This window comes from Miscanthus floridulus, chromosome 4 (genome assembly GCF_019320115.1).
Source record: "Miscanthus floridulus cultivar M001 chromosome 4, ASM1932011v1, whole genome shotgun sequence".
Taxonomy (NCBI): domain Eukaryota; kingdom Viridiplantae; phylum Streptophyta; class Magnoliopsida; order Poales; family Poaceae; genus Miscanthus; species Miscanthus floridulus.
In genome coordinates, this window is record NC_089583.1 from 119,869,472 (window position 1) to 119,941,560 (window position 72,089).

At 48.3% G+C, this 72,089-nt stretch overlaps 1 protein-coding gene, 1 long non-coding RNA gene and 4 pseudogenes across 2 annotated transcripts; 3 read left to right on the forward strand and 3 right to left on the reverse strand.

The window, feature by feature from the left end:
• Positions 1 to 3,515: 3,515 nt before the first annotated feature.
• Positions 3,516 to 6,659, reverse strand: LOC136549214 (cysteine-rich receptor-like protein kinase 19; annotated as a pseudogene).
• A 19,347-nt stretch (positions 6,660 to 26,006) lies between these two features.
• On the forward strand, positions 26,007 to 26,441 carry LOC136549215 (uncharacterized). The gene has a single exon (XM_066540472.1). The coding sequence runs from the start codon at positions 26,007 to 26,009 to the stop codon at positions 26,439 to 26,441; it is 435 nt and encodes a 144-aa protein (XP_066396569.1).
• A 13,551-nt stretch (positions 26,442 to 39,992) lies between these two features.
• On the forward strand, positions 39,993 to 41,732 carry LOC136549216 (desmethyl-deoxy-podophyllotoxin synthase-like; annotated as a pseudogene).
• A 778-nt stretch (positions 41,733 to 42,510) lies between these two features.
• Positions 42,511 to 46,319, reverse strand: LOC136550555 (uncharacterized). Its single transcript, XR_010782334.1, has 6 exons — positions 45,804 to 46,319; positions 45,163 to 45,532; positions 44,899 to 44,959; positions 44,240 to 44,797; positions 43,978 to 44,026; positions 42,511 to 43,360 (listed from the first exon to the last, which is right to left on the reverse strand). It is a non-coding gene; the product is annotated as an uncharacterized lncRNA (long non-coding RNA).
• Positions 46,320 to 50,972: 4,653 nt separating this feature from the next.
• Positions 50,973 to 51,671, forward strand: LOC136549217 (zinc finger CCCH domain-containing protein 10-like; annotated as a pseudogene).
• Positions 51,672 to 54,936: 3,265 nt separating this feature from the next.
• On the reverse strand, positions 54,937 to 55,877 carry LOC136552888 (zinc finger CCCH domain-containing protein 10-like; annotated as a pseudogene).
• Between the last annotated feature and the right edge of the window lie 16,212 nt (positions 55,878 to 72,089).

Genomic DNA, 72,089 nt, shown 5'->3' on the forward strand with positions numbered 1-72,089 from the left:
CTGTGTAGAATCTCTTCTCTGTGTCATGGCTATAGTGTCCTTGTATGAAGCGAATCATGAAATGATCGTGTACATATTAAAATTTATGTTTTCTGCATTCCGTAATGCATTCATGACATGCAACAGGGAAAGCTTAGAAGTAAGAAATGGCCTCTATTTTCCTGTTGCGGACCTCACCTCAATGGAATAGGAAAAGTGTAACAGAATATTAGAGGGATCAAACTGAAACGATGACATGGTAAAATGAACAGGGAGCTTTGTAACCTTTACCTAAATACTATGAGAAACACATGGCATGGTACAGTCTAAGACTGACTCCAACCGTGTGACTCAAATCGGAGACCCATTTTACCGTTTAAGTAACGCACAGTAAATGAGTTTCGTACCCATTCCTTTCACCTCTCCAACAGACCACCGCAAGCGCACATGGCACCTCCCGTATTATCTCTCTCCTCTTCCAAACGCCATGGCCGTGCCCGTCTCAGCTCACCTACGCGGCCTCCGCGCCATGGCCGTCCACACCGCCGCCACTGTGCACGCGCTCTCCCACCCCCCCACCCCCGTCACCCACGCTCGAGCTCCGCGCAGAGGGCTGCCCTGGCAGATCCACTTCTGCGCCCCGGCGAGTCCGTCCCCCGCTCGGCGAAGCTGCACTCCAGCGAGTCCGCCCCTGCCCAGCGAGGCTTTACCGCACGCGCGCCCATGGCGTCGTCTCCCCTACATGCGCCGGCATGGGGGCGAGCTCTTCACCCGCGGCCGGCGAGATCCAGGCGCGCGCGGCGATGGCCCCCGGATCCAAGCGACAGTGGCTCCCCCGAGCTCGTGCCTGGCGGCGGACCCCCGACGCTCTCTCCTTCGTCAACTCCTCCCGCGGCGGCCCGCCTCCTCCACTCCACTCCTCCCCAGATCCGCCTCGCCACGCCGCGCCGCTCCGGGCGCTCCTCGCCTCAAGCCCGCCTCGCCCCGCTTGCCGCGCTCCGCCGCGGACCCGCCTCGCCGAGTCGAGCCGGCCGCGCCTTGCCCTGACGGCTCCTACGGGCCCACCTCGCCAGCGGGATCCTCCCTCCCCTGCTCGATGCCGCCTACCCCTGCTCCCTCCGATGGCGACCGGGCGGATCCGGACTCCACGACGGCAGCCGCGCCTCCACCGACCTCCATCGACCCCGCCCCTGTGCCGGGCCCCGGCGTCACGCGCTCCTCCCTCTCTCTCTGTAGTGTTTTGCATCGTCGAGAACGGCGATGCTTTTTTGCCTTCCGAGTCCATTGCTACGCAAAATGGGTGCCGTGTTTGCGTTCTCCGTTGGACCGCGATTCTGTGACCCAAAACACTGTACACTAGGCAATTTGCGTTTGCGTCGCCGTTTAGCTACGCTTGTTGGAGACAGTCTAAGGTAGACCCAAACATGAACATCATTCGGTCGATCCTTGGAAAACAAATAGAAAGCGGTGAAGACAGAGAACGGAAATGAAACCAAGACCAAAGGAAGGAAAATCAAAATATGCCTGGAAGACGCAATCGGCCTGTTCGCTGGTTGGTTTCTGAGCTGATAAGCCCGGTTGGTACTGGTTTGTTGTGAGAGGAAAATACTGTTGGCTGGCTGATAAGCCCTGGCTGAAACCAACAAGCGAACATGCTAAATGCCAGTAATATGACGTAGCAGGTTTTGTACATTTAGGGCGCGTTTTGGCCGGGCTCCCGCCGGCTCTGGCTCCCACACTGTAGCGCAATTGTAGCGCGCAGGAGCTGGAGCCGGAGGAGCCAAAAAACGAGCTTCTCCGGCTCTGGCGCTGTCAGTGAGATAGGAAAGGAGGAAAGAGAAAAACGGCTCCGATGAACAGTGTCGCTACAGGAGATAACATGGGAGGAGTCAGAGGAGCCGGAGCTGCTCGGAGCCCGGCCAAATGGGCTCTTAATGTTTCGTATGGATTGTTAGATATCTCCTGGAGTTGTTCCACGTGCAATTTCACCAAGGCCTTGTTTAGATGGCCTCAAAATTCTAAGTTTTTTCACTCTCTCTCCATCACATCAATTTTTGGACGCATGCATGGAGCATTAAATGTAGATAAAAAAATAACTAATTACACAGTTTGGTTGTAAATCACGAGACGAATCTTTTAAGCCTAGTTAGTCCATGATCAGACACAATTTATCAAATACAAACGAAACGTGTTACAGTATCCAGATTGCAAAAAAATTACAATCTAAACAAGGCCCAAACAAGTAAAAAGCTAGTTGCTCCACGGTTGGAGACCCGAAAACGAGCTAAAGACAGGTCTAAGCAGCAGGTGGATCTAAAAAGAGTAGCTTCCACCGTCTCCCTCTCTCAGATCTATGCCCGTGGATCTGGAAAAAACTGATCTACACCAAACGGGGGATCCGGATTGGATTTTATAATCCCAAAATTTATAATCCCAAAATAAAATCCATAATCCAATCCAAACAAGGAGGCTTGAGGGGATTCTACTGTATTTTCACGTAATCCAAAGCAACAATCCAGTATCTTCTCTTAGGCTTTATTTGGCTGCACACAAATCCTCACCAATCCACATGGTTCCCAAACCATGTGGATTGAGGTGGATTTATGTGCAGCTTAAACAGGCCCTTGATGAGCTTCTTGGGGATTTAGTATGAGAATAGACGATTTTACCCCCTGCTTCAACCTTTTGACTGCATACATTGTGTTGAAGGAGCCATGGGTATTTTAGACATTTTGCTTGTACTATGAAACCAGTATCAAGAATATAATCCAAGGATCCAAACAAACCAGATTATTACTATTCAGAATCCAGCACCCTGTTCGCTTGATTGTTTCTGTGGCTTATAAATCGGCTGATGCTATTTTATTGTGAGAGAAAAACATTGCCGTTGAAGATCCAAATGGGCCCTAAGTCTGAGGGCTCCAGCACTCCAGAGAATTTACTGAACTGCACTGCAAGTCTACAATGCTCTACTCTGAACAAGAACCCACGATGCCGTCATTCTGCGGGCGCATGCTGTACTAGCTCACAGACTGTCCAATTGAATATGAGCTTCACTACAAGAGGTTTCAGACAAAAAAAAAAAAAAAAAAAAACAGAGCGACCAAATCCAAAGCATTTGAGTCGCACAACCACGTCACCGATCGCTAGGAAGTAGGAACGAAGCACGAACCATGAATCAAATGACCAGGTCTCACACCAAAATAATTTCAACAGAATCTAACTCAAATCCTTCTGCGCACACACCTTGAGTGGTAGCAGTAGCACCCAGACATTCAGTGTGAAGCTGTGAACAGGGTCAGATCGAATGGCTAGCCATCAGCATTTTGGCAGCCTGCAGCACGTATCTCAACATTGCCAATCACTGTGTACAATTTGTATCTCCCACATGCATATTTTGGCATCCTGAATCATAACATTGTCAGATCATGCGTGCTAAGCATGCATGTGAATAGAACTGTTAGGTGAGCTCTCTAATAAAGTTTATACTCTACGCAGCACTCTCTTAAGTGCATCCACGACAACGACAACTACTACTATCTGGACAAGGTTATGCTGATTGTCGTGTCGCAGGACGCCGACATCTCCGTGCCGACGGGGCGCACGTTGAAGTACGCCGGCTGCTTCGGCTCCGGGAGGACCGCGCCGTCGCAGCTGCCCAGCATCCTGACGACCTCGTCCATGGCGGGGCGGTCGTCCGCGCTCTCCTGCACGCACAGGAGCGCCACGTGGACATACCTCTCCATCTTCATGGTGTAGCCATACTCCCCGTTCCCTAAGCTGCGGTCCACCAGCTCCGGCCATTGCCCGGCTCTCCACAGCAGCCATGCCTGTGCAAGAAAAGTAGAGCAGATGACTATCACAAATTTAATGTGCCTTGTCTCTGACGAACATATGTAATCATCTTCAGCAGACAATGTGATAAGATTTATATCTAGTAGAATGTATATATTACTAACATATGCTATTAGCTTGTACAGTTTGCCATCGAATCTGTAGGAGCCAGTGGTCATGGTGCCGCTGATGATCTCCAGGAGCAGCACACCGAAGCTGAAGACGTCAGACTTGACCGAGCAAACTCCATCCGAGGCATACTCCGGAACTATGTACCCACTTGATGATAATATATACAACACAATCATTGAAGTTAATTAATATTAAAATGGAGAATTGGAGATATTCTAATGTAATAAACTAAACTATATATACAAGTCAACTTCGGATTTGTCTTTGGATCGACTCTACTTACTGTGTGCCCACAATTCGAGTGGTGTTTGACTCGGCCACGCTAGAGCTGAATATCCTGGCCATCCCAAAATCTGAGATTTTAGGGTTCATCTCGCTGTCCAAGAGAATGTTGCTGGCTTTGAGATCCCTGTGGACCACGCAGAGGCGCGAGTGGATGTGAAGGTAGAGAAGCCCCTGGGCTATCCCGTCGATTATATTCAGACGTTTGGGCCAATCTAGTGACGCTCCTTTTTTACTGTCTGATGAAGAAGACATGCCATGCAAATAAAATGTGCACGGTCAGAGTTAGTTTAGACTGATGAGAAAATAAAATTTCATAAATTTCACTGGATAAGAATTGGTTTTTATTAGACGACGACTTTGCCATCAAGGAAAAAAAAAAAATCCCCCATCAGAAGATTCAATTTCAATAGAAGCACATCATTTCATTTCTCGAGAATTTCTTATTTCTCATCAAGGAGAAGAACTTATTGGGACAAGTTTTCAAGGAAATCTTTTGGCACACTAAATATATATACATACCGAATATGATGAGGTCTAGGCTTTTGTTTGGCATGTACTCATAGACCAGAATCTTCTCGATGCTCCCCTTCAATACAGCAGCCCAGCAGCCTGACTAGATTCCTGTGCTGAAGCTTTGCAATGAGCTGGATCTCATTCTTGAACTCTAGCAAGCCTTGCAAAGAACATGGGCCAAGTCTTTTCACTCCTATTTCAAGTCCATCAGGCAGCACTCCCTGACAACACCAAACATATATATACTACTTGATTTGAAGATAGAGCAAAGGACTTATTGTGAATGTCTGAACATCACTGAAAATGGCATAAATATACCTTGTAGACAGCACCGAAACCACCTTGTCCAAGTTTGTTTTCAATCGAAAATCCATTAGTAGCGCCTTTCATCTGAGAGAAATCGTAGAGCGAAAACCCTGAGTTGCCTTCTTCCAATCTCCAGAGGTTGATCACATTTTTAACAGCAATAGCCAACCTCCGTAATTCCGACCGCGCTAGTTCTGATCACAACAGGTTGGTAGAAATTCGATGATTAAGGTTCAGACAAAGGAAAAGGGGGATTTTTTTTAAAGTTTCTTTGTGAGTTTATATAAACGCGAGAAATTATACCTCGCTTTCGCCATAGTTTGATCCATCTATGGAGAAGAAAACTAGCAGACAACAAAAGTAGAGAAACAACGGCTATGGTGGTCCAGAGCCAAGTCTTGCTCGCTGCGTTAAAACCAAATGAACTGTGAAATGTGCTCATGTTTAATTTGTAAAAAAGAGCTCTTTGTCCCCTATATGTACTCTACCATTCTCAAAATAAATATCATCCAGAGTCTTGTAGTCCACTTTTGAAATATTTTGTTTGCTAATTTACACAATATAAATATCGTTTGTCATGGATAGACATGATATGATCAGTAGAGTTTGTCATGAAAGCCACTTTATATATCTGTATTTTCAAGTCATCTTTGCTAATCTACATTTAGAAAACAAATAGTTTGATAATGTCGTTTAATTCCATTATGTGAAAACGGAAAAAAAATGTTAGTGCGTTTTGGATGAAAAAAAAAGGATTACATACGTTTGGCCTGTTTTTGCTTGTGCAGGTCGACTGATAAGTCGGCGGTGTTAAAGAAGGTGTCGTCCGTCTCGTACCGCACGGTGCACCGCGGCACAAGGATCCTGCCGCCATGCTGCCCGCTGGAGAACGTGGCCGGGAACGCCGAGATGAGGCCGTCGAGGCACGCGCGGCACCGGTCCGGCGACATGTCGACGGTGCACTGCACCAGCGCTAACAGCGTCAGGCGATGCTCGTCGAACCACGACCGCCCCGTGGCGTACCTGCCGGGCTTGCCCGCGGCGACGCCCGCGATGGTGGTGACCAGCTCGCGGACGAGCGCGTCGAACCGGCGGGCCGCGTCGGCGGGGGTCACGAAGTTGGTGTTGTTCCCGGCCCACTTGGGCGCGTTCCCGCCGTCGGTGCCGCCGGAGACGAAGTCGGCGCCAGAGAGCCGCAGCTGGTAGCGGTCGTAGAAGAGTGTGATGTCTCTCAGGCGCGGGCCGCAGCCGAACGCGTTCTCGGAGTCGTTGATGGCGCTGGACAGGGCGTCGCGGAGCCCCCGCTCGCAGGCGTCGCCCCTGAAGTCCCCCCGGCAGAGCGCGAGGCCGTAGGCGGCGTCGGGCGACGCGCCGGCGGCGCCGACGGCCGAGCCGTTGGCCCGCGCGCCCGCGACGAGGATGGTGGTCAGCGCGTTGAGGTTGGACCTGTAGGCAGCGTCGCTGCTGTTGCCCGCCCCTGCAGCCGCAGGCATGCCGCACTTGTGGCCCAGGATGGTGTCCTCCGCGGCGGCTGGCGCCGCCTGCATCGTCGCCGCGTAAGCAACCAAGGCAATGGCGAGGAGGCGGCGGCGGACGCTGTAAGCCGACATGCTGGCGCCGCACGTACGTGTATTGATCGAAGAGACCCAGACGTCTAGGGCGTGTACCTTGGTAGCTGAAGGTAGTAGCAACTAGCAAAGTACAGGTACGTAGTTGGCAATTTGGCATGGAGATCGTCGTTCATGTTCAAGGAGCTCTTATAAGCACGGATCGGAGGTTGCTGTTGATATTTTTTGTTGGCTGCTGCTCTAAGCGCGCTCTATCATCGTCGATCCAGAAATGTAATAATCCAGCATCGTCAGCATGGACCAAGGCATATAGTTGACCAAGATAATTTGGTAGAAAAACCTCGTCCGATCCCGGCCGGGCTCTGTTGAAAACAATGAAACCGTGAGTTTTCTTGTTGCTTATCTCATATTATATTTAATTAACAAGCATTAATTACTTGAAGAAAGTGCTTAGTACTTCATACATAGTGTCGGATACCATAAAAAGGGTACCCTAAGCAAGAATCGAAAAATTGCTTAGACCTTGTAAATATCGAGGCCAAGAGACAACCACGGGGCATCGGCCGATTCTCCGATTCGCCCGAGATCCCCGCACCGCAAGGCCTCGGTCGAGGGACCGACTCTCCGGTTCGCCCGAGGCCCCGTCCCGCAAGGCCTCGGACGAGGTACCGATTCTCCGATTCGTCCGAGGCCCCGCGCCGCAAGGCCTCGGACGAGGTACCGATTCTCCGACTCGCTCGAGGCCGGCTCGGCAACGACCCCGCCACCGCCGCCTCGACCGATTCCTCTGACAGAACGTCACATCCAACCAACGCGTCCAACCACTCCTGCGACGTCAGCCGCACGTCGGCACAGTACAGCGAAGTGGCCGACGAGATGGGAGTCACATCGACGCCATACCGTCCAGGACAAGACGGCGCGGGGGTTACCGGTCGCTGTGCTCGGCGCTGTACCCACGACTGAGACCAGTGCTGCACTATGCCGCCTAACCCCTGCTCCAAGGACAACGCGGCATGGAAAGTCAAGTCCAGGCCCCTGTAGCCTCGGAATCGACATACAAGGACAACTGCTCCCTCCGAGCCTCGGCCACCCCCTTCCGAGTTCCTGTAGCCTCGGGGCTCGCGCCCGCCGAGTCCCCCACGACGGTCCAGCCTCTGCATCGACTGGGCCTCAGCTTTGGGCCTCGGCTCTCTACGTTGTCGGCGCTTTGGGACCGGCACGTCGTCTGTAGTATGCACCATACCCTGCGTCAAGCTACAGGGGCTCCCACGTCGCGCATAGGACCAAGCTCCTGTATCCTCAGAGTCAGCACACCCGCGCCATCACATCAACCCGGCCTCGGCACTCCGCGCCGGTCAAACATACAGCAACCAGCACGCCTCCAACAGAAGAAGGCGCGCCTGCCACCACAGGAGCTGCCCGCGTCGCACAGGACCAGGCGTGACCGGCGCGTCGCTCCAGTGCACCGAGGACAAGGCCGCTCCACCGACCTGTATCGCCACAGTGGCAAGCCATAGGGCTCAGGCGCGCTGCCTCCGCTCAGGAAACGCCGCGTAGCAAATCCATGTACCGTTCATTGTGCCCCCCTTCGACTATAAAAGGGAGTGATCCAGGGCCACTTCTAGGAGGCCGATCGGACACACGCGCAAGCAAGCGCACAATACTCTGTAACACACACGCTTCCCCCACTGCGAGAGATCAACATCTCAAGCAACCCACGCCACTCTGCGCGGAGACCTAGAACTAAGCTCCCTCTCTCGTCCAGCTTATAAGCCCCTACTACAAGCACCTCGGTGCAAGGAATACAAGATCGCTCCCTTAGACTGGACATAGGGCACCTATTGCCTTGAACCAGTATAAACCTTGTATCTCTTTGCATCACCATCCGGGATTAGGGACACGCAGTACATTTTTAGCCGGTTGAGGACCCCTGGTCCAAAACATCGACAGTTGGCGCACCAGGTAGGGGCGCTACTGCGTGTCAGCTTAGTCATCCCAACAAGTTTCGGATGGTAGACCCCAGTGCGACCACTGCGTCTCGGCACGGTGATCTGGTTCGGGAACCTAGAGTTCATGTCTCTAGGAAATGAGTACGAATATGGTACTCCTCACACCTAGAGCCCCACCGACCGAAGACAACACCACGCACCAGCAGCCTAGGCGTAGGCGGCACCCGGGACCACCGCTCTTGTCGCACTCGCCAGGCACGACGCGGGTGGGACCACCCCGACACCGTGCGAGCTCAGGACGATGCAGCCGCGCTCCGCCGGTATCCCATGCCCGGCTATTGGTATAGGGTCCTCTGGCTGGGGACATGTCTAGCTTAAGCCTGGGCAAGGGAAGGACGCTGGTGGCGTGCGGCGACGCCCCATCATCAAGCTCTGCCCCGCCGCCTCCTGAGGAGTCCACTCCGACGGAGCGGAGCCCAGCGATGGCATCATCCCCGTACCCCTTCGGGTTGAGCAATGCCGCCGTAGCCTATGCTTCTGCCTATGCTTCTATTGACACCGTTTTTTGCACGTGTCAAAATGATCAGAGTGGGCTAATCGGCAGAGGAGAGTTACTGTATATGCTGATAGCCGATGAAAATCAGCTTGTAAAGATGGTTGCCGATGAATGGTGGTGATCGATGGAAAGGTTGATTTAGACTCGAGCGTTGCCGATAAGGTTGGAGATGTTATTGTCGATGCCGATGAAGGAAGGCTTGAAGACTACTAGCCGATGAAACAGGAAGTATACCGATAGAAAGGAGGTCGGTGAGATTTCCATCGTAATTGAGGCGGACAGGGAAATAGATAGGAGTTGATTTTCCTTTTCTATATTTGTTAGAGTATGATTCATGTAAGAGTCACGTGTTTCCTTAGATATGGACTTGGTGTCCTAGTTGTGTTTGGTTATGTCTCTTTAAATCAGGGTATAAATATAGAGTGAGGGGCAATGTAATAATAAAAAAAAAGAATCAATATCAAGACCAATTTTTACTCCTATTTGCATCTACTTACTTTTCGGCGACTTCGTCAATTTGCATATTTTTCCTTTTTACGAGTTCTCATTGATTCGGCGAGTTGCATAGCTTCAGTGCGACCTTCGGTGATTCTTGAGTTCCGCGTGAGTACCTCTTGGCCGTGACTTCCGGGCGTATCGCTGTTGTCAGGACCAAAGTGCTCATATCTTCATCCTTGTCGATTAACAGGTCAAATCGACTAGCACGCTTTGGATATCGATTCGGATATTAGCCCTTTGTGTTTGTAGATCCACTTTTGCATCAACACATCTTTTGGCACGCCTAGTGGGACCAATCAATCCGATCAATATGTTCAATTCCGAGATCGATTCAGGGAACATTATCGCGGTATTAGAAGAAGATCTTAAGGAAGAGCAAAGGCAGGCTATGGAAAAGGCTGTAGAAGAATACAGGCAGCTTTGTCTGAAATCGTTTAGCCGGAACAAGAGTGGACAAGTCATCCAGAAGCAAGATTTGTCGTTGCCTCGGCAGGTTACCTTTAACTCCAATCCTAGTAAACTTCAAGAGATGGTTAATTCTGCAGTAAATCATGCTTTGATTAATCATTCCAATGTGCTATCCAATACTGTTCATAATGCTGTGGTTCGAACTCTCAAAGAAGGACAAGCGTCACCGCATTACGTTGGGCCTGCCTATCACCAACCAGAGCCGGCATCTGTCAAAACTCCATCGGTTCCCTCGGCCGTTGTGGGTACAGAAGTTACTTCTCCTCCAGTATCGGCAGGCTTACCTAATCTTCAATCTACACCGATACGATCAGATCCGGTACTACCAGGAGGACGAGTTCAGCTTAATACAGATCTATCGGCATCAGCTATGTCAGGCCATGTGTCTCAGAATAGCCAGATTCCTACTAATTGGTGGGGATATGGTATGCCTCCGGAGTCATCTGCTTTCAATCGTGGGTTACCTCAAGTGTTTGATGCAGTAGAAAAAGCTCCTATACCATCGGCTATTTCACCGATGGCTCAAGTGCCTCAATATGCCACAGCAACTACTGTGCAACCAACTCCAGGAGGTTTCCAGATGCCTTTGGTTCAAACACCCAATTCAAGTCCATCGGCAAGCTTACTGCCGATGCAGCAGAAAGCCCCTGCTATGAGTCAAACTGGGGTTCAGTTCATGCCTCAAGCTGGCTATAATTATCCAACAATGTCAGCAAATTACCAGCCATCGGTAAGTTTTGTACCGATGAGTTCTAATAATGGCTGGTCAGGACAGTTACCTGTTCAACATACAGTTCAGCAAAATCAGCAGGTTGCAGGGATTCAATAAGGTCATATGCAAGCTGGTTTCCAGAATCAAGCATCGGCAGCTCAGCCGATGAATCCTTTCCAACAGGTTAATGGACCACAAGTAATGGCAAATATGCTGATTGCTAGAGATCGTGGGCCACAAAGATATGTGGAGGGATATCAGCAGGTACCTCCCGTAGAAATTCAGCCAGTTCGTCAGTAGGAGGCTGATGCTTTTTGGGCCGATAAGATAGCAGAAATTATGAAGGATCAGTTTGGGATAAAGCCCAAGATCAATACTTATTCTTATCGGACTCCATACCCTCCTGCATATGATTTAATTCCTCTCCCAAATCGGTACAAGGTACCAGATTTCACTAAATTCTCTGGGCAAGATGATACATCAACAATGGAACACGTCAATCGCTTTCATTATTCAATGTGGAGAGGCAGCTAGCAGAGATGAATTAAGAGTTCGATTATTTTCATCATCTTTGTCTAGATCGGCATTTACATGGTTTATTTCATTACCACCAAATTCTATTATTACTTGGGTTGATCTAGAAAAACAATTTCATAAGTATTTCTTTGCTGGAATCCATGAAAAGAAGCTTACCGATTTAGTAAAATTGAAACAACGTAATGATGAATCGGTAGAAAGCTTTATGCAAAGGCTACGAGACGTAAAAAATAAGTGCTACAGTCTGGTGCTGGATGATCGGCAGCTTGCCGATCTAGCTTTCCAAGGGTTATTGCCACATCTTAAAGACAGATATGCTTCTCAGGAGTTTGAAAGCCTCAGTCATCTTGTGCAAAGGATCTCTGATCAAGATACTAGGGTTTTTGAGCCTAAAAAGAATTGGAGTAAAAAAGTATCATTTGTTGAAGAAGTAGGAGATTCTAACTCTGATGAAGAACCAGTTATCGACTTAGCTGAGTGGGTTAAGAATAAAAAGGCCGATATCTTGTCCCTTTGGTCAGAAAGAAACCAGAAAAGTTTACCTTTGATATCACCAAGGCCGCCAAGATATTCGATCTTCTGCTTCAAGAGGGCCAAATTAAGCTGTCACCTAATCATGTGATCCCATCGGTAGAAGAGTTGAAGAAGATCTTGTACTGCAAATGGCACAATGCAACTTCACACAGTACAAATGAGTGCAAGGTGTTCAGGCAACAGTTACAATCGGCTATTGAATCTGGAAGAATTAAGTTTGGTACTTCCTAAGGCCCAGAAGCCGATGAAAATTGATCAACACCCTTTTCCAGCAAATATGTTGGAGGCCAAAGGGAAGACCAAGGTATTGACGTCAGAAGCTACTGAGAAAAACGCATCAGTGGATCCCCAACATCGGATAACTACCGATGATGCAAAAGTAAGGGTTTGCTTGGGAGAAAGCAGTAATTCCAAAAACCCTCCTCGACCTGGCATTGTGATTACCCATCGAAGGCAGCAGGAGGATTGGCGTCAGCGTAAGGACCGATATCGACAACAGCAAGAAGAGAGACGTCGGGAAGAATGGTATCGGCATAAAAATCATTAGGAGGTGCCCAGTTTTTCATCCATTGTTGGGAAGAAGGTATTAAATTGCCAACTGTTGAAAATTGCCCTGAGTGCAATAGGTTATTATGGGGTCAATCGGTCAGAAAGGAGGTTTCAACCTGGCAATCAGGGTTTATTTATCAATGAAGCTGATCAGAGGCAGAGCATCAGTGCATGATCGGCTAGGGGGCAGACTTAGTGTACATGAAAGGCTTGGTAAACGCGTTGGATATTTTCCAATGAATCAAGAGGAGCTTGAGGAGATGGCAAACAGCAAGAGTTCCCGATGAAGAAATATTCTACAGGGACCCTAATATACGCCGTGTAGAATCAACTAGGGACCTGTTATCAGCCGGTTTGGAAGACCAAGTTTCCTCGATGGTGCCCAGGAGGGTCTGACAAAGACACAGAAAAGAAGGATGCAACGTGAGCATCAGGAGGATTTATACCGAGAAGAAAATTCCTCCAATGAGAGGTCCAGTCATCAACAGTGGCAAGTAAAACACAAAAATAAGGGTCCATTGGCAAATGTTAATATGGTATTCATGTTGCCAATGGAGTTTTTAGGCATTATCTGATAATGAGGAAGAAGTTGTTCTCTCTGATCAAGTAGCTCAGTTGACACTAGATCCAATGATGGCTGTTTTTGAGAAACCTACTGATGACGAGAGACAGCATCTTAAGGCTTTGTTTGTGAAAGGCAGAGTTGATGGGCAGCCTGTATCTAAGATACTTATCGACGGAGGGGCTACGATTAATATTATGCCTTATGTGATGTATCGGAAACTTGGTAAGGGAGATCAAGACTTGACCAAAACCTGATATGATGCTGAAGGATTTTGAAGGCAATAGTGTCACCGGCTAAAGGGGCAGTATGTGTTGAATTGACCATCAGCAGCAAAATCCTTGCCGACGACGTTCTTTGTTATTAATGGCAAGGGTGCATATAATCTGCTTCTAGGGAGGGATTGGATTCATGCTAATTGTTGTGTTCCTTCTACAATGCATCAATGACTCATACAGTGGATTGGGGATAAGATTGAGGTTGTTCCTGGTGATTCTTCTTATATCATCGCATCGGCAGAATCAGATACTTATGAACGAACTAAATGCATATCAGGAGAAGTTTGGGAAAAGAATTCCTTAGAGTGGCTAATTATGAAATTCCACCGATCCAAGCAGTCGGTTCTGAAGAAGAGTTTTAATGGATAGGTTTGCCGATGATGGAAAATTAGGTCAAGGGTTCACATTGGCAGATGATTTAGTAGAAGTAGATGTTGATGATGGCGATAGGCCAAGACCTACTTTTATTAGTGCTAAGTTAGATTCCAAGTGTAAGCAGCAAATAACTAATTTGTTAAAAGAGTATAAAGATTGTTTTGCTTTGGATTATACTGAGATGCCTGGATTAGACCGATCGATAGTTGAACATCGGTTACCTATCAAATCTGGATTTCGGCCACATCAGCAGCCAGCGCGCCGATGCAACCCTAATATACTTCCTGACATTAAGGCCGAAATAACTAAATTAATTGAGGCAAAGTTTATTCGGCAGTGTCGATATGTAGAATGGATCTCTAATGTGGTTCCTGTTTATAAGAAAAATGGAAAACTTCGTATTTGTATTGATTTCAGGAATCTTAACAAAGCCACACCGATGGATGGCTATCCAATGCCGATTGCTGATTTGTTGATTGATGCTGTAGCCTGGACATCAAATTATCAGCTTCATGGATGGTAATGCAGGTTACAATCAAATATTCATGGCTGAAAGAAGATATTCCCAAGACTGCTTTCAGATGTCCAGGTCATGTAGGGTTGTTTGAGTGGGTAGTCATGACGTTTGGTTTGAAAAATGCCTGGCGCTACTTATCAAAGAGCTATGAACTTTATTTTTCATGAATACATCGGCACATTAGTGGAGATCTACATTGATGATGTAGTGATTAAGTCTGGAGATATCACAAAACATCTAGCCGATTTACGAAAGATACTAGGAGTGCACAAGGAAGCATAGATTGAAGATGAATCCTAATAAATGTGCATTTGGTGTATCGGCAGGTCAATTTTTGGGTTTTATGGTGCATCAGCGTGGCATCGAAATTCAGTAGGAAGTCTATTGATACAATTAACAAGGTGGTTGCTCCTGCCAATAAAACTGAATTGCAATATTTGATCGGTAAGATTAATTTCATTAGAAGATTCATATCTAATCTGTCGGGAAGGATCAAGGCTTTCAGTCCATTACTTAAATTGAAGGCCGATCAGGAATTTGTATGGGGAGCTGAGCAGCAGTTAGCCCTAGATGAAATTAAGAAATATTTAACAAATCCTCCAGTGCTAGTTCCACCTCAACACGGGAAGCCTTTCAGGTTGTATTTGTCAACTGATGATACCGTTATCGGTTCAGCTCTTATTCAAGAATTTGAAGGGAAAGAAAGTGTTATTTATTATTTGAGCAGAAGATTAGTGGATGCTGAGACAAGGTATTCGGCCATCGAAAAATTATGTCTGTGTTTATACTTTTCTTGTGTCAAATTAAGACATTATTTGTTATCTGCCGAATGTACGGTCATATGCAAAGACGACGTAGTCAAGTATATGCTGTCGATACCGATATTAAGTGGAAGAATCGGCAAGTGGATTTTAGCATTATCAGAATTTGAACTACGTTACGAATCGATAAAGGCAGTTAAGGGGCAGGTTATGGCTGATTTTGTCACTTAGCATTGTAATACAGTGGACTCTCTGGAGGTTGCTCCTTAGACACTTTTCTTCGATGGGTCCATATGTGGTGAAGGAGCAGGTATCGACATTGTGTTGATTTCACCTCAAGGAAGGAAGTATGAGTTTTCATTGCCGATTGCTGCTACGTCGACAAACAATCAGGCTGAATATCAAGCCTTGATGAAAGGGTTAGAATTGCTGAAGGAGATACATGCCGATGCTATTGAAATCTTTGGTGATTCTATGCTAGTTATAAATCAATTGGCTGGGATTTATGAATGCCGAAGTGAAGTTTTAATTTCGTATTATGAAAGATGTTTGCAATTGTTGAAAGGGTTTAGAGATTTTCGTCTTGAACATATTTCTCAACTACATAATGAAGAGGCTAATCGACTGGCTCAGCACGCTTCAGGGTATCAGCCTATTCAGGAAGTGCTAACATCGGTGGTCGATACTGATGACTGGAGAAAGGAGATTGTCGATTATTTAAAGGATCCATATAAAAAGATTAAAAGACGTATAAGGTTCCAAGCTACCAAGTATGTGCTCCTCGATGATGAATTATATTATCAAACTATAGATGGAGTTTTACTCAGATGTGTTAGCAGTGATGAATCGAAAAACTTAATGGGTGAAATTCATGAAGGAGTGTGTGGAGCGCATCAATCGGCTTTCAAGATGAAGTGGATGATCAGAAGGAATGGATACTATTGGCCGACTATTCTTGAAGATTGTTTTAAGTATTTTAAATAATGTCAGGAGTGTCAAAAGTTTAGTAATGTTCAAAGAGCGCCTGCATCGGCTATGAACCCTATAATTAAACCTTGGTCGTTCTGGGGATGGGCTATCGATCTCATCGGTCAGATTTATCCGCCATTGAGCAAAGGACATAAATTTATTCTGGTTGCTACCGATTATTTCACAAAATGGGTTGAGGCAATTCCTTTAAAAAAGGTGACATCGGCTAATATGATCGATTTTGTGAAAGAGCATATTGTTTACCGATTTGGTATTCCTCAAACTATCACTACCGATCAGGGTACTATGTTTACATCGGGAGAATTTGATGAGTTTGCTGTAGGTATGGGAATTAAAGTTTTAAATTCTTCTCCATATTATGCTCAAGCTAATGGTCAGGCTGAGGCTTCTAACAAAGGGATCATCAAACTCATTAAGCGCAAAATTAAAGAAAATCCTAAGAGGTGGCATACAGTATTAAATGAAGCCTTGTGGTCATATCGGATGTCATGTCATGGTGCAACCAAAGTAACGCCTTATCAGTTAGTATATGGACACGACGCAGTATTGCCTTGGGAAATTAAAATGGCTCTAGGCGAATACGTTCTCAAAATCAGCTGACAGCCGATGATTATGATACTCTTATGAAGGATGAGTTGGAAGATGTGGCGGGTCATCGGTTAAGGGCTTTAGTTAGCATCGAAGAAAACTAAGAAAAGAGTAGCCAGATTGTATGACTAAGAATGGTGGAACGGTAAAGGAATTTACGGAATGGAGATCTGGTCTGGAATTGATTTTACCGATGTGGTACTAAACATTATCAAAAGTTTGGAAAGTGGGTCTCCTAATTGGGAAGGTCCATATCGGATAAATCAGTCTGTTCCTGGTAACGCATATATCTAGAAATCCCTTGAAGGGGTCGTGTTTTCCCAGAGCCATTAAATGGAAAATATTTAATGAAATATTACCCTAGTATTGGATGGATGCATAAAGTATACAGTGCCGATAACCGTCCTATCGGCTAGAATTATACAAGGATGGGCAATGTCTCATAAAGTAGCCGATGCAATAGACAAGATTTTACAAGTTCTAACAGGGAATTGGATAGCCACTATCGCACGCAGGGCGAATCTGGTCGGCTTCCTTCCATTTCTTTGATGTCTTATCATCGGCAAGCACCCTCCACAGGCTTGAGTTTTTTCTTCATGGCCAAGGCTTTACGAGCCTAGGATGTCTCTTTCTTGCTGAAGGGCCTTGATGGCATTGGGTAGTTGGCTTTCTTCTTGTTGAGCATGAGTTAAGGCTACCTCGACTTCTTTCAATTCAGCCAACTAGAGCCATCTTCTTTGTCGATAAATCTAAGATTTTCTGCTTAAGTTCAGCGCCCGAAGTCTGCAAGTTGCCGATGCCCTTGTGCTTCTCATCGGCTAATTTGTTTCAGTTGTAGCATCTCTTCTTTGAGTGAGCCTGAGCTGCTCTATCGGCAATGCGTTGAGCAGCCCGTTGATATTGCAGTTGGCGGCTTTCTAAATGGGCTGCTGGGAAGAGTACTTCTTCAACATCGGCAAGGGACCTGGCCATGGATTATTTTTGAAAATTGCCTTTGCGGGGTCCGAATCATCTACCAGTTGGGCGGTATCCTGCTGTAACAAGTTCAGGAGAGCTTCCAACTTGGACTTAATTTCTGCCGATATTGTTCCCAGTGCAAGGGAAGAACTTGTTTCCTCTCCATCATCGTCAGAAACGTCAATGGCAAGGAAAATAGGCTGTTTGGGGAGTCTTGTTCCTGAAGGAAAAGAAAAAGAGGTCAGTTAAGGATAAGTATGAATATTATAAATCGACTAGGTCAATCGGCTTACCTGTTTCAAGGCAATTTCCTGTACTTGGCTGGAGGGAAGCAGCCTGGAGTATGCCGTGTGGAGGATCGGCTGAGCTTGCCGATGGGATATCCTCTGTGGCCTCATCGGTGGTTGGCTCCTGGGTATGATGACCGATGGTGTGTCCTATACAGGAGGATTAACTGCTTGCTCAGTTGCATCGACTGATTCTGGCCGAATTGCAGACATTGGGGCAGATGTGGGGATCGGCATGGACTTCTGTCGTTTTGGCTGTGCCTCGGCATCTGTTAAGGCTTTGCGCTTTGCTTGGCCTCAGCAACGGTTGGCTAGGGGGGCATCGGCACTTGTTGGTTGTGGAGCTTGGACATCTGGTACGCATTGCCGATGTACCCATTTGTTGCTGCAAAACAAGTGTAAGGTATGATATTTAACAGATAAAATGTAAAATCAAAGGAATACCTCTGAAGGTTTGTCAGAAGTAGTGGTGCTTGATATCGGGAGGAATTGCCGAATGACGATCCAGCAGCGGCTCTTACACCCTGATGATAATGTTAATACTAGTTTGTGATCGGCATGAGTAGAAATAAACAGGGTTGTTACCTTGAATGCCTTGATCAGGGTTGTAGCAGCTAGCCAATGGAGTGGCCCTAGCTGTAGCCAATTTGGACTTGGAGGTGATGGTCTTGGCACGGGTCTTCTGGTGAGTCAAAGCAGCTAAGGTGGGGCGTTGTAGCCGATCGGTGATATCGGGGAAACAGGCTGAAGATCGAAGGGTTTTCCACTTTTGCTCATAGATGGTGCTGGGTTGTTAACCTGTCATGAGAAAGTTAGTTACCGATATATGAAAGGAAAAAGCAGAAGGGAGTTAAAAGAAACTTACTGCGTCATCGGGAATGGCGTATTCAGGGTCGATCATGTGCCGATATGTGTGAGCAGATGTTGCAAACAGTTGTTCCCTCCACTCTCGCCACCATTGCTTATATGATTCGGTGATGAAAGATACTGGCGTCTAGACGGATATATCGACATCTGTAGTATCGGCATCGGGGGAGAGTCGCACTACCCTGCTCCAATCTGTTCCGCAGGTGATTGTTTCTCTGGGTTTGATCACATCGGCAAAACAAAGTTTGATTGGCAGTTGCCCAAAAGCCAATTGACGGGATACTGCCGATGGGTTGTAAAATTCATACGTGATGTTGGTGTTTTTCCCGCTACCGAATGTGTTTACTGGAATTGCCCTGGGAGTAATGATGGCCATCATGAGTTCATTATCCTGATTCAGAGTGTCATCGGCAAAGTTGAAAAGAAGGGGGAATCTATTTTTCTTCGTCAATATAAGGTACCCAGGCCCTATGATCACGAGAAAGACCATTGTAGAAGCTTTGGAAGAATCTGCCGATCTGGTCTTCATTGGCCTCTGTTCTAGGAAGGACAATTATGGCTTCACCAAAATTGAGGGGTGAGCGTGTTGCCGATTCCTCGTCCCCAAGCACGTGGTCTTCAGCAATTTCTCGTGGGAATTGTTGGGCAAAGAAGTCCCATTGCAAACGTTTGTGCATATGGGCATTCAGCCACATGTTGATAAACCACCACGGGCCTCCTAAGTTGCCGATGGGTTCGCCAAGCAAAGTTTCTGAGACACTTGATGAAGAAGATGATAAGTGGAGCTCAGAAGGTATCGGCCAAGAGGGAACCTTACACCATTGGCCAAGAGTTCAGCTGCGGGGAGGAAGGCGTTGGTTGGTCCTACTGATCGACCACAGAAGATAAATTTTTCTAACCACATATTCAAGAATGTGGCATGTTCCCTCTGGTTAACTGTCCCGGTCTTCTGGCATTCTTGAATGTATCCCGTCCAACCGCCGATGTTGCGGGTATTCACCCTATATTCAGATTTTCTGCCATAGATGGAGCCTTCATCGGCAGTTGAAATATCCAAGCCAGTGAGCATGTAGACATCGGCAAGTGTGGGAGTAGCTGGGCCATGTCCAAACATAAAAGTGTTTGTTGTGTCTGACCAGAAGTAAGCAGCTGCAATCATCATTGACTCGTTCTTTTGCATATCGGCAATAGATAGCCTAATGCATTGGTCTAGCTTCCGTTCTGCCCAGTGTACTTGCATCGACCTATTGACCCTCTAAGTACCAATCTTTCCACCCTTTGGTGGTTTTGGGCCAAGATCGGAATGTATCTTTCCATAAATTCAGAGAGAAATTTTGGGCTCTAAAGGGGATTCTATTGACCTCTGCATTAATCAGATCAGTTGGATCTGGGTTGCCCATTGGTCCTAGGCATTGGACATGTGGCTGATCGGTTGGAATAACTAATTTGTTGCGCAGTTCCTAAGTTTAGAGGATCCGAAGAACAAAAGAAAAGAAAAAAATTACCAACTGTATGAACTCGCAAAGACCAGAGGAATCGAGGTAAAAGGTAACGGAAGTGGAACGAACCGCAGGGACATCGAAGTTGATTGCCATTATCTTGAGGTAGATGGGGGCACGAGCCGGAGGACTCGAGGTTGACGCTGGAGAAAAGTTCTTGTTGGTTGAGGTCGCGTAGTTGTTCGTCGGAGTCGCGGCCGGAAAGAGAGAATGTCAAAGATTGGAGTCTGAGGGTAGAAGACGAGCGTTCTAGAGAAATCTATTTATAAGCCGCTTGGAGTAGGGGTATTTTGGACTTATCTCTATACCGCGCGCATGTAGGTCGAGGTGGTTCAGATGGATATGGTAAACTGTTCGCACGATAATCAAGGGATTGTACAGATGATTTGATGGCTAAGTAATCATGACTTGGAAGAGATATCGGTACAGGATATTTTAATTCTAAAGTGGCGGCATTATTATGTTAGGATCTTGCGATGGATTATTGTTTCGGTATCTTAACCATAATCAAGGCAAGAGTGGTTGGCAATTGTGCGATATTTACTGAGGTGCGTGAATCAGGATTAGATTTGATTAGATTTGATAACTAGATCAAGTTTTGGCTTGAAGGATGAGTTACGGTAATTGGGCGAAGGCAAACGTTATCTGGAGTAAATTTCGGAGCATTAATGGTTTTATACTCGAAATTGGGGGGCATGTGTTGACACCTATTTTTTGCACGTGTCAAAATGATTCAGAGTGGGCTAATCGGCAGAGGAGAGTTACTGTATACGCTGACAGCCGATGAAAATTCAGCTTGTAAGATGGTTTGCCGATGAATGGTGGTGATCGATGGAAAGGTTGATTTAGACTCGGGCGTTGCCGATAAGGTTGGAGGATGTTATTGTCGATGCCGATGAAGGAAGGCTTGAAGACTACTGCCGATGAAACAGGAAGTATGCCGATGGAAAGGAGGTCGGTGAGATTTCCATCGTAATTGAGGCGGACAGGGGAAATAGATAGGAGTTGATTTCCTTTTCTATATTTGTTAGAGTATGATTCATGTAAGAGTCACGTGTTCCTTAGATATGGACTTGGTGTCCTAGTTGTGTTTGGTTATGTCTCTTAGATCAGGGTATAAATATAGAGTGAGGGGCAATGTAATAAAAAAAAGAATCAATATCAAAGGACCAATTTTTACTCCTATTTGCATCTACTTACTTTTCGGCGACTTCATCAATTTGCATATTTTTCCTTTTTACGAGTTCTCATTGATTCGGCGAGTTGCATAGCTTCAGTGCGACCTTCGGCGATTCTCGAGTTCCGCGTGAGTACCTCTTGGCCGTGACTTCTGGGCGTATCGCTGTTGTCAGGACCAAAGTGCTCGTATCTTCATCCTTGTCGATTAATAGGTCAAATCGACTGGCATCGCTTTGGATATCAATTCGGGTATTAGCCCTTTGTGTTTGCAGATCCACTTTTGCATCAACAGCTTCCTGCCCTATGCTTTCCCCCACTTCACGCGGAACCCCCAGGACACCACCAACGCTTTGCCCTTGACCTCGACGCCGCAACCCCTCGACCCACACCCACGCTGACTCCTCCGAGGAGGACGAAGCGTGGGTCGGAAGCAAACTTCTCTGGGCTTCGCAACCCTGAAGCCATGCACTACTTCATGGCCGCGAGCGACTATTGCTTCGGCTACTTTGACTCCGGATGACGAGGCTCTTACGACCCCCACTCGTGAGTGCTTCAACATCGAGCACGGAATGCCAAGAGCGGGGCGATGAGGACAAAGGGGCAAGCAATCGCTCCCTGCCCTCGCGAGGGGGTAGGTGACGCCATGCCTCCACGCATCGAGCCCTCGGCAACGCAGAACGAGAACCCTGCCCCACGAGGAACTTTGATGCCTTGACTTGGAACAACTCCATGAGCTTTAGGGCCAAGGTCTGAACAAGACTGACTCTTCTACATGGCAGCTCCAAGAACTCTCGAGCGAGAGCAGCGGGGGTGCGGTGATGGTGGAGCAGCCCGGCGAAGGGCTCGCGATGTCAACCACCGCATCAACAACGATGAAGGGGTGAGCAACCCCTATCTTAAATCGCGCTAGCCAGAACATCGTGGCAGCAGCGATGCTACTTCCGGACAATGCCTAAGCCCTCTACCTCAGAGGGGTGATGGGTCCACGACGAGCTCTGAGACCTTCTCGAGATCCGCCGTGGTGCAAGCAGGCTGAAAGTTCCGCCTCTCGACGGCAAATGGGGGTGCCTTAGCACTACCCGCAGGCACCGCCTCAGTAGGATAGAGAGGCCTCGGTCGTTCCAAGCCGCACTCGGTGCACCGAAAGCCAATCAAGGCCCCCTCGATGCACGACCGCCTGCATGACCGACGACGAGGTGCAAGGCGACCACGATGTGGTCAGCAGGCGACGGCACCATGACAACGATGGGCCCACCTGAGGCTACCACCCACACTTGAGGTTTGTCGCTAGACTACAGTGGGGAGGACTGTAGTCCTTCTCCTAGGCCCCCTAGCCCTCGAGTCTTCAGCAAGGCCATCCGCGGCGCCCACTTCCCGGCCTGGTTTCGACAACTAGCCAACCTCTCGAAGTATAGCAGCAAGACCAACCCCGCTATGGCTGGCCGACTACCGCCTGGCTTGTTAGCTAGGCAGCGCAGACAATGACCTGCTCATCATCCGCAACCCCCCCCCTGTTCCTGTCAAACTCAGCATGAGCCTGGCTCGAACACCTCCCTCCCTTGTAGATCCACAACTGGCGCGACTTGGTGAAGGTCTTTGTCGGGAATTTCTAGGGCACATACGTGCGCCCCGGGAACTCTTGGGACCTCAAAACTTTGTTGCTAGAAGCTGGAAGAGTCTCTTTGAGACTTCGTCCGATGCTTCTCCAAGTAATGCACCGAGTTGCCCAGCGTCAGCGACTCAGAAATTGTCTAGGCATTCCTCTCTGGCACCACCTGCTGAGACCTAGTCCGAGAATTAGGCCAGAACGTACCGACCACGATGGCCGTGCTCCTCGACATCGCCACCAACTTCGCCTCGGGTGAAGAGGCTGTCGGGGCCATCTTCCCCGACAACGACACCAAGGGGAAGCGGAGGGACGAGACCCCTAGGGCCTCGGCCCCCCGCCTCCCCAAGAAAAAGAAAAGGGGCAGCCAAGGGAAGCAGGAGGCCCTCGAGGCCGATCTCATCACGACCACGGATCGCAAGAATCCCCGAGGCCCGCCAGAGGCCCCAGGCTCTTCGATGGCATGCTCAAGAAGCCCTGCCCTTACCATCAAGGCCTAGTGAAGCACACCCTCGAAGAATGTACCATGCTCCGGCGTTACTACGCCAAGCTCGGGCTCCCCAACGACCACGCCAAGAAGAAGGACACCGGCGATAGGGACAACGACAGGGACGACGGGTTCCTCGAGGTGCACAACGCCTTCATGATCTTCGGCGGGCCTTCAGCGTGCCTCACGGCACGTCAGCGGAAGAAGGAATGCCGGGAGGTCTTCTCCATTAAGGTGGTCACTCCCCGGTACCTTGACTGGTCTCGAGAAGCGATCACCTTTGATCGAGATGACCACCCTGATTATGTCCCACATCCCGGGCAGTACCCACTCATCGTCGACCCGATCATCGGCAACACCCCTCACCAAGGTGTTGATGGACGGAGGCAGCGGTCTCAATATCCTCTACGCCAACACCCTAGAGCTCTTGGAGCTCGACCAGTCATGGCTCTGAGGCAATGCCGCGCCCTTCCACGGCATCGTGCCAGGGAAACACACGTGACCCCTCGGGCGCATTGACTTGCCCGTCTACTTTGGCACTCCCTCCAACTATCGCAAGGAGGTCCTTACCTTCAAGGTGGTTGGTTCAAGGGGACCTATCACGCCATCCTAGGGCGCTCGTGCTACGCCAAGTTCATGACGATCCCCAACTACACCTAACTCAAGCTCAAGATGCTGGGCCCCAACGGCGTCATCACTGTTGAGTCCACATACGAGCATGTATACGACTACGACATCGAATGCATCGAGTACGCTAAGGCTCTCGTGGAGGCCGAGACCATCATCATCAACCTCGATCGACTCGGTAGTGAGGCGCCCAACTCCAAGTGTCGTGCTAGGACTTTCGAACCCATAGAGGCCGTCAAGCACGTCCCGGTCGACCCCACATACTACGATGATCAGGCGCTGAGGATCAGCGCCACCCTCGACATCAAATAGGAAGCCGTGCTCGTCGACTTTCTCTGCACGAATGCTGATGTATTCGCATGGAGTCCCTCGAACATGTCGGGCATACCGAGGGAGGTCACCGAGCACACCTTGGGACATCTGGGCCGGCTCTAGACTGGTGAAGCAGCGCCTGCGCCGATTCAACGAGGAAAAGCACAGGGCTATCGGCGAGGAGGTGTAGAAGCTTTTGGCGGCCGGATTTATCAAGGAAGTATCCCATCTAGAGTGGTTAGCTAAACCTATATTAGTTAAGAAGAAAAATGGGAAGTGGAGGATGTATGTAGACTACACCGGTTTGAATAAAGCATGTCCAAAGGTTCCATTTCCATTACCTCAAATCGACCAAATCATTGACTCCACTGCGGGATGCGAAACCTTATCTTTCCTTGATGCGTATTCCGGTTACCATCAAATCAAGATGAAAGAATCCGACCAGCTCGTGACTTCTTTCATCACCCTATTCGGCATGTACTACTATGTAACTATGCCGTTCGGCCTCAGAAACATAGGGGCCATATACCAGTGGTGCATGACCTAGGTCTTTGGCGAGCACATCGGGCGAACTATCGAGGCCTACGTAGATGACATCGTGGTCAAGTCCAGAAAGGCTAGTGATCTCGTCGATGATCTGGAGATAGCCTTCAAATGCCTCAGGGAAAAGGGCATCAAGCTCAACCCTGAGAAGTGTGTCTTCGGGGTCCCCTGAGGCATGCTCTTGGGATTCATAGTCTCGGAGCGCGGCATCGAGGCCAACCCAGAGAAGGTCTTGACCGTGACCAACATGGGATCAATCTGAGACCTCAAGGGAGTACAGAGGGTTATGGGATGCCTTGCGGCCCTAAGCCGCTTCATCTCATGCCTTGGCGAAAAAGGCTTGCCTCTATACCACCTCTTGAGAAAATCTGAATGCTTTTCTTGGACCCCTGAGGCCGAAGAAGCCCTCACCAAGCTCAAAGCACTGCTCACCAATCCTCCTGTCTGGTGGCCACCAACCAAGGGCGAGGCCCTCTTACTCTATGTCATCGTAATGACCCAAGTGGTCAGCACGGCCGTAGTAGTCGAGAGGCAGGAAGAAGGACATGCTCTACCCATCCAACAGCCTATTTACTTCATCAGCGAGGTGCTCCCCGAGACTAACTAGACACGCTTACCCCCCACATCTAGAAATTGATCTACACCATAGTCTTGGCTCGACGCAAGCTACGTCACTACTTCGAGTCCCCACTGGTGATCATGGTGTCGTCTTTCCCTCTAGGAGAGATAATCTGGAACCAGGAGGCCTCGGGTAGAATAGCCAAATGGGCCGTCGAACTCATGGGAGAAGCCCTGTCTTTTGCGCCTCGGAAAGCTATTAAATCTCAGGTCTTGGCCAATTTTGTGGCTGAGTGGACCGACACCCAGCTGCCCTGCTCAAGTCTAGGCGGAATGCTGGACCATGTACTTCGATGGTCTCTGATGAAGACCAGGGCTAGCGCAGGTCTGCTTTTCATCTCACCCCTTGGAGTGCACATGCGCTACATGATCCGGCTTTACTTCGTCGCTCCAACACGTGGCCGAGTATGAGGCCCTTGTCAATGGCTTGTAGAATAACCGTTGAACTTGGAGTGCGGCGTCTCGACATACGAGGCGATTCGTAGCTTGTCGTCGATCAAGTAATGAAGGAGTTGAACTGCCATGACCCCAAAATGGAGGCGTACTGCAAGTTGGTACGTCGCCTAGAAGATAAGTTCAACGGTCTTGAACTCAACCACATTTCACGAAAATTCAACGAGCCCATGGACGAACTGGCAAAGATGGTGTCGGCGTGGGCCCCGGTCCCCCTGAACATCTTCGCCAGAGACCTCCACAAGCCTTCCATCGACTACGCCTTGGTAGCAGAAGAGGGCCTACCAGTCGAGCCCACCGCAGGGCCCAAGGCCCCCTCTGTCACCAAGACCCCTTCGACCGAGCCCGAGGTCATGGAAATCAACGTGGAGCCTCCCGAGGCTAACCAAAGCACGGATTGGCGAGCCTCGTTCCTGGATTGCCTCATTCAAGGAGAGCTTCCTGTAGACAGGACCGAGGCCCGATGGCTCACGCGACGAGCCAAAACTTACATCCTCAGCAACGGCGAGTTGTAAGGCGAAGCCCATCTGGTGTCCTCCAACAGTGCATCACCACCAAAGCAGGCCAAGCCCTACTTTGGGACTTGCACATGGGAGCCTGCAGGCACCATGCGATGCCTCACATGCTCGTTGGAAATGCCTTATGCCAAGGGTTCTACTGGCCAACGGCGGTCAATGACGCCATGAAGCTGGTGTGCTCCTGCGAGGGATGCTAGTACTACGCACGGCAGACGCACCTCCCAGCCCAAGCCGTCCAAACCATCCTCGTCACATGGCCATTCACCGTGTGGGGGCTGGACATGGTTGGGCCTCTACAGAAGGCCCCCGGGGGCTATACCCATTTGCTAGTAGCTATTGACAAGTTCTCCAAGTGGATCTAGGCTCGTCCGATCACTCAAATCAAATCCAAGCAAGCGGTGCTGTTCTTCACTGATATCATCCACAGGTTCGGGGTTCTAAACACCATCATCACTGACAATGAGACACAATTCACCGGCCATAAGTTCCTGGCGTTCTGCGACGACCACCACATCTGTGTGGCCTGGTCGGCCGTAGGACACCCTAGGACAAACGGCCAAGTAGAACATGCCAATGGCATGATCCTACAAGGCCTCAAGCCAAGAATATACAACTGGTTGAAGAAATTTGGCAAGAAATGGCTTGTCGAACTCCTATCGGTCATCTGGAGCCTGAGGAACACTCTGAGCCGAGCCACGGGGTTCACACCGTTCTTCCTGGTTTATGGAGCCGAGGCCATCCTCTCCACTGACTTGGAGTATGGTTCCCCGAGGCTACAGGCCTACAACGAGCAAAGCAGCCACACTACCCCGCGAGGACGCCCTCGACCAACTGGAGGAAGCCCGAGACGTTGTGCTGCTACACTCGGCTAAGTACCAACAAGCCCTATGACGCTATCAAGCCCGACGCATTTAAAGCCGAGTCCTAAAAGTGAGCGACCTGGTGCTGAGACTGAGGCAGAGCAATAAGGGCTGCCACAAGCTGACACCGCCATGGGAAGGGCCGTACATCGTTGCCCAAGTGCTAAAGCCCGGGACCTACAAGCTAGCCAACGAGAAGGGCGAAATCCTCACCAACGCTTGGAACATAGAACAGCTACGTCGCTTCTACCCTTAAATTTCCAAGCATTGTATACATTATTTCTCAAAATACAATAAAGAAACGTTCTTTAGTTATTCTAATTTTTTGAGAAACCCCCTGAGCCCGTCGATGGGGGATCGGCGTTATAACGCTATAAGGGAGACTCGGCTCCGCTCTCTAGAGGTGCCCATCGTGGGGCTCGAACAAGACTCGGCTCTGCCTATGCAGAACCGAGCCTCCCTCAGTGGACTAGAAGGGGGGGGGGGGGCCTAAGTCCCTAGGCACTATTTTTTAATCGTTTTTCGAAAAAATTTCTACGCCAAACTCTCTCACGTACGCTGACAAATCGATTGTAAAAGACCTAAGGACCAAAAGTCTATCTCAGGGCCAAAAGGCCGACCGAGCCACGAGATAGCCTATGCCTCTGGGCTATGGCAGCTCCCTCACCACCTTTTACCCAAGGGACAGCTTAGGCTCCGAGGAAGTTTTTTGCAAGTGATATGTTCTGAGATGAGACAGAGGGCAAAGGCTCAGAAATACAATAAAAAACGATTAAAAAGCTTATACACATGAGTACTTTAAAAGGCCTCAATGGCCACAAGCGTTATGATACAATAACATAAGTCCTAATCTGTGTACATGACCCCTTTGGCCTAGGTCAAATCTCAGGGTCGCCAGCATTGGTGGTCGGCGTGGGAGGAACCACCTCCTCTTCGAACAAACTGACCAGCGCTGTGCTAGGGGCCTCAGCCGCCTCCATCAGCTTCATGACCTCCTCCTTGGCCTCCTCATCATCCTCGGCCATGACGTCACCGTCGCTGATGGCCTCGAGGTCGATACCGGCGTAGTGCGAGGAGACGACGGCCAGAGCGTGCTTGACGCCCGTATGCAGCGCCCCCCGGAGCCGCTCGTGGACTCGACCGCTCAACACGATCAAGCGGCTCCTGAGGGAGCTACTCGACCTGACACCCCCGACCTCTAGGGCCTCGCAGGACGATACGGGCAGGCGCTCTACAAGCGCGTTGTGCTCCTGGATCTCGGCCTTGAGCACCTCCTGCACTCCAACGGAGGTCTCAGCTGCCCGAGAGACCTCCTTCTCCAACCCTGCGCTAAGACAAGCGGGATGGGGTTAAGCGCAAAAGGAAATAAGCCGAACAAGGGCGAGGGCCTACAGGACTCACCCTCAGCTTTCTCTTTCCAGCTTTGGACCTCTAACCTGGGAGGCGTCGACCACCTTGAGGGCCTCCGCCTAGGGCACCTTTCGTCAGTAGGTGCGCACCCTACTCTGCCCCTAGCTGCCCAGCGACAGCCTTGGCCGAGACCTCCACTTGTTTGGCACGGGACCTGAAGGTGTCCCGCTCGCCGGCCACCCGGGTCAGCTCCTCCTCCAGCTCCTTGATCTGCGCCGCCAAAGGGATGGCCTGCTCCCGAGTCGTGGCCGCCTCAGCCTTCAAGTCAGCACAGCGAAGGCGGAGGTCCTCCACCTCCATGCTCTGCGCCGACAGAAGCTCATTGGCACCGGCGAGTAGGTCCTTCTACTGCCGGAGCTGGTCCCAAACATCCCTCTCCTGCCGGAGGAACATCAACTTCCCGAGGGACCGGGCCTCAAGCTCCTAGACAGGCAGAATAAACATCAAGCACTGCAAGAAAACTCGGGAAGAAGATGACACAGCACAAGAAAGGAAACCATGTACCTAGGCGACACCGGGCAAGTCCTCAGCCACAACAGACAGCGCTGTCCATAGTGACTGCTCTGCCAGTTGGCGGAATTGCTCGAAGGAGCTCCAGTGCTCCCCTCCGCCACGTCCTCAAGGGTGAACAGAGGCTCCCCCTCAGGGTCGTCCTGGCTCCACCACAGAATGCGCGGGCTATCCCACCCATGGGGCTTGGGGCAGACCCAGACAAGGGCCGAGCTCCCTCGATAGGAGTCGGGACCGGCTGCTTCATGGTGCTGGCCGCCTCAGTGTTCGCCACCTCCTTCCCCTAGGAAGTATCGTCGGAGGAGATTGCCTAAACCTCCAATTCCTAGGCACTCTCCTGCAACGGCGGTAGGTCTTGGACCGGGGGTGGTACCGAAGCTTCCCCTGCCTCCATCTCTGCATCCTGGGCCGCCAGCTCCACCACGCCCACCTCCACCACCTCGGCCTCGGTGGTCCTAGGTGCCCTGGCGTCCGCCACCTAGACTTCGGAAGCCCTAGCCTCCGCCACCTCGATTTCAGAAGCCCTGGCCTCTGCCACCTCGGCCTTGGAAGTCCTGGGCGCCTAATCCCCCGCCTGCTCCATGGCCGCCTCGGTAGCCTCCCCTTGGGTGATTGGCTCCCTCGGATCGGCCCTGGCCGGCGCCACGCCACGCTGCAAGGCGGCCTACGCATCCACCACCCATTGGGCGGTGGAGCTGGTGCTCACCTTGAGCGCCTTACGTGGCGCCAGGGGGGGCACTTCCGCCTGACGCTTCTGGCTGAAGGCAAAGCACTCACAAGGTCAGCATACGACCAAGGGACGAGCGGGAGATACTACAAACTCCACCGACAAAACATTCACCTCGAACGGGGGCACAACCGCTTCTGCACTACGTCCCTCGTCCTCTGCAATGGTGGCGGCGGCGGCGGCACGGCCTCCATGTCCGCTGGTGCCGGAGGTGGTTCCATCGCCCCCGCCATCGCCCGCTCCACCTCCACCGTCGAGCCCGTCAGACTGACGACGCGCTTCCCTGACGCCCGTGCCTCGAGCGTGCTGGCCTCTGTCCTAGGGCGGGTGATCACCAGCCTAGAGGCGTCCTCTCCTCCTCCTCCTAAAGGCGCTAGGCCGCTCATCGACGCCCCAGGCGCCGTCTCCCTGACATCGGGGAGATGGTCTAGGGGACCCCGCCCTGCCTCGCTCTCATCATCGTTGTCGCTCGAAAGGTCCATCGGCGACGATGACGGAGATGGCTCCTTCGAGAGACCGTCGTGCCTCTGTTGCCGGCGACGTTTCTCCAGCTCATCACGCTTGAGGTTCTTCCTCTTGCGCCTTGCCTCCTCAGCGTCCTTCCGCTCCTTGTACGCCTCGGCGTGCGCCCTGTTCTTAGCTCGCTGCTCTGCGTCCTCGGGAACGGGCGATGGGGAGGCTCGCACATCCCTCATCCCCTACAGGAACAGCAAACGCAATAAGGCAACGGACTGAAAGGGCGAGGGGCAAGAAGGCCTCGGAGGCCGCAGCAACGCGCAACTCACCAGAGAGAGATACCCACACGACGGGCGCATCGGGAACAGAGTTAGGCCACTGCTCCTCAGTCGCCCTTCCACCGTCTCTCTCACCCGACACAGAATCTCCTCATCAGAGAGGGCGACGGTGGACATCCGGATGCCATCAATCGGCTCATCCGGTGTCATCTCGAACAGGCGCTGCCATTGAGCCATCAGTGGCAGCACCCTCCGGTGGTGGAAGGCCACCACGACCATAGCCGCCGTAAGGCCATGGCTGCGCAGCCTCTCCAAGGCCCTCAGGAGCGGCTGCAGCTTGGGCTGATCAACCAACTAGATGCCGTACCTCCACCTATCTGGCTGGCTCTCCACGATCCGCCTGGTATAGGGGGGAAACCTGCCGTCGTCATTATGGAGGTAGAACCAGCTGTTGTACCAACGGCGGTTGGACAACGTGAGCTGGGCTGGGATGTAGAGGGGCTGCCGATCTTGGCGCACTTAGAGAGTGCAGCTGCTAGCCCTCAATGCCTTCCGCGTGCCTGTTATGCCCACCGGCTTGGTGGTGAGCCCCGCCCAAAAGAGGTGGAGCCACAGCTCCTAGTGGGGGGCAATGCCCAGGTATCCCTCGCAGACGGCGACGAAGATGGTCGCCTACGCAATGGAGTTGGGGTTGAAGTTGTGGAGCTCCACGCCGTAGTAATGGGGAGCGCCTGCATGAACCGGTCCGTCGGTAGGCCAAGGCCATGCTCGTGGAAGGCCATGAAGCTCACGATGTAGCCATCGCGAGGCCTCGGCTCCAGCTCGCTCCCCGGAGCAATCCACTCCGGCCTGTTGGGGTCGGTGACCGGGCGGAGAAGACCATTGTCGACGAGCGACTGTAGCGTCTCCGTGGACACGTCGGACGGACCCCAAGGATCTGCCTAAAGGACAACAGCGCCACCTGCCATGGGTGTGATGGAGGATGCGACTATGGCGGTAAGGCGTGCTCTCGCTACCCCTCTCTCTCGCCTATTCTCCCCCTTCTCCTTTCTTCTCCCCGGCGCTCTCTTCCTCTATTCTTAGCAACCGCTCGAGGGCAGAAAGGGCGAATGTAGGCAGGCAAGGTAAGGAGGGGACGGGCCGAGGCTTGTCACGTATATATGAGGGAGAGAAAGAAGCGGGTGGATTGTGTAAACAGAGGGCGACGGAAAACCGGGGAAATTTCCCATAGATTCTGGCGCAGTTTAATCCAGATCCGACTAAACCGTCCATGCGCCACCTTTTCCTTATTAACCGCTCCACCCATAGTAGCGTCCCATCCAAGATGTCGCAGCAACGGCCAGGCGTCGTTCCGTCCTCCCTAAGGAAACTGCCTCAAAAGGCGCACCTGCCGTTGTCAGCCGAGGAGGGGAATATCCCCACCCGCCTTCCTTCAGACTAAGGAACTGGGCACCGAGCCGTTACGGTCTAGGGGTTTCTAAGGCTGGGTCCCCAAGGGTTTCGACAGCCGCACTAGGATAAACAGAGTTAGGGATGACTATGGGCAAGCCCGTACATGTCCCAAGGCCCAAGCAAGCAATTGTTTGGGTGCCCTAAGTCATGTCCGGACCGACAAGGAGGGACTCTAAAATAGGATCCCACCACAGGGAGGCACCGAGCCCCTAGGACCAATCGAACGGCCCTGTGACCCACTAGAGAAGCCCTCTGGCACTTTTGGAGTGTGTCTCAGGACCACCAGCCGACCCCTATCGAATGGGGCACTGGTCCTCCACTTGGACTTACCCGATAACAGCTCATCGGAGGTGTCACTGCTCGCGCCTACCGAGGGTAGCCTGGCATACTTCACCCCTCCTTCCGAACGAAAAGGATGCACGAGGGCCGCACAAAAAAGATAGGGGAACTCCTGATCACCCTCTTGCCCCGAGCAGAGGCTTGGGGGCTCTTCCTGCAACCAAGCTGAGACCCAGCGACATGAACTCGCACCCGAAGGCTCGGCAAAACCCCTCCTTCCGAACAAAAAGGATACGCGAGGGCCGCTACAAAAAAGATAGGGGAACTCCTGATTGCCCTCTTGCCTCGAGCAGAGGCTCAGGGGGCTCTTCCTACAACCAAACCGATTCCTTTCAGACTAAGGAACTGGGCACCGAGCCCGTTACAGTCCAGGGGTTCGAAGGCTGGGCCCCCGAGGATTTCGACAACCGCCCTAGGACAAATAGAGTCAGAGATGACTATGGGCAAGCCCGTACATGGCCAAGGCCCAAGCAAGCAAATGCTTGGGATGCCCTAAGTCGTTCTGAGACCGACAGGGAGGTCTCTGAATGGGATCCCACCACAGGGAGGCATCGAGCCCCCGGGGCCAACCGAACGGCCCTAAGACCCACTAGAGAAGCCTTCTGGTACTTTTGGAGTGCGTCACTAGCCCACCAGCCGACCCCTATCGAATGGGGGCATGGGCCTCCACTTGGACTTACCCGATAACAGCTCACTGGAGGTGTCACTGCTCGCGCCCACCGAGGGTAGCCTGGCATACTCCACCCCTTCTTCCGAACGAAAAGGATGTGCGAGGGCCACACAAAAAAGACAGGGAAATGCCTGATCGCCCTCTTGCTCCGAGCAGAGGAACGGGGGCACAACCGCTTCTGCACTACGTCCCTCGTCCTCTGCAATGGTGGCGGCGGCGGCGGCACGGCCTCCATGTCCGCTGGTGCCGGAGGTGGTTCCATCGCCCCCGCCATCGCCCGCTCCACCTCCACCGTCGAGCCCGTCAGACTGACGACGCGCTTCCCTGACGCCCGTGCCTCGAGCGTGCTGGCCTCTGTCCTAGGGCGGGTGATCACCAGCCTAGAGGCGTCCTCTCCTCCTCCTCCTAAAGGCGCTAGGCCGCTCATCGACGCCCCAGGCGCCGTCTCCCTGACATCGGGGAGATGGTCTAGGGGACCCCGCCCTGCCTCGCTCTCATCATCGTTGTCGCTCGAAAGGTCCATCGGCGACGATGACGGAGATGGCTCCTTCGAGAGACCGTCGTGCCTCTGTTGCCGGCGACGTTTCTCCAGCTCATCACGCTTGAGGTTCTTCCTCTTGCGCCTTGCCTCCTCAGCGTCCTTCCGCTCCTTGTACGCCTCGGCGTGCGCCCTGTTCTTAGCTCGCTGCTCTGCGTCCTCGGGAACGGGCGATGGGGAGGCTCGCACATCCCTCATCCCCTACAGGAACAGCAAACGCAATAAGGCAACGGACTGAAAGGGCGAGGGGCAAGAAGGCCTCGGAGGCCGCAGCAACGCGCAACTCACCAGAGAGAGATACCCACACGACGGGCGCATCGGGAACAGAGTTAGGCCACTGCTCCTCAGTCGCCCTTCCACCGTCTCTCTCACCCGACACAGAATCTCCTCATCAGAGAGGGCGACGGTGGACATCCGGATGCCATCAATCGGCTCATCCGGTGTCATCTCGAACAGGCGCTGCCATTGAGCCATCAGTGGCAGCACCCTCCGGTGGTGGAAGGCCACCACGACCATAGCCGCCGTAAGGCCATGGCTGCGCAGCCTCTCCAAGGCCCTCAGGAGCGGCTGCAGCTTGGGCTGATCAACCAACTAGATGCCGTACCTCCACCTATCTGGCTGGCTCTCCACGATCCGCCTGGTATAGGGGGGAAACCTGCCGTCGTCATTATGGAGGTAGAACCAGCTGTTGTACCAACGGCGGTTGGACAACGTGAGCTGGGCTGGGATGTAGAGGGGCTGCCGATCTTGGCGCACTTAGAGAGTGCAGCTGCTAGCCCTCAATGCCTTCCGCGTGCCTGTTATGCCCACCGGCTTGGTGGTGAGCCCCGCCCAAAAGAGGTGGAGCCACAGCTCCTAGTGGGGGGCAATGCCCAGGTATCCCTCGCAGACGGCGACGAAGATGGTCGCCTACGCAATGGAGTTGGGGTTGAAGTTGTGGAGCTCCACGCCGTAGTAATGGGGAGCGCCTGCATGAACCGGTCCGTCGGTAGGCCAAGGCCATGCTCGTGGAAGGCCATGAAGCTCACGATGTAGCCATCGCGAGGCCTCGGCTCCAGCTCGCTCCCCGGAGCAATCCACTCCGGCCTGTTGGGGTCGGTGACCGGGCGGAGAAGACCATTGTCGACGAGCGACTGTAGCGTCTCCGTGGACACGTCGGACGGACCCCAAGGATCTGCCTAAAGGACAACAGCGCCACCTGCCATGGGTGTGATGGAGGATGCGACTATGGCGGTAAGGCGTGCTCTCGCTACCCCTCTCTCTCGCCTATTCTCCCCCTTCTCCTTTCTTCTCCCCGGCGCTCTCTTCCTCTATTCTTAGCAACCGCTCGAGGGCAGAAAGGGCGAATGTAGGCAGGCAAGGTAAGGAGGGACGGGGCGAGGCTTGTCACGTATATATGAGGGAGAGAAGCGGGTGAAACGGACGGGCGATGAAACCGGGGAAACTTCCCATAGATCTAGCGCAGTTAATCCAGATCCGACTAAACCGCCCATGCGTCCACCTTTTCCTTATTAACCGCGCATGCATAGTAGCATCCCATCCGTAGACGTTGCAGCAACGGCAGGCATCGTTCCGTCTCCCTAAGAAACTGCCTCAAAAGGCACACCCGCTGTTGTCAGCCGATGGGAGGTCTCTGAATGGGATCCCACCACAGGGAGGCACCGAGCCCCTAGGACCAACCGAACGGCCCTGTGACCCACAAGAGAAGCCCTCTAGCACTTTTGGAGTATGTCTCAGGACCACCAGCCGACCCCTATCGAATGGGGCATGGTCCTCCACTTGGACTTACCCGATAATAGCTCACCGGAGGTGTCACTGCTCGCGCCCACCGAGGGTAGCCTGGCATACTTCACCCCTCCTTCCGAACGAAAAGGATGCACGAGGGCCGCACAAAAAAGATAGGGGAACTCCTGATCACCCTCTTGCCCCGAGCAGAGGCTTGGGGGCTCTTCCTGCAACCAAGCTGAGACCCAGCGACATGAACTCGCACCCGAAGGCTCGGCAAAACCCCTCCTTCCGAACAAAAAGGATGCGCGAGGGCCGTACAAAAAAGATAGGGGAACTCCTGATTGCCCTCTTGCCTCGAGCAGAGGCTCAGGGGCTCTTCCTGCAACCAAACCGATTCCTTTCAGACTAAGGAACTGGGCACCGAGCCCGTTACAGTCCAGGGGTTCGAAGGCTGGGCCCCCGAGGATTTCGACAACCGCCCTAGGACAAATAGAGTCAGAGATGACTATGGGCAAGCCCGACATGGCCAAGGCCCAAGCAAGCAAATGCTTGGGATGCCCTAAGTCGTGTCTGAGACCGGCAGGGAGGTCTCTGAATGGGATCCCACCGTAGGGAGGCATCGAGCCCCCGGGGCCAACCGAACGGCCCTAAGACCCACTAGAGAAGCCCTCTGGTACTTTTAGAGCGTGTCACTAGCCCACCAGTCGACCCCTATCGAATGGGACATGGGCCTCCACTTGGACTTACCCGATAACAGGTCACTGGAGGTGTCACTGCTCGCGCCCACCGAGGGTAGCCTGGCATACTCCACCCCTTCTTCCGAACGAAAAGGATGTGCGAGGGCCACACAAAAAAGACAGGGAAATGCCTGATCGCCCTCTTGCTCCGAGCAGAGGCTCGGGGGCTCTTCCTGCAACCCAGCCGAGACCCAGCGACCCAAACTCGCACTCAGGGGCTCGGCAAACGCGACTAACCCCCCCCCCCCACTCAATAGGGAAAGAGCCCCTGAGGAGTAAATCCACTCCTCCAGGGCCTTGGGGGCTACACCCGGCGGGTGCGCTCGCGCGCACCTACCGAGGCCTCAAGCACAAAACACAATCCCGACGGGAGCTGCTGCGAGCCAAGTCTCGTCTAAACCTCTGGGAGAGTGCTCGCACTCCCCCCGAGGCTCGAGGGCTACTGTCGGATACCATAAAAAGGGGTACCCTAAGCAAGAACCAAAAAAATTGCTTAGACCTTGTAAATATCGAGGCCAAGAGACAACCACGAGGCCTCGGCCGATTCTTCGATTCACCAGAGACCCCCGCACCGCAAGGCCTCGGTCGAGGGACCGACTCTCCGGCTCGCCCGAGGCCCCCTCGCCCGAGGCCCCGTCACGCAAGGCCTCGGACGAGGTACCGATTCTCTGATTCGCCTGAGGCCCCGCGTCGCAAGGCCTCAGACGAGGTACCGATTCTCTGACTCGCTCGAGGCCGGCTCGACAACGACCCCGCCACCGCCGCCTCGACCGATTCCTCTGACAGAACGTCACATCCAACCAACGCGTCCAACCACTCCCGCGACGTCAGCCGCACGTCGGCGTAGTACAGAGGAGTGGCCGACGAGACGGGAGTCACATCAACGCCATACCATCCAGGACAAGACGGGGAGGGGGTTATCGGTCGCTGTGCTCGGCGCTGTACCCACGACTGAGACCAGTGCTGCACTATGCCGTCTAACCCCTGCTCCAAGGACAACGCGGCATGGAAAGTCAAGTCCAGGCCCCTGTAGCCTCGGAATCGACATACAAGGACAACTGCTCCCTCCGAGCCTCGGCCACCCCCTTCCGAGTTCCTGTAGCCTCGGGCTCGCGCCCGCCGAGCCCCCCACGACGGTCCAGCCTCTGCATCGACTGGGCCTCAGCTTTGGGCCTCGGCTCTCTACGTTGTCGGCGCTTTGGGACCGGCACATCGTCTGCAGTATGCGCCATACCCTGCGTCAAGCTGTAGGGGCTCCCACGTCGCGCACAGGACCAAGCTCCTGTATCCTCGGAGTCAGCACACCCGCGCCATCACATCAACCCGGCCTCAGCACTCCACGCCGGTCAAACATACAGCAACCAACACGCCTCCAACAGAAGAAGGCGCGCCTGCCACCATAGGAGCTCCCACATCGTATAGGACCAGGCGTGACCGGCGCGTCGCTCCAGTGCACCGAGGACAAGGCCGCTCCACCCTCGCCACAGTGACAAGCCACATGGCTCGGGCGCGCCGCCTCCGCTCAGGAAACGCCGCGTAGCAAATCCATGTACCGTTCCTGTGCCCCCCTTCGACTATAAAAGGGAGTGACCAGGACTACTTCTAGGGGGCAGATCGGACACACGTGCAAGCAACGCACAACACTCTGTAACACACACGCTCCCCTACTGCGAGAGATCAACATCTCAAGCAACCCACGCCACTCCGCGCGGAGACCTGAGACTAAGCTCCCTCTCTCGTTCAGCTTGTAAGCCCCTACTACAAGCACCTCGGTGCAAGGAATACAAGATCGCTCCCTCAGATTGGACGTAAGGCACCTATTGCCTGAACCAGTATAAACCTTGTGTCTCTTTACATCACCGTCCGGGATTAGAGACCCGCAGTACATTTTCACTGGCTGGTTGAGGACCCTTGGTCCAAAAACACCGACACGTAGCTATCACGCGAAGACTAATAAAAATTCAAAAATACTGTATATTCAGCTTGGTGCATGCATCTGCATACATCAGTATGCAGGCTCTCCTGTCTTCTCTCTTGAATCTGAGCCCTGATCCCTTGAGTCCCTGACCCTGAGGCAGTGGTTATCAAGATGGTCACGGTGTTGCATTGAGTGTTGGCGAGTAGCCAACAAGGCCTAAATCAATAAGATGAGCATGGTATTTGACTTCAATATACTGTATCACTTGGAATCGTCGGTGATGGGGAAATATGCGAAGACTGTCACTGGCATTTATCAGGAAGTTAACGCGTACTTACACTGGCATTATATTGTATCTGACGTCTGATAACCAAGATAAATCTGGCGACTCGTTGTAGACGTACTGAAACAGGCCAGGTCCAGCCATGGGTCACAATTCAATCTTAACACAAAGTGAGGTAATACACAGTGGCTGCAAGAAATTGCCAAGAAAACAAGTCATGTGTTGTTCAAAGTCTGCTACCTTCAGCGAAGTGGATGATGTGGATGTCTGTGGACCGGTTCACCGGATGGTAGCTACTTTTAGTAGAAGCGACCGCCCGCCGTCGGAATTGCAGCATGGGCTCTCAATGTAAACAGTTGCAATTGTCCCGACAGACCCGCTCTATCTCGCTAGCTAGTCCATGTGAGAATGAGGTCGACGCAGCAGTGATCCGTATTTTCATTTACTTATATGTTCTATATATTCCCCATTGGCTCTGAATACGACATCCTCTAAACAATTCCATGTGCCCAGCCCATCCAGTAGAAACAAGGAGGCTATGCGCCTCAGCGGCTCAGCGCATGTTCCCTTGATCTTGCATAGAGGACGGCCGGAGCTACAAGAAGGTCTAGGAACAAGGACGGCATACTCGAGAAAAGAACAGAGCGATCTAGAACGGATCGACAAGGCGATGGGATCCATCCATGGAAACATGGTATGGTACACTCACCTGTGAGCAGGGCTCGATAACGAGCCAGCTCGGCTCAGCTCGTTCTGGCTCGTTATATTAACGAGCCAGAAAGTCAGCTCGGCTCGGCTCGTTTACGAGTTCGAGCTGGTTTGTTAAGCTTGTGAGTCAGGTATAAAAAAAATATACAAAATATAATATTTGCATTTATCTAAAGCTTGAGAATAGTAATAATGCAAAAGTAAGACATCCAACCGCCTTAAATCGAACAAAATATTCATATGTACTCACATATATACAAGTATAATAATATACTATACTATTACATCATACATCCATGGTACATACTCCATACCATATATAATGTGTCCATAATTATCCATACATTCATTAAAAACAAAGTGATAAAGTCATAATAATCCTAAGTTTAAAGAGTCTAGATCAGTTATCAACCAATTGTAAAGTGCAAGACACTAAATAATACAAAACTAATATAAGTTATGATGACTTTTTTCTCTGGAAGTGTTGCTCGTTTGGCATCATGAGCTGACTCGAGTTAACTCGTTATAGCTAACAAACTAAAATCTTAGCCTGGCTCAACTCATTATCGTAACGAGCCGAGCCAGCCAGGTGCCGAGGGAGCTAACAAGCTTAGTTTTTTTGTCCAGCCTTTCCTGTGAGTCTGTGACAGCACCAACGACGAAGAAGGCCAGGAGGACCTCCGTGGGCTTTTTCCTACCAAATTGGCCCAACTGGCCAGTTCAGTTCCTTTGTTGGCTCAATCCAACCCGAGGCGAAGCAACAAGACTGCGGCCCACCGCGGCCTCTGCAAGTCTGCATGCGGCAGCGGCGAGGCCGGCGCGGGGTGCCGCCGTGCCGGGTGGGTCCTGCTCCTGCAGACGGGCCCGCTCCTTTGGTTTCCTCGCTCGCGCTCGTTATATACACTGCGCCATTTGCAGAGACAGTGCAGTGCGCATGTCGCTGGCGCACCCAGAGCAGAGCACGTACAAGCTGCCGATGATCTCGTGAACCTCTCATTCTCAAGCTCAACTAAAACTCAGGCAATGACGCAGATCGCCATGCCCGAGCTCCCACTTCACTATAGCTACTACCTCCTCCTCCTCCTCTTGGATTCCTCTGCTCGCCCCCATCCCACTCCTCGGCCTCCACCATTCGGCAGCCCGGCGCCGGCGCAGCGGCGCGGCGCCGCTCCCTCCTCCGTCGCCGCGGGCGCTCCCGGTGGTCGGCCACCTCCACCACCTGGCCCTCGCGGGCGCGCTCCCGCACCGAGCCATGCGCGACCTGGCACGGCGCCTCGGCGGCGGCCCGCTCATGCTGCTCCGCCTCGGCGAGCTCCGTGTCGTGGTGGACTCCCGCCGACGCCGCACGCGAGGTCATGCGGACCCACGACCTCGCCTTCGCGACGCGTCCCGTCAGCCACACGGCCAGGGCCCTGCTCGGCGACGGCAGCCTCGGCCTCGTGTTCGCGCCCTACGGCGACGGGTGGAGGCAGCTGCGCAGGATCTGCACCACGGAGCTGCTCAGCGCGCGCCGCGTCCGCTCGTTCAGGGCCGTGCGTGAGGACGAGGTCCGCCAGCTCCTCCGCTCCGTGGCGTCGACGGCGGCGCCGGTCGACCTGAGCGAGATGGTGTCGGCGTACGTGGCCGACGCGTCCGTGCGCGCCATCATCGGCAGCAAGTTCAGGGATAGGGACACGTTCCTGCGCCTGCTGGAGCGCCGCATCCGGAACGTGCCCGCGCAGAGCCTGCCGGACCTCTTCCCGTCCTCGCGGTTGGCGACGCTCGTCAGCCCGACGCTGCGGATCCTGAAACGCGAGCGCCAGGACATGATGGCCTTCATCGACACCATCATCCAGGAGCACCAAGACAGCAGAGGCGCCGTCGCCGATGACGACAACGAGGACTTGCTCGACGTGCTGCTGAGGATCCAGAGGGAGGACGAGCTGGAGCCACCCCTCACCACCGATAACATCAAGGCTGTCATCATCGTAAGATTTGTAGCTAAATCATGAAAGACGACAGTTCAGTAGAATCGTGAATAATTAATGATGCTATACTGTCAGGACATATTTGGAGGGAGCAGCGAGACGTCGGCGACCACGCTGCAGTGGACCATGGCGGAGCTGATGAGGAACCCAAGAGTAATGCGCAAGGCACAGGGCGAGGTCCGGCGAGTCCTCGCCGGGCAGGAGACCGTCACGGAGGACAGCCTGAGCGGTCCTGCGTTACCTGCCGCTCGTCATCAAGGAGGCGCTCTGGCTGCACCCTCCGGCGCCGCTGCTGATCCCACAGGGAGTGCCGCACGCCGTGCCGGGTCCTGGGATTCGACGTGCCGGCGGGGGCGATGGTCCACGTCAACGCGTGGGCGATCGGCAGGGACACCAGGCACTGGGACGCGCCGGAGGTAGTTCTCGCCGGAGCAGGTTCGAGGGCGGCGGCGCCGTCGACTTCAAAGGGACGGACTTCGAGTTCATCCCGTTTGGGGCCAGGGCGGCGGATGTGCCCCGGCATAGCGTTCGGGTTGGCCAACATGGACCTCGCGCTCGCCTCCCTTCTCTACCACTTCGACTGGGCGCTGCCGGACGGGGTGGAGCCCGGCGAGCTGGACATGACGGAGGCGCCGGGGATCACGACCCGCCGCCTCTCCCACCTCCTGCTCGTTCCTACAATCCGCGTGCCGCTGCAAGGGAAGTAGACCGGAGTCTCGCATGTGTAAGAGAATTTAGGATCAACTATGAGATATAGCGGGTTGACTTCACTAATTCGACATAAACACCATATAGTTCATCGATGTGAAACCTAGAGACAGACCCATACCTTCAGTTTGACAGAGGAGGTAGAGGAGGAGAAGTCGCTGTGACAGTGGCGACGCAATGTGGAGCGGTGGAATCCAAAGGACGGTGGTGCGGCCGGCGGTGCTTCCCGTCACTGTAGCGCATCCGCGATCAGAACGGGCCTTTTAGGGTTTGTCAGTGGGTTAGTCGCGTCAGCCAACCTCGTTCCCCACCTATCTCTTTTATAGCGCTGTGTGACAGGGGCCCACCGACCAGGAGTCAGTTGAGCGCCCCCGATCAGGATGCGATCAAGGGGTCCAACTCGATCGTTGTATCAAGTCAGATGAAATCAATCCTAATATTCTCCCCCTTGATTTCATCTTATACTTTAAGCTTAGTCTTAAACTTAAAATACTTAGGAAGCGTTTGGATGGTTACCGCTGCATGCCACGCCGCTGTTGTGGCTGCGCCAAAGTTGTGGCGAGCAAATCATCCACCGCGGTTGCGGCAGCTTTTGGCATGAAAAATGAACTAGGCCGTTATGGCAAGGCTGCAGCGTGCCGCAAGTTCGGCAGCGAACTAAACACGTGCTCAACTTTGGCAAGAAAGCTGTGGCACGGTGCGGCAAGTTCTGGACTCCATCCAAACGCTCCCTTAACTTGGCACTCGTTTCATTACAGATTAGTGTATAGAGCATGTCTCATCGTAATAGTCAGCACTATCAGATTAACAGGCTACAATACATCTTTTTTATTTTGAAACAGATCTTTAACTTATTCTAGGCCCTTAGTATCCAGAAATCATAGGTTTTCCCGTAAACCCATATCGACTGTGTGTTCTCTGAACGCACTGGGTGGTAAGCCTTTGGTAAACGGACCCGCAAGTACTTGCTCGGTACTTATATGCTCAATGCTTTTAAAATGATTTTGAATTTTCTCCTTTACAACATATAACTTAATGTCAACTAGTATAGTGCACGTGCTAACGCCACGGTTTCATATCAAAGATGCACATGAATACAATCAAATAACGATATTTTTCCATAGTTTGTCTCACGCAATTGTATATGACCATGTGGTAGCAGACTAATATTTACTCACAAATGGATTGCAGAACTGAAACAAGTGGAACTTGTAAGAACCAGCCCAAATGGTTTTCACTTTGAATGATGCACGGGGAATTTAAAAAAAATCAAAAATCAAATTGACAAGTATGATATTTCGATAGACGGTTTAACAGAATCAGTCGCTAGATGACCAAGCAAAACAGATCATCATCACACAAGCAAGAAGATCACAAAGGACAGACCGATTAGTGATTTTACCTTGTAAAGGGGTGGCGGCTCTTCATACAGTAGGCTACAGAGGGTCGGCTCAATTTGTTGCATGTTGGATAGAGAAGGGCAGCGCTGCTTCTTGGATGATGGAGCAAGACGTAGCTACTTCTCCGTGTCCAAGGTCCGGAATACATGGCTCTTACTTTTCTTACTTGCTGCAGTGCATGAAGAAATTCTACTCCCTCTTGGCATGTCCATTCAGCCCAATCATCACTAATGAGGACCAAAGAAGATATCGATGAGCAAAATATTCAAAACCACAAAATGACATCAATGAACTATATTGAGTAAAATGGCAAATTACAAGAAGCCTCAAAAGTGTAATAGTAGCATAACCCAAACTGATGTCATGTAAAAAACTGAAAAAGAAGAAAAAAACATAGAGCTGAAAAGTTCTGGTTAGCCGTCTTCATATTAAAAACCACAGAGCTCCACACGTAATCCAATAATTAGAATAACGTCAAATTTCATTTTAATAGCAACATTAGTGAAGCCTTGAAGTGCATACAATTTAGCAAAATATAGCAGTGCTAGAAGGGCCAACCAACCAAATATTAAATGTCTATAGTCAGAGCTATTTAGGGGAAGCAATACATATGCTTGTATTTAACAGGAGGTGGAAAGCTACTCTTAGCAAGCCAGACATTGACAGGCACTGTCAACAGGTCAAACTCTGTATGTAAACCAGAGAGCACAATTGATATTTATTGCTTGGATTAACAGTAAAATGATATCAAAATTCCTAATTCTTTGATCATGTGTTTTTATATTTGCTCCGCACATGCACATTGCCTCTGGAGACAAAGATGAATATTACAAAGCATACTGACCTCCCTAAATGTCTTGCGAGTGACAGTAGTTCCATTTGATAAAGCGTACCTTCGAAAGGTACCAGTGACACTTAAGCATGTTCCAAGCAAGGCCAAATCGATCAAGATCTATGCGGAAGAACAAAGGTAAAAAAAAACAATATAATCTGAAAACAAATTAGGTTGTCAAAAACTGGTACCATGGTATACTGATCTTATAAGCATCCTGGTAGATAAAAAAGGAACGAAACTGATTTGCTGTCAAACCAACCCTGAAACTCACCATCCTCGTAGGTCTTGGACCTTTTGTTTTTTCCACGTGACCGAGCCGTGATCACGTTTTGGACTTCGCAACCAAGAGTAGCACACTTTATTTATCCTATAAAAATTTATTCATAAAGGAGCGGAAAGTAAAATTTATATTAATTAAGCATACCGAAATTCCTAACTGATGCATCATGTTTGACAAGGCTCTCCAACGATCATTTTCCACCGATCTTGGGCACTAACCTTTTCTTTGACCTAATCTGAAAAATAGAGGTCACAGATTACATGAAAGAACTGACCAAATGGCAAATGTGCTGACAGTAATTGAAGTATGACTGCAGATCTTGTATGCAGAGCAGTAAACTCATCATCAATTAAAAGTCTACCTTGTTATAGTTACGATGACTGGAAAAGCCAAAAAAAATTGTTAGATTAATTACTTGAAGACCCTATCTTAACAATTCATCTATTGAAAGCCACAAACCACCTGAAAATGGAGAATCGATGGCTTCACCGATCTATAGTTGTGCTGAAACTCATAACACTTGCTGCTCGGCTCTACTTGCTTGCACAACTAAAAAAATTGTTTTTTTCAATTTCAAATAATTAGGCTTGAACAACTGAAATAATAAAAATAAACTTTGATAAATAAGCATAGGATGTTAGCGAAGACACCTTATCCATGAGCTCTCCAGATTCAGGGAAGTTTTGTAGTTTTTGTACTGTTCCAACCTAGCTATAGAGGGGTAGAGAAACAGAAATACAACAAATACAGGGAAAATCGAGTTCATACAAAGCAGGTGGAATACTACAAACACAGATGATGGAGGCAAAACAGGCTGTAAGCAGCTGTACAGTAGCTTTCTTTGACCAAATACTCTTGAGAAATATAATTACAAATATAAAAACAAATGATAATAATAGGGAGAGTGAACATACATTCTCTACAACACTTATAAGAAGAGGAGGCCTCTTTGGAAGTTGAGACCGTGATTGATCAAGATCACGAAAGCATCCAGTTCATCTGATGTCCTAGAAACGTATTTCCATGCCACAGCCACCTTTCATGAAAATCCACTCATGCCGAGACAAGAAGGTGTCATACAAGAAAAACAATCATATTTTTATCACTGCATTAGCTCAAAGAAACTAACCACGATCGAAGCTGACCGGACAACATAAAGGCTCCAGAAGCAATGTCACACAGACGGACCTGAACGCTCCCAGCGACGATGAGCATGTGCATTGTTGCGATTGGAGACATGGCTTCAGTCTACACTTTTCCAGGCATCTTAAATTCCATGGCGACCTGGGAAAACAGAACAGTGGAAGAACATGGGGGATCACGAAACAGGGGAAGGAAACAGAGAGACTGGTAACTGAAAAATTCCTAACAACTCCGCAGAAGCGAAATCTACCGCGACAGCAAGAACCGAATCTCAGGTCCGTTCTTTCCTCAACCCAATTTTTTCAACGCGCCACAGCTTTAGAGCGATCACAATCCCCAAATCCACATCGAAATCAGAAACGCACAAAGAATCTGCAAAGGTGGCCGCGAGAGCAGAAATTCCAACACTCACCAGGAATTTGGAGCAGCACGCCGTGAGAAGGTCGACCAACGTGGCGGGCGAGACGGCTGGCCGCCTCCTTCCTCGCGGCTGGCCCGGCTAGGGCACTGATTGGCTTCAAGCGCCCTGGTGTTCCCTGGAGGCGCGCCCGGCTGGAGCCCGGTGGCCTGGCGCCCAGCACCCTGGCGGCCTGTCCTCTCCTACAACGCCGCCACGGAGCCGTGGCAGCGGTCGAAGAGGTTGAAGAGGCCGACGTCCTCCTCCTCTTCCTCCTTCTTCTTGGCCTCCTCCTCGGCTTCAGTAGCGGCGGCGGTAGGAGCGGCGACCACGACGGCGGCGGCGCACGTCAGGAGCGCGGGGGACCGGGGTCGGGAGCACGGCGGCCCCCTCCTCGGTAGCCGCGGCGGCCTCCGTGCCTAGGCACGTCATCAGGTATGCGACCGTCGCGCCACCCAAGAATTGCGGCGGGTTTTGTTTTTCCAGGAAAATGCATGGCCGGAAGTAGGAATCGAACTCGAGTGTGCGGGATGTGGGGAGGAGCAAGGGGCGCGGCGCCGGCGCGTGGATGTGTGAGAAGCCTGACATCCCATATTAAACTGTGGTTATCGGATTTAATTTAGATGAATTTATGTATATATTTTTTTTTGGTGTATAATGGTTGGAAGCTCTCAGCGAAGAATGTTTTCTAGGGGGGACCTAATATAATTTTGATTGATTTATTATAGTAGAGATATGTTAGGCAACACATTTGACCTGTTGTTATAGGAGCGAACTACTTTAAATGATTATTGATGTCGTCTACCATTGTTAATTTTAGGTATAAATTCTCTTAACCACTTTTGCCTGTCTCTAAAGCCCCGTAACAAGCTATACTATAGATATGCATCATTGATGATACCACAACGGTTTCTTGGAGCTTTTCCACAATAAAACTTCAACTGCGAGTGTTACCAACTACTGTGGATTTCACTACACATCTCGTCAAAGTTTAACATTTGTACCCACAACTATTTAAGAGTACTTGTTCTGTCTTACTCAGCATGAGGCCTATAATACTTCGCAAAGTTGCAAGACATTTTTAACTCTATTCTAGCGATCCATATCTGGACTGAACTTCTGCCAAAACATTTGAGAGTACTTGTTTTGTCTTACTTCAGGGCAAGTTCTTACTTGTACACTCATTAAACTTTCAACGGGTGAAGCATATGGAACCATGTTCATTTAATCGATCTCATATTGGTTCCTAAAACACTTAAAGTTCCCAAATCTATTACCCTTGACTATAGAAACATGCGTAGGTTTACTTACATGCATAATTTATTTCTTTAGAATCTTTTCTAAGTATGTCTTTGTGATAGTCCCAATACCTCTTTTCTTCTATCTCGATGAATTTCAATTCCTAGAACCAATGACACTTCACCAAGATTATTCATATTAAAACTTGAGGACAAAAACTTCTTATTCTCCAATAACAGATTAATATTACTACTAATGAGTAGGATATCATCTATACATAGGATGTGGAAAATGAATTTTTCATTCTTAAACTTTACATAAACGCTATTGTTATTCCCATTCTCTTTAAACCCAAACTTTCTTATTGTTTTATCAACTTCAAATACTACCGTCTAGAGATTTATTTTAACCCATAAATGGATTTTTGCAGGCCGCATCACATACGTTCTTTTGCTTTCATGACAAAATCTTTAGGTTATGCCATGTAAACGTTTTCATACAAATCCCCGTCGAGGAATACTGTCTTTACATCCATCTGGTGTAACTCTAAATCTTAATATGTCACTGACGCCATTATGATTCTAAAAGAATCATTGCATGAGACTGAATAAAAAAACACATCCATTCTCTTTGCGTAAAGCCTTTTGTTACAAGCCGCGTTTTATATCTTTTCACATTCCCTTTGGATTCACATTTAGTCTTGTAGACCCATTTACAGTCTACTGTTTGGCTCCATTAGAAATTTCTTCTAAGTCCCAAGCATCGTTGGTATTCATCGAATTTATTTCAGCTTTCATAGCTTCTTGCCATTTAGACAAGTGAGCGTTTCTCATGGCTTCTTCAAATGAGATGGGATCACCCTCCATTTGAATTTCTTCACTAACATAAACTTCATAGTGATCAGAAAATGCTGATTTTCTAATTCTTTGAGACCTTCTGGGGCCTCCGCTATCGGCACTTTCGTATGGGCTGTTGTTGCTCTTCATTGCCAAGAAATAATTGATTCTACAGACTCCTATATTATAAGATCCTTGTTTACATTATTCATCTTCTTCGAAGAGCTAACAACGGGTGTTGTGTAAGTCATACAATATCAACAGGTATTGAGAAATTTGTTGTTTTTAAATCACTGGAGTGGGCACGTAGTCCCGCTTCTCTTCAAGTCTTAGGTCTCTATATACCATACTTCCTCAGATTATCCTATCTTCTGTAAAGATAGTGTATCTTTAAATTTTTTATTTGGATTTAATCTGTTAAAATCTCATATGACGCTTTAAGCACTGCCTTAATATCTCTGAGGCTCTTTTAGTATGAATTTTGGCTGACTACGCTATCTTCTTATCTGAACTATAAAAGGTATAAGAATTTAACTATTTCTCTGCTTGGGGGTATCGTTATTATGACCGTTATACTCCTCCGACGGTCACATTCATCTTAATTGATCTTTATCTCACTCTTAATGAAGAGTATTTTCTTAATTGATCTTTATCTTATCTTTCTTAATTATATCTTTCTTAATTGATCTTATAATTCTCCACTTAAAATGTGGCATAAACTTTACTACTATAATTTCGAGAAATATTCAGAACTTCTATGAACGAGGAGACACTTATGACTTCCTTCATTCACATGATTATGTTATGCAAACAAAGTTATTTCTTAATTCGTATAGGAGTACACTTTTTTCATTCAAAAACATGAGTCCTCACAAAATTTCTCCTGCCATACAGGATTGACTAGCATAGATACTATGCCAAACTTCTCTCCATGCGGGATAATTCCCTAAATGGGATGCAAATGCCAGAATTAGCTCTCGAGAAGTGTTTGAACATTCAAGACATTAAATCCAGAAATAAATCAGAATACTCTGTAACACACATGTTTAATCTTGCAACTCTTATCATAATGATGGAAAAATATACTATTTATAGTAACAAAAACTTAGTCATGACGACTAAAACATTCACTTATACTTTATTTTTTAATTAAATCTTCCCTCGGATTATAATTTAATCAGAAAATTAATAAACTAAGCAATAGGAGAAACTTATGTGAGAGAATTGCTAAACTCATTTTAACCCAAAACATCCCTAAATTGGCTCAACTCATTTTGGGCCAGCTGAGTTCCCTTTTTACATTTGTCGTACCGACCAAAAAATAGAACGACGCAAAAACTTTTCCCTCACATAGCCCAGCAGAGCAACCCATTGGTTTGCAGCTGAGTGATCTCGTCGGTTAAAATAAAAACATACAAGGTGCTTTTGTATTAATTCTACGTCACTGTTTGGCTGAAAATAGAATTAATACATAAAACTCATAAATAAAAAATTATAATATTGCTATCATCAACTTTGGTCAGAAAAATAGCAATATCATAAATATAATATTCTTCTACATTAATTCCACATCATCGTTGGGCAGAAATGGAATTAATGCATGAAAAAAACTCATGAATAAACTTATAATATTGTTCTTAACTTAAAAAACGTATAACTACTCTTCAAAATTAAATTCTCCCGTTGGTTCAAATTTAATTAGAAGATAATCAACATCATTGCATCAGAAACATGAAAAATAATCTTAAAATTAATATTATTAGAAGTATTTCTATGTACTTAGCTACTCTCTGAAAAAATTCTCTCGTTGGTTCGAAATTTAAGCAAGGATTGAACTTCAAACTCAATATAGAATTATCAAACAAATGCTTCTGAAAATATAAAACAAATTCTAAAATTACTATGCATTCGGCCCGAAGCCTGCTCGGCCCAGAGGCCTGCTTGGACGCGCATGGCCCAACGTCAGAAATGGGCAGCGGCCCACCAGCACGCGTGGCTCTCCCCCGTGCCCAGGCCGCAACTTGGGCATGGGCAGGGAATATGTCTTCCCGCTTGGGCCACTTCCAGCCCGAGCGTTTTCAGCCGTTCGTTTCATTCGACGGCCCTCCGTCATCATCGCAGGAACAAAACGACGTCCGGCCGTGGGTCCCCCGAAAACCCTAGTCATTTCCCCCTCTGCCTTCTCTCTTAGCCCCGTAATCGGTGGCAGTGGCCGCCGACAACTACAAGGAGGTGGCACCGCCACCTCCGACGCGAGTCTCCGGCCAGTCCAGCCAAGCTTTCTCCCTCCCCTTCTCCTCTGTTCTAGCCCCGCACCGAGCGAGATGCAGCCGCCCGTGGCGACTGGAGAAAAATGGTGGAGAAAAGTGGTGGCGCCCGCTGCAAGCCCCCTCGCCGGCGTGCGTGTTCGCCTAAGGCTGAGCGCGTCGCCGTTGAGCAGCCTTGCGGCGGTGCTCTGAGCCCGCGTGCACGGCACTCGGCTCGGGATCACCTCCCGCACGACGGCGGTGATGGAGCGCCGGCGAGCCGACGTCTCGAGGTTTCATTCCGCACGACGACGCTATTCACTAATTTGGCATAAACACCATATAGTTCATCGATGTGAAACCTAGAGAGAGAGAGAGGCCCATACCTTCGGCTTGGCAGAGGAGGTAGAGGAGGAAGAAGTCGCCATGGCAGTGGCGACGCAATGTGGAGCGGTGGAATCCAAAGGACGGCGCGCGCGGGCAGGTGGTGCTTCCCGTCACTGCAGCGTGCCCGAGATCGGATGTGGCCTTCTAGGGTTTGTCAGTGGGTTAGTGGCGTTAGCCAACCTTGTTCCCCACCTTTCTCTTTTATAACGCTGTGTGACAAGGGCCCGCCGACCAAGAGTCAGTTGAGCGCCCCCGATTAGGATGCGGTCAAGGAGTCCGACGTGATCGTTGGATCAAGTCGAATGAGATCAGTCCTAACAGCATGCGCTTGTTGCAGCTCCCTTGTGAGTTGTGATGCCTGAAGGCTGCACGCGGCCTGCCTTGTGCGATCATGTAGCCTAATCTAAACCAGTGACCGTGTAGTTAGCGCACTAGCTTCTACAAGTGTGTTAGCATAAGAGATCGATCAATTCATGATGGCCTCCTTGTCCTTGCCAATAGCCACGACTGGGCTCCACCGTGCGCCGTCAACAACGTCGAGGGACGGGCACGGCGGCACGCGGCAGAACGGCGGCGGCCGGAACGAGGACCCCTTGAACTGGTGCGCGTGGGCGCACCAAGGGCACCGCCTGTGTGTGGGCATGCCGGACTCGTTCTGGGTCTACACCTACAAGGTGCAGTGGAACGGTGCCCGTTCCCGGGCAACCACGTGTGGATGTCGTGTCCGTACGCGCACAGGGGCGAACGCGCGCACCGCCGTGACCCGAGCCGCTTCCTGTACGCCACCGCGTCATGCCCGGAGTACGAGGAGTCCAAGAGGCAGCTCCAGCCAGCCGGGTCCACCGCGCCGCCCACCTGCTCGCGCGGCCTTCGCTGCAGTTACGCGCACGGCATCTTTGAGACGTTGATGCACCCGATCGACCAAGTTCCGCACCGTGATGTGCGACGGTGGCACTGACTGCCCGCGCTGTATGTGCTTCTTCGCGCACTGCCTCGCGCTGCGCAGGCGCGAGGACGACGAGGTGCCACTCGTCATCTTCCCCGCCACGCCGCCGGCGGCGGCCTTCGTCCCGTGGATGGGTCCACAAACACACGCGCGCACTCGCACACTAAAGCTTTTGATTGATGTTTGTTTCTGCCTGCGCTACGTCATGCGACGGCGGCGCAGTGCATAGCGTCCATGCGTGCGTTTGGATGGATCTGCGTTGCGCCAGGTGGAGGTGGTCAGGACAGCAGCATCGCCTCAAGGCCCGTGCTCGTGTACACCGGCCGTTCGTATAGTATAATACGAAGTGTCGTGCCCTTTGTTATGAACTTAATAACTGGATTATTACAGGATGGAGTTTTGGACATGTATTATGGTATATATACGGCGGATCTGTCTAGCTATGTATGATATACGTAATGGTGATATATATGTCTGTAGCTATGCATGTGTGGGCTTGTATGAAATGATGAATAGTATGTGAATTAACAAATATTATTATCTAGCTTGAGTACAAACATAGATTGTTTTTGTGTTCTTTTCTATGAGCATTTGCTACGAATTTTTTTTAAGGATAAATAGGGGATGAAGTATCCCACCTGAATTTCCATTGCACGGATGCTATACATCACCGAGGATTATAGTTTTTGTAGGCATCAGGGACACTGGTTACATGATGTACTAGGCCAAAAGCAAATTGGGGGAGGACTGAGAGGTTTCTAGATTACATCATAGTGAACATTGGACATCATGATGTAATTTAGAAAACCCTAGCCCTCTCCTGATTTGCTTTTGGCCTAGGCCATCGTGTAACGAGGTGCCCGGATGCCCACAAGAACTACTATTCCCGGTTTATACATGCATATCAGTTGTAATAATAATTCAGGTGGGGATACTTCCACCCCCGTTTATCTTTAAAAAAAACACACACACCAAATGCTCATAAAAAACACAAGATCAATCTAAGTTCGCACTCAAGCTAGGTAACAATATTTGATAATTTACATATTATTCATCATTTCACCAAATTCATACAAGCCCACACATAGTTACAGACACATATATAGATCCATCACACATATCATAGATTGCTAGACGGATCCACCAAATATATACCATAATACATGTCCAAAAATCCATCCGGTAATAATCATTCATAATAAAGGACACGACACCACTATACTATACTATACTATATATTATACAATACGATCGATACGGCCTATGTATATGGGGCACGGGCCTTGAAGCGATGCTGCTGCTGGCGTCCTTCCTTTCCGGGAGACCCGATCCCTCTGCCGAACGAGCGCGGGAATCGGGGGCGCGGGAACTCGAGCGCAGGAATCGGCGGCGGGTGGGAACTCTACGAAGCGAAGGCGCGCCTGTAGGTACGGTAGTCATTTGTTTTCTTTTTCTTTTCTTTTTTATTTTTCTTTTCTCTTTTTGTGCTTTATTTTTTATTTATATTTACTTTTTGCTTTATCTTATTTTTATTATCCATTTTCTTTTCATTTTTATTTTCCGTTTATTTCTTTTTGTTTTGTTTTCTTTTATTTCCTTTTCTTATTATTTTTTATTTCCTTTCTTCAATTTATTTCCTTTTCATTTTTCATTTTTTTCATTTTTTTATGTTTCTTTTATTTTTTTCCTTTCCTTTTCTTATTATTTTCCATTTCAAACTTTCTTTTTTGTTTTATGTGATTTTTTATTATTCTTTTAATTTTTTATATTTTATGCTTCTTATATTTTTATTTATTTTTCTTTTATCCTTTTCTTTATTATTTTTTATGTTCCCATGTTATAAATGTAATATTCTATTTTTATCTTTTCTTTTGTTTTTTATTTTGATTGTTTCTTTTTCTAATTATGTTTTTCTTTATTCATGTTTTTTATTTTTTAATCTTTCTTTATTTTTTCCTTTTTCTTTTTTTCTTTTCATGCATCATTTTTTATTTTCTTTTTAAGTTTTCTATGTTTAATATTATTTTTGTTTTTTTTATTTTTTTAACTTTATTTATTTTATTTATTTATTTATTTTCTTATTATTTTTTTAATGTTCTATGTTATTTTTTTGTGATGTTCATGTGTATACATGTGATGTTTTATGTTTTTTATGTTCACGTGTTATATATGTGATGTTCTGTTATGTTTTTTTATGTTCATGTTGTATGCTTGTAATGTTCTATGATGCATTTTTATGATGTTCGCGAAATATATATGCGACGTTCTCGTAGTACACGTGATATTCTATGGTGTTTTTTATGTTCACACAGTATACATGTGATGTTATATGATGTATTAGTGATGTTCATGTAATATATATGCGATGTTCTATAATGTATTCAGTGATGTTCTATGGTGTATCTAGTGATGTTTACTTAGCACACACGTGGTGTTCTATGATGTATTTAGTGATGTTCACGTAATATATATGCGATGTTCTATAATATATCCAATATGTTTTATGGTGTATTTAGTAATGTTCACTTAGCATACATGTGATGTTCTATAATATATTTTAGGATGTTTTGAAAAGTATCACGTTCTTTTAAATTTTTTTCTATTATGTGTTTTTGTTTTTTCCTTATACTTTGCTCTAGATTTTATTATTATTTATTTATGTTATGTATTTATTTTTATGTATATTATAATACCAATTTTATGAACTTAAAACTAGAATACTATTTTTTTAAAATATATTTTTCTTACGAAAACGAAATATTGTTATCTGAACTTAGAACATCGTATCTGCTCGATAAAAGAAAGTGTTTTATCTTTATGAAATTAATTAGCCAGTTCGTTTCGGCTTATTCGCTCATATCTGGCTTATAATCCACGGCTTGAATAATATTTTTCTCTCATACCTAAATCAACTTACAGTACTTTCAGCCATGGCTTATAAGCCAATTCACCCGAAACGAACAGGCTGAATGTTCGTTAATGAATTTTATCTAAATATATTCATGTGGGGTCTTGTTTTGAAGCATTTATTATAAGAAACGCAACGGTGCAATCGGAATTTAATTTTGATATTCGGTTTAATAGTTATGACTTTTTTTTAGTCTGTACCACACGCAAAATCAATGAAATTGGATAAAATAATCTATCCGTACTCTACTCGATCTCACTTCCTGCGCGCCTGCTTTCCCGCGCGCTCGCGGGTTTGGCGGGAATATTCAGCCGGAAAGCGGCCGGACGGCTGGTACCGTCCGATTGATCGGACTCTAGCACGCCCCCTTCCTTTCGCCGTCCAGAGCACCTCCACCTCCACCTGGCGAGGCGCCGATCCATTCAAATGTACGCATCGACGCCAACGCCATGCACTGCGCCGCCGTCACATGTAACGTAGTAACGCAGACAGAAACAACGTCAAAAGCTATAATGAGTGTTTGTGTGCGTGTGGACGAATGCACGGGCGGTAATTACTTGTGATCGATCGATCCTTACCTAGCTTTCTACCTCCTCACGATGTCCATGAGGTCCAAGTGCGGGTAGCCGCTGCCCTCAGCCTTAGAGTCTGCCTCGGACGCGAGGCAGCAGCGGGTGACAATGGCGACGAAGTCAATATCCTCGTCGCCGACCGGCATCGACAGCGGCCCCGGTGCCGTGGCCGCAGCAGCAGTTGCGACAGCGGCAAGGGAGGAGGAGGAGGACGACGAAGCGCCGGCGCAATCAGAGCGGCGCGTAAGCAGGCGCACGCTGCGGCCCTGCTGCATGGCCTGCGTGACTCGGTCAACCGGACGAGAGATGACCGAGACTGGCTGGGAGCGGGAGGATGAGGACGCCGCCGCGGCCAGGCGCGGGGCGCGCGGGACGAAGGCCGGGGGCGGCTGCGTCACGGGGAAGACGACGAGTGGCACCTCGTCGTCCTCACGCCTGAGCTGCGCGAGGGAGTGCGCGAAGAAGCAGATTCTGCGCGGGCACTCGGCGCCGCGCTGGCACATGACGGTGCGGAACTTGGTGGGATGCAGGGCCACGTCTCGAAGATGCTGTGCGCGTAGCCGCAATGGAGGCCGCGCGCGCAGGTGGGCGCCGCGCTAGACCTGGCCAGCCGGAGCTGCCTCTTGGACTCCTCGTACTCCGGGCACGACGCAGCGACGTACGAGAAGCTTCTGGGGTCGCGGCGGCGCGCGCGCTCGCCCCTGTGCGCGTATGGGCACGACATCCAGACGTGGTTGCCCGGGAACGGGCACCGCTCCACCTTGTAGGTGTAGACACAGAACGAGTCTGGCATGGCCTCCCAGAGGCGGTGCCCTTGGTGCGCCCACGCGCACCAATTCAGAGGGTCCTCATTCCGCCGGCCACCACTGTTGGGGCGCGTGCCTCCATGGCCGTCGCTGGACGTCGACGGCGGACGGCGGAGTCCAGTCGTGACCAGCGGCAAGGAGGAAGCCATCAGGAATTGATCGATCTCTTATGCTAACACACTGGCCAGAGCTAGCCTAGTGCGCTAACTACACGGTCACTGGTTTGGATGAGGCTATGTGCCGGTATGCATGAGCTTGCCGAGGAAGACGGAATTTATCAGGAAACCGTATGGTGGTGGTGGTGGTGAGGTGTATTCACTAGTCTGTAGCAATGGTGAGATCGATTACCTATGGTTTTACCATGTACCAACCATTATGGAAGCAAACAAGGTGGAATCTGTGTATTGTGAAGGCCGGTTTGTGTGTGAGTTGATGATGGTTCCGAGGCCCCGATCGAGGCATGTATTTATAGGGGACTCAAGTGCTTGCACTGGCTTGCGTGTGTTGTCTCGTACTCGATCCCGATGTAGCTTCAAGTTGGCGCTGCAGGAGACTTTTCTGTGGATGGATCATATATCTCCAGTGACATGTCCCTGACAGATAGATTCCTCGGCTGCTTCTCCCAGAAGACGTTGTGTGTAAAGATCCAGGCCACTAGGGGTGCAGCCGTGCATGACATGCATGAGGAGCGATTTGTCCCATGCCAATGTGATACACCCTGTCGCACGCACTGTGTCATGCATTGGTCCTGTTTGGATACTCTAGCACAGCTAGAGGTTAGAGTTAGTTTCTAGCTTAGGATTAGCCCTGAACTAACTCTAGCCTAAGAGATGTTTGGATACAAGGGTTAAAATGATAATAAATGTGCTTTTCAAATCATTGGTGCGGGTGAAAGTAGAGAGAAAACAGTGGACCCCACCTCAAATAGCCCCAACTAGCCCTAATAATCACCTCTTTGGGGGGATAGTTTTTTAGGGTGGGCTAGTTGCAAATAACCCACTCTAGCCCTCCTGTTTGGCTACTTTAGGGCTAGTTGAGCTTCAACTAGCCCAAACTAACTCTAACACATGGATCCAAACAGGGCCATTGTGTGCAGCCTGATGAAACCGCCTGTTGGTAAAGCAACCTAATGTTTACGTGTGGTCAAGTGTTCTTGTGATTCTGACATGTAAAAAGTACTAGTGAAGACCACTTTCACTTAGTTAGTTGGGCAAAAAGCCATGCTGTTTTTTCTACTCCTAGCTATTTCCTTTTTGAGAGGAAATTGTTTGAGTTTCCCCGGGATACGTGTATATATATATATATATATATATATATATATATATATATATATATATATATATATATATATATAATACAATAAACCACACATATATAATTATTTTATGAACTATAAGTTTGATATATAGTAAATATCATATCTATAACACAAAAGAATCATATACTGAAATATACTGCAACACGGTATATATGCATGATGCTGTTATAAACATAAACTAGTGTAAAAAGAAGCACTTATATATTTGTGTTGCAGTTGTTATGTTTTTCTTCCTTGCATTTCATCTATGTTTTGGCCACTTTTTGTGTATCAGAAATCATATTATTTTCACTCACACAACAACAATTTTAAACCAGTCCATGTAAAGGTGTAAATAGTATGTAAGAATATATTCACTCCACATCCAAATTATTGTGATTTTAGGGGAACATGAACATTGATATCTTCATGCACCTTATTAAAGGGCCCGAAGAAGATTTTTTTTTGCATCAAATAGCCACAACATGAGCATGATTCGTGCCAAACCAAAGAGCAAAATCAAAGTACAAAAGACAAATAAACATGGGAAGTATTCAAAAATATGATAGATCTGACTTGGTATAGAAGAAGGTCGATGAAAAATAGATGCTGCAGTGGACGAGCTCCAGGCATGACCTAGGAAAATAATGGATTAAGCATAGTAAGATTTAACAATAACATGTTAGAAGCTTGAAATTCCAAAACAGGAAACTTAACCATAGTCGCAATAATACCTGGAGGGGAGGATCAGACTGTACAATAAGATTGGAATCAGACATAGACCAAGCGAGACGAAGAGGGCTGGCGACATCTACTTAGGAGCGTTGCGATATCAGTGTTTTTGGCGATGGAGATCTACACAAAAATGATTTGCGAGGGGGGAATGGTCGTTGGACCGGCACTATTTATAGCCGCGGGCGAGAGGAGAGGTGCCTGCGCCGCCACCGCACACTGACGTGTCGGTGCGTGTCGTTATCGAGAAGAAAGTTTGCGTGCGATAGTTCGCGGTGCACATTGTCGTATACGGCTGTAGCAGTATTACCATAAGATGGCGGCGGGCGCAATCCTTTGGGCGGCGAAATAATGTACCTCTTGGCAATTAAACCTTTTTTTTGTCATATTTCAATGCAAGCATCTCCTTGGCATAGTACCATTGTAAATTTTCGGGTGGAATTCTTATCTAGTTTTGATATATGTTAAAATATATTTTTTTCTACATTTCCTTTTGTAGATTTTCTTTTTATATTGCGAAAAATGTTATTTGTCTACTATCAGTAGTTACTACGAATTTTGTTAATCGACTATGGTCCCGTTCGTTTCGCTGAAAAAACTAGTCGAAACACTGTTCCGGCTAATTTGTTGTAAGAGAAAAACATTGTTTCAGTAGAAAAGACAAGCTAAAAAAGACGGATAATAAGAGAAGCGACAAGGGCCTATGTGTGGCTAAATTCTGTACGTGACTGTGCATGGTAAACTACCCGCTATAATATCACACGAGTGTAATAATTGTGTATAGTAGAATGCATGCCAGCACTTGCATACATGGAAAAAGCATGTACGGCCATGGCCGTGTGCAATCATGAGCGTGAGTGTTGTCTGTGGCACACGTACACACACAGCTGGGGATCGCTGTTGTTCCGTCATCCACGAAACTAAGACCCATGTGCGCGCGGAGAGTAGTAGCACCCTGGTTACTATTATTATAATCATTATTATCCTCCTAATAATAAAGGTACTTTTCCATCCCAAACGACAAGTATTACACCAACAACTGCCTTGCACTAAAATCCACTGGCTTACCACAACCAACAGTCACGCGTGTGGTACCTAGGCCTAGGCGTGTAGTGTATATACGTATGCACTGTGTGTCTATCATGCGGAGTATCTATCTTCATCTACAAGATCATCATCATCTATATCTCTATCGTTTTATTATTATTATTATATATCTTGTTGCTAATAAACACCGCAAGCCATTGCCTGCTGTTTCGATCTATCTCTATATCTACTAATCATCGAAAAGCAAAGGAAAAAATAAGTAATATATAAATCCAGTAGCAGCTTTTTTGCATTGCTTGCCAGCGGCCTAAAGATATGACGATGATGATGCTGTTGTGCGTTTCTCGTCTGTTAGCTTTCGATCCAAGCGATAGATGCTCTAACCGCAGACGACGACGACCACGCGCTCGGGCCGGCCGGCGAGCGTTTCTGTGAAACGGACGGCGACATCGACGGGAGGACACGGCAGCGTCCGCAGCAGGCCGGCCCGCGCGTCCGCCCACCTCGTCCTCGCGCAAGGCGACGAGCCGATCGACGACGGTGCATGGCGCCGTCCGCCTGCAGCACGCCAAGTCAGAGATTATAGCAGCAACTAACACCAGGCGGCGCCGCACAGTCGTGCCCCTGCGTGCCCTGAGGCCACCTGTAATGGCGTACGTTGGCGGTTTCCCGGTTTCCGTTGGGGAAGCCGACAGCAGATCCCAAACCAGGGGCACTTCCGCGCGGCGGTCGGCGGCGGATGCATGTGACATCGGCAAGTGCCACTAAGTCAGATTTGGACATAAGTATCGGCCTATCATTGCTAAATTTATGAGAATCGACAGTGATATTCTTTCACTGCCGGTTATAAACTCGAAAATAAAAAAATGATTGGGGTTGAGTTAAAACCGACAGTAAAGCAGTTTTTGGCTTGAACCGGCAGTATTTTGACGGCCATTCATCACTGCCGGTTCAAGCCACAAACCAACAGTGATTGGGCTCTATCACTATTGGTTCTAGCCAAGAACCGACGGTGATAAGCCTACAGCACAAAAGGCTACAGTCGTCCTCTTCTTCTTCCTCTCTTCCATCCCGAGAACAGAGGCGCGCGTTTGGATCCTTCCCTCTATTATTGTGGCTGCTCTTCACCATGAAGCTAGCGCTTGAATTTTGAAGAATGGCTTGATCTTTTTGCTTTAAGGTTAGTAACAAACATCTACTCCTTTGATTTAGTTGCTTAATCAGCTTTGTTTTGATGACTACATTGCTTGATTCTTATTCTAGTTCTTTTTCCATTCTAGAGAGCACTTTTTCAATTGGACATTTGTGTAAGGTTCAAAATGTGATGAATCCATCATCCAAACGGTTGGTGTCTATGAACACATTTAAATTCATGGCTAATTATTCCATGGTGGTCAAAATCATCATTGTTAGTATGTGATGCTATAATTAGTTTTTAGAAGTAGAGTAGAATAGTTGTTCTTCAATATTGTGCAATAATTGCTTTTTACTACGATTTTCAATTTACAGGGCCGGGACTATCAATTTCAATTTTTCAATAATTAGTGTACAATAATGTTTTCAAAAAATGGTACTTTCGAGCTACAATTGTTGTTCATGAAGCTCGATTTCTTATTAATTCTTTGTAATTACTGTCTCAGTATTTTTTTGTGTAGAGATGGATCAAGGGTGGATGCATCTGTCTCGAACAGACAAGCGGTACATGCATGGCGTCAGCCAGTTGATCACCAATGTCAAAGCCCATGCTGGGAATGTGAACCCTATCTTCTGCCTATGCATAGATTGCAAGAATCAAAGGAACTTTCGTCAAATTAAGTCTATACGATCGCACTTGATTATCAGGGGATTCATACCAAACTATATGATATGGACTATGCATGGCGAGGTTGGTGTGAATGTTCTGCAGGAAAACGATGATGATATGGATATGCCTGACGTAGCCATCCACGATGGTGACGAGGAACCCGGTGTCAACATGAAACTTATGCCCACAGTTAATAATGTGTTAAGGAATACGCTAGCTGACAACACCGAGGATAACGATGGTATTTCTCAGCTGCTACGTAATGTAGAGACCGGATGTCTTAGTGAAAGACGGCTAAGAAAGCTAGAGAAAATGAGACAAGATGACAAAACACCATTGTATAAGGATTGCCCAATGAGCAAACTAGAAGCCGACATCATGCTGTTAGAGTTTAAATCGACAAACAGATTGAGTGATAAAGGATTCGATCAGTTGTTAGGTATAATAAGGAAAATGCTTCCAGAAAAAAACGAGTTGCCAGAAAAGACATACTTGGATAAGCAAATGATCTGCCCCATCGGCCTCGAGGCTGATAAAATCCACGCGTGTTCCAATGATTGCATATTGTACCATGGAGAAAAATACAAAGACTTGGACAAGTACCCCAAGTGTGGAGCTCCACGGTACAAGGAAGGGCCATCAGATGAGGGTACCAAGACCAAAGGAGGTCCTATAAAGGTCGTTTGATATTTTCCTATAGCTCCCCGAGTGCATAGGTTGTTTGCATATGCAAAGTCAGCCAAGCTGTTGCACTGGCATGGCAAAGAGCGTAAGAAAGATACAATGATGAGGCACCCCACCGATAGGCATGACTGGAGGACTGTCAATACTATGTTATATAAGGACATCGGTGGAGAGGTAAGGCACATTTTGTTTGCTTTGAGCACAGATGGGATGAATCCTTTTGATCAGGTTAGAAGCAATCATAGCACCTGGCCAGTGACGCTCTATATATATAACCTTCCACATTGGGTCTATATGAAGCGGTCGTACATCCAGATGCCACTACTGATCCAAGGACCAAGACAACCTAGGAATGACATCGATGTGTTTCTGGAACCAGTGATCGATGAACTAGTGGAGATGTTTGAAAAGGGTGTGCCGGATGTTTGGGGCGAGTACAAAAGGAACATGTCACGATCAAGGGAGTACTTATCGCTACAATCATCGATCTGTCAGGTCGAGGTTCGTTGTCCAGAGAGAAGACAAAAGGCTATATTGGATGTGTCGAGTGCTTGGACAACACCAATGCGGTAAATCTGCCAAATAACTCAAAGATAGTTTTTATGAGACACCGTAGGTTTCTATCTAAGGATCACCCTTACCGCAGGAATAGAAAAGATTTCAATGGTACTATTGAGAAACGCTTAGCTCCAAAATATCGAGACGGGCCTGCGATACTTCGAAAACTCAACAAACTGGAGGTTGTCCTTGGACCTTGGGAAGGGGGACAATGCAGTAGCAGCGTCTTATGGGAGCGTTTGGAAGAAAAAAATGGTTTTCTGAAAATTACCTTACTGGCCATTTCTGAGTATACGCCACTGTCTTGATCCCATGCACATCACTAAAAATGTGTGCGCTAACACTCTTAACACCTTGATGGACACCGAGGGGACATCAAAGGATTCACTAACCACACGTCTGGACATGCAACACTTGGGAATCAGGAAGGAGCTGCATCCCATGGAGCTAGAGAATGGTAAGTTCGAACTTTCAGTTGCATCATGGACATTGAAGAAGGAAGAAAAGCGTGCGCTTATTTCTTTCTTCAATGAACTCAAAGTCCCAATGGGCTACTGTGTGAACCCGAAGAGGCTAGTGAACATGAGAGAACTCAAGTTCAACTATAGCCCTATGAAGACCCATGACTGTCATGTCATTATGACTCAGCTATTCCCTGTTGCCCTGCGTGGTATTCTCCCCCCAAAGGTCCGCGCCCCAATCATAAAGTTTTGCTCGTTCTTCCACGCGATCTCAAAAAAGGTCATTGATATGTCCACGCTAGAGCAGCTGCAGCAGGACATAGCCGAAACTCTTGTTAGGCTTGAGATATATTTCCCGCTGACTTACTTTGATATCTCATTGCATCTGCTCATTTATCTTGTCGACCAAATTAGAGCCCTTGGCCCAATGTACCTGCATCAGATGTTCCCTTTCGAAAGATTGATGAAAGTTTTTAGAAGGTATGTTAGAAAACAATTCAGGCCAGAAGGGGGCATGGTTGAAGGATGGTTAATAGAGGAGGCTATTGAGTTCTACAAATATTATCTAGACATCAAAAGGGTTGGAGTTCTAGAATCTCGTCATGAGGAAAAACTACGTGGCAAATGAACGATCAGGGAGACATCTGTTACAGTAGACGACCCTGTTTATTTCAGACAGGCATAGTTTGCTGTTCTCCAGCAAGCCAAGGGTGTGATACCATACATTGATGAGCACAGGCAATCGCTGCAAACTCTGTATCGGAGCAGTTCACAGGCTTGGTTGGATAAAAAACATAAGGAGGAATTTGTCAGCTGGTTGCGATGTCGCTTGCTTGGAATAAAGTTGGGTAATCAACTAGATGCCTTAGCCACGGGGCCTTCGAGTACATATCTTAAGTACCAAGGGTATGAGATCAATGGATTCACATTTTACACAAAAAGCAAGATGGAAAGAGTACATACCAAAATTGTGGTGTTCGTTTTTATGCTCACGACGAAAGCGGCAATGTGCAGGCAATATACTATGATTTCATAGAGGAGATATGGGAGCTAGCCTACGGTCCATTGAAGGTAGCTCTTTTTCGCTACCAGTGGGTCCGGCTCGAGGAAATCAACACTGACAGCGAAGGGTTCACTACCGTTGATCTCACTAAGACCGTATACAGAGACGACCCCTTCGTCCTTGCAAGAGATGTTATGTAAGTCTTCTATGCAAGGGACAACAAGACAAAAGGAAGATGAAAAGTAGTCCTAAAAGGGAAAAGAAAGATTATCGGTGTCGATGGAGTGACGGATGAAGAAGACTACAGAGGCTATCAGGAAATGCATCCATTCGGGGTGAACGTACCCCTACCTATCCTTCAAGAGGGTGACGAACCTGCTTACGTATGAATTGATCATAATGAGGCCCTCATTGTTGATGCACCTAAAGATAGTTAGATTATTGTTAACTATGTAATCATTATGTAGACGTTGTATTAGTAATTCGTACTGAATATTTAATTTATATTTTGTGCGCATCTCTACAATTTAATTATTGACTATGTAATCAAATATTAAGATGATGTTCAAGGCACTTGCTTTGAATGCTGGTCATATCCCCGTCCCGCAAGCAAGCGAATGATTTGCGAGCTACAACCATGCGGATGTGGTAAAATGGTCACTTATACCTGAGTCGTGGTTATTTGTTGCTTATTATTGTAATAACATTCTCTATTTTTTTTCTTTTTTCTCCACATGCATATTGCGCTCTAGGACCTTACTTATGCTACATGTGGCTTGTCGACTGTTCTAGACCAAGCTATGGAGCAACTCGGGTACGATTGGGACTTCTGTAATGGAAACCTCGGCTAGCTCACTATAGAAGGATGCCAGTGCTGCATAAGGATTACTAATAGGGGCAGTGGTCGTTCAGTAGGTTACATCTATGACCGACCATTCTTTCAGTATTGTGAGGCATGAGAGAGTGCACTCATACGGTGAAAGGTCCTAATATGGCTAGAGGGGGGGGGGTGAATAGCCTATTTAAAAATCTATAAATCAACTAGAGCAATTTGATTAGTATGACAAATAGCGTAATGCAAACTTGCTCTAGCTCTACAAGGGTTGCAAGCCACCTATCCAACAATTCTAGTTGCAATGAATACTTAGGCACACAAACTAGCTATGTAATTACTCACTAAGAGCTCTCAACCTTGCTACTCTAAAGAGCTCAACTAGATGAATGTAAATAATAAAGCAAGCTCTCAATTCTAATTACACTAAAGAGCTTGTATCAACTAGTTTGCAAGAATGTAAATGAGTGAGTAGAGTGATTATACCGATGTGTAGGGGATGAACCAATCACAAGATGAATATATAGCCAATCACCGGGAGAATGCCAAAGACAAGAGACAATCGATTTTCTCCCGAGGTTCACGTGCTTGCCAACACGCTACGTCCCCATTGTGTCGACCAACACTTGGTGGTTCGGCGGCTAAGAGGTGTTTCACAAACCTCGTCCACATGATTGAACACCGCAAGAACCGACCCACAAGTGAGGTAACTCAATGACACGAGCAATTTACTAGAGTTACCTTTCGGCGCTCCGCCGGGGAAGGTACAACTCCCCTCACAATCACCGGAGACAGCCATGAACAATCACCGACTCATGCTGATCCTCCACCACTGCTCCAACCGTCTAGGTGGTGGCAACCACTAAGAGAAACAAAGTGAAATCCGCAGCGCAACACGAATACCAAGTGCCACTAGATGCAATCACTCAAGCAATGCACTTGGATTCTCTCCCAATCTCACAATGATGATGGATCAATGATGGAGATGAGTGAGAGGGCTTTGGCTAAGCTCACAAGGTTGTTATGTCAATGAAAATGTGTAAGAGTTGTCCCTTGAGCCGGCCATGGGGCTATAAATAGAGCCCCCATCAAATAGAGCCGTTATACCTCTTCACTGGGCAAAACACGCTCTGACCGGACGCTCCGGTCATACTGACCGAACGCTGGCCCTCAGCGTCCGGTCGCCCGATGGATGCCATGCGTCACCAGCTTCAAACGCTGTTCGTCAGATTTCAATGGCTACAAAGCTGACTGGACACTCCGGTCAAAACTAACCAGACGCTGAAGCCCCAGCGTCCGGTCGTTTCCAGTAAGCTCCCCGAGGCATGTTTTTTCGACCGGACGCGTTCGGTCCACCTTGACCAGACGCAGACCAGCGTCCGGTGCTCAACCCTACCCACTGTGCTGTCTGATAGCTCGACCGGATGCAGCCTTTCAGCGTCCGGTCGCTGAGTGACCCAGCGTCCGGTCAGTAGACCGACGCCAGCATCATTTCAACCAACTCCATTTCAACTCTAACTTCTTCACCCTTGCTCAAATGTGCCAACCACCAAGACATTTTGCATCTGGACCCAAACCCATCTCAACCCTGCAAACACCTTGTGCATATGTGTTAGCATATTTTCACAAATATTTTCAAGGGTGTTAGCACTCCACTAGATCCTAAATGCATATGCAATGAGTTAGAGCATCTAGTGGCACTTTGATAAACCGCATTTCGATACGAGTTACACTCCTCTTAATAGTACGGCTATCTATCCTAAATGTGATCACACTCACTAAGTGTCTTGATCACTAAAACAAAATAGCTCCTACATTTTATACCTTTGCCTTGAGCCTTTTATTTTTCTCTTTCTTCTTTTCCAAGTTCAAGCATTTGATCATCACCATGCTATTACCATTGTCATGATCTTCGTCATCGCTTCATCACTTGGAGTAGTGCTACCTATCTCATAATCATCTTGATAAACTAGGTTAGCACTTAGGGTTTCATCAATTAACCAAAACCAAACTAGAGCTTTCATACGGGCATTGGACTTCATCGATACAAGCGGATACATAATCTGTGACATCAATTACCATATATGGCTACAGAGGCATGTTAGTGTGCATGGCCCGATCGATCCCGTCAGTGATTCCAATAGTAATTAATATTTATTTAGCTAGGTTTTCATGGTCATAGTTTAATTGGGTTCTAATTTTAATATGTACGGCTTTATGTGTTTAATTATTGTCATGCATGTAATTCATGTATCATTTGTTGGGCAACTAGAAATATACATTTCGATGTCATATTGGTCTCAAAATTATTCTTGGGCTTGCACGTGCCACGTGTGAAGGAAACACCAAGTTTGGGATTTTTCGGAGATGGTTTGCTACTTTCTGAGGTTTAATTGAATTTCCGCGCGATGACACCATTTAATTATAAGAACAAAAGCATAATTTTATTTTTGGTTACCAGGATAAACATAGCAGGGACTCATAATAGTTGACAGAAATTGGTCTCTGAACGTTGATGGTAGTTTGTTTTCGGAGTACTTGCATTTTCTCTATGAAACAAACTTACGTTTTCTCTGTGAAACCATCTTGTGCATCATTGGAGCTTGGCCGGATACATATGTGAAACCAATGGCTGGCCTCACCTCATAGCTTGGAATTGCAACTGCGCTCCCATCAGGCGGATACTCAATGTTTTTGGAACTATGCCACCAATGCTCAATGTTTTTGGATGTGAGGATGGAGTATATATACTTTAGACCTATAGAACTAATATATGTCCAAACTTGTCATGGAATTCTCCATGCTATCAGCATAAAGATGCATAATTATTAACTTATGCAAGATTACAAGTAATACATAGTTATGTAGCCTTGTGCATTAAACTGGGAATATTTTCCAACAATCCTATCTTATTATGAGTTTTTGCATGTCACTTTGCTGGGATAGTATGAGATGCATATTTACCCCTACCAACCATGTAAGTTTCAGATCAAAGTATCACTAATTTGGAAAGATGCTTACCTGCACTGATACTTGTGAAAGAACCTCGCGCTGATGGTTGGGGGATTTATAGTGAGACTTAAGACCCTGAGACATCTCTAGGAGTATATCCAAAAGTCTTAAACTAGCTCTCTAAATCATCATTTGGTTTTTAATGAATAAAAATATTCTTTATATCTTTCCTACATCTAACAACTATTACTAAGGCACATGAATAGTTGTTTTCCAAACACTCCTATCTATGCATTGGTTGTGTGTTATTCGTAAATATATTAAATTGTATAAGAGTACATCATGTTTGAATGACAACCTAATTTACTTAAATATATAGGCAACCATGGCATGGTATGTAGTGCATGTTGGTCACATGCCTAGGATTTATCGAACCTTGGAAGATTGCTATGCTCAAGTCAATCGCTACCCTGATAATTTACATAAAAAATACAACACAGAAGCTAAAGCTTTGAGGGCCTACTATAGTCATCCGATCTACCTTACAAACCATGGGCAGCCGGCCTACTATGGTCCAATGAATGCAAACCATGGCCATCCGCTGGCACTGGAGATCGAAGAGAAGCCACCTGCCGGAGATGTGAAGATTAGGAGAAATGCTCCTTGGTCTTGGAAAGATGTCATGCTTTTATTTATGGCTATGGTCATTGCTTTTCTTATTTAGAAGTTGATGTAGGCTTAGTTTCGTAGAACAGTAGGTGGACTTTGTTGTATATGGACTTATTATTTGACTTTGCATTAAACATATTATATGACTTTGCTGTATGTGGACTTATTATTAGACTTTGCATTAAACATATTATATATATATATGAACATATGCTATTAGTAGTTGTCCACGACCAAAACTAACCACGATCGTGTCACAGCCATGACTCATCGTCGTCTGTTACCTCGTCGCCAAAGAACAGATCAGCAACAAGAAGTGGCTGATATCGCTAGGACAGGAGAGTCATATGATCCGATAAACGGTGACGGTGTCAATCAGGTCGGTGAGAATGAGCAGCCATGGACCCCGTCCGGCCTGCTCGATCTGGGTCAAAATGACCAAGATGGCCAGGTAGCTTTGGTATCATGTGACTATGTAGCCACACATGCTAATCAATTGAGAGGGTCATAGCTTACTTGGTGTCTCTAGCAGGAGCCTCCGCCGATTGAGGAGCCAGAGGGTTCGGGTAGTAGAAAGACCAGATCTAAGCGAGGCATGTCAAAGATTCCTGTTGGTAGGAATGCACACAGGCACATTACTAAGTTCGATGAATTCAGGGATCCACTCTCACCGCCTATAGCTTTGACCAAATACAAGACTATTCTTGGGTTACTTGTTAGGGACTTCATCCCGATTAGGTACAGGAAGTGGATTGAGAAAGATGATTACCCATGGAGGGTTCCCGAAAGTGAGAAGGATTACATATGGGATGTCAAGATCCTAGAGTATTTCACTTTTCCAACCGAGTATGACAGGGAGTTAGTCAAGAAAAAAGCAAAAGAAATCATGGGGACATGCTTCAAGAATTTCAAAGGGACATTGTACAATAATTTTGTCCTCCAAAATAAAGAGCCAAATTTTGATGGTGGACAGTTTAGCAAGCAGAAGGACTTCTGGCAAGATTTCAAGGAATACAGGTTATCCGAGGAGTACTTAGCACTGAACAGGAAGAATAAGGAGAACTCGTAGAAAGCGACGAATCCTCATTATCTCGGCTCTTGTGGCTACGCCAAAAAGATGCCAGAATTTGAAGCAGAACTTCAAAAGATGGATTGCCTTGCTGAGGAAGGCGTTCAGGTTGAGACAGTTAATTAGGAGCTCAGATCGGTATTATACTATATAGGGAGGAATGTACAGCATGCCGAGGATGGGAGCATTAGCTCCACAAATGAACCCATGAGCGAACTCATCCAGAGGATCTCTCAGGTAACTGAGGAGGTGAGGCAAGGGACTCACACTTCTAATAGGGAGAAAGACATGCTCACCCAAGCACTCGGAACCAAGGAGCACCCTGGTCGCACTAGAGGAACCGGTGTTGTTCCTTGGAAACTAGCATTACCCCAAGAATCTAACACTTACCGGAGCCGTCCGAGGGGTAGAGCGGAACATGAGGTAGAGTATTTGAGGTGACTAAAAGAGATGGAAGACAGAATGGAAGCACGAATTGAGGTGACTGTTGAAGCATGAGTCGAGCAAATTTTGTTGTCCAAGGGGTCAAGAGAACCACAAAACCCTACTCCTACTGCCTTTAGCCCACAGTTTAGGGGTCGCAGTAGCTGTGGATCGACCCCGCTCGATGAAGAAGAGGCAAATGTGCCTCATCCGATGGACGGCATCACTGAACCCGTCAATGTCAAGTTGTACATCCATTAGGAATGGACAAAGGACAAGGTGGCGCTTGGCCAGGCCTGGACTGTGGGAGACAGGACAATTAATGGCCGCCTAATTCCACAGGGGTACGCTCACGTCACCATTGACAGAATACTTGATAAGAAGTTTAACAAGATACCCATTAAGTACCCCGTAGCGGAAGACAGGCCGAAACTTGGTCAAAACAAGGGCTCTCAAGTGGCCTGGCGCAAGCGCTTCATTAAGCTTGACCATCAATTGTCCTCTGATGATGAGGATGACCGCGAGTCTTCGCCCACCTGCGATGATCACTCACCATCTCCCAACAGAGATCACTCCCCTCCTCATTCGGAGCCATCACCCCTGAGAAGACAGAGGTCTCCTTCTATTCCTCCTCGTCCGACTCCATCTCCATCAGCCCCAAGAAAAGAGACTCCTCCTCCTCCATCTTCATCAGCACTAGGAAAACAGAATCTTGTCGTCATCCTCCTCCTCCACCACCTTAGCCCAAAACAAGATCAAGGACATCCTCGTGGTCGTAGAAAAGGTCCTTGGATTCGGTCGCTAATGCTCCCAAAGTGGATCAACATAAAAGAAAAAGGCCATTCAGTGGCAGCATTACCTCCTTGATGAAAGAAAAATTTATAGTACACATCTCGAAGGAAGATTGTGTTAGTTTCTTCAATCTCTGTGCCTCGCTGCCTTCGTATTTGTTGAAGTCCAAATTCGAAAGGCAAACACAGAATAAATACGCTACAACACGAGACAAAGAAATACACAATAAAGATTTAAGGAATATACAGAAGTATGTCGAAGACAACCCAGGATTAACCATGGAAGAGGCCACGAACATCTATTAGGATGTACAAGGGACGGGAACACCGGCAATGAAGTATGAAAGGTGCAATCTTTTGGTTCCCGATGACGAGTATAAAAATTTGACAACATATATGTGCCAGTTACATGAATATTACATGGCTCAAGCAACAGAGACGTATGACTTTAGTTTTGAAGTTATTATCCGTTCGCCATAGGTTTTCCATTATCCTGAAGAAGAGAAGTTCGATGTCGAGTGGGAGTGCTTGTTCCAGCTATACCAGAAATGCTCTCTCGATATTCAAAAGTTGACGCTGTGGACTATGTAAGTACCCTATACACATGATATTACAATCAACTACTCTCTCGAGACAAATTGTTAACTTTTGAGCACTTCCCATGATTTTATGTAGATATATAACAAAATTTTGCATTCTAAAAAGCAAATGGGATTACATAGGCTTCTTGGACCCCTTGCGAGTCAATGAGAGGATATGTCTAGGTCTCTATGGATGTGACGTGGAAGACCTAAAATAGAGATTGATTGTGGTTTTTGATGAATTCACGATGAAGAAGAAAACCCACACACTTCTAGCCTACAACTACGAGTATGTGTTCTCGGCTTTTAATTTTATGCTTCTTTTTTCGTTAAGATTATTCGATAATTAGGATTCTATGATTGTAGCAACCATTTCATCTTCATTTGTGTCAATCTTGCCAAAAATATGATCGAGGTGTGGGACTCGAAGAAAAAATCATTTCTTCATCTGGATGTACTGGTGGCAGTGCTGAATTAGTAAACGATCCTAATAACATATTATCTTCTCATCACACATACCGCTTTCTAATGTTTCTCCCTTTAATGTTGCTCAGTGTCCGAAGAAGACATATTGGTGGGACGCCGGTCCCATTCAAGGTTGTCGAAATAGAGGGGAAGTACCTATCACAGCCGGCGAGACACAATGAATGCGGGTTTTATGTAATGTGGGCAATGCTTCGCTACATCGGCGGGAAATCGAAAGAAGCCGATAAGTTGGTGTGTATAATCCCCATTTTATTTATGTCTGTTAATAATTCAACAAAATGATTTACTCTTCCTCTTTGGATATCATCTTTTTTGAACGATAGCGCAAGAAATATAACCATCAAAGGCTATTAGACATGGAGATCGTCACACTGCAATCAGAGCTTGCAAAATTCATCTTAGCCGAGGTTTTGGAAAAAGATGGAGTATTTTCCATTGCATAATCCATGAGGTACAAGGACTAATATGGCCCAGAGCGGCTCACTAGATTATTGTAAGAAGTCTGAGAAGCATTGCACAATCTATGAAGTTTGAAAACATTTCTTTTTCATTTTGAGGGATCGAGATCTGGATAAGAACATTTGAACTGTAACCGTAACATTTGTAATGTTTAATATTGATGGACATGTCGTCTACGTAGCGTATATAAACCGAAACCCGATTCCATGAAAAAATATAAATTAAAATCAATTATATAACAATAAAATGTGAATGGGCCACCACTGCCGGTTAGCAACGAACCAACAGTGTTGTCTTGCAAAACACTGTCGGTTATCAACAAACTGACAGTGTTATCTTGCAAAACACTGCCGGTTTGAGCAATGAACCGATAGTGTTGTCTTGCTCAACATTGCCAGCTTGAGCCATCAACCGATAGTGTTGGCTAGCTCAACATTGCCGGCATAAGCCATGAACCGACACTCTAGAAGCAACCATCACTATCGGTTGGGACTACAAACCGGCAGTGCTGTT

What these genes read in the sequence shown, in the direction of transcription:
- LOC136549215 (XM_066540472.1), top strand. Translation starts at nt 26,007, where the DNA reads ATGGAGGCGTACTGCAAGTTGGTACGTCGCCTAGAAGATAAGTTCAAC.